At 44.8% G+C, this 72,089-nt stretch overlaps 1 long non-coding RNA gene across 1 annotated transcript; it reads left to right on the top strand.

The window, feature by feature from the left end:
• The first annotated feature begins 17,653 nt into the window (after nt 1-17,653).
• LOC146867635 (uncharacterized) lies at nt 17,654-64,196 on the top strand. Its single transcript, XR_014966114.1, has 3 exons — nt 17,654-17,837; nt 59,240-59,353; nt 61,849-64,196. It is a non-coding gene; the product is annotated as an uncharacterized LOC146867635 (long non-coding RNA).
• The last annotated feature ends 7,893 nt before the right edge of the window (nt 64,197-72,089 follow it).

The raw sequence follows: 72,089 nt of genomic DNA, 5'->3' as shown, positions 1-72,089 counted from the left end.
TCTAAAGGCACCCAAACGGAAACTTGCAACCCCAAAACAGACCACGGGGGAAGGGAGCATTTGTGAATACAACAAAGCTGCTTTTACCTCTGCAAAACGGTTGTCTTTTATCAAGGGAGTGATAAATCTGTGTCGTAATATCCGATAAAAATCACCAAAGAAAATAAAGCGCATCGTATTTTGCTCAGGGAAATTATCACAGGGACAGGGTTCCAGCTTTCCAATTTTATCAAACCCTTTTGGAGTGGCTAAAAAACAATGCATTAAATTAAGCCTGAACCTTGTCAATAAAAAACGGTGATAGAAATTATTAACAATCGTCAAAACTGGTTCATCCAGAGAACAAGTTGTCAGTAAAATGTATTTTTCCACTGAAGGTTAAGAAGTTTCCTTTCTTCTCTTTCCATCATCCTCAGAGAGAAAAAACAATTTTTTTAACTCCAGCAAATCCCTTGACTGACAACAGATATAGCTTTTTGTGAAAGTAAAAGTACTTCTCCAATAACTGGCAAGTTTGGTTGCGTGGATGGATAAGTTGGTGAATGTGATTGGATGGATAAGTCAGTGAATCGGTGCATGGATAATTAATGGCTGAGTGACGCATGTATAACTGCATGGAGGAGTTGTGGACATGTGTGAAAGTAGGATATGCTGCTTCTGATTTAGGATGGGATGAGAGTGAGGGGGTGAGCTGCATGTGAGTGTGGCTAGTGTGATGGTGAGAAGGATGGGTTGGCAGTGAGTGGGGGAAGGGTGAGCAGAGGATGCTCTTAAACATCCTCGAATGACATTGCTGTCTGTAATTTGGTATAAAATGAGGACGTGTCTGTTTCGCTGTCAATGACTGAGGAGAGTATGACGGGGTAAAGGTAGGTTGCACTTATGCAAAGATAGTGTGAGAGAGAAGACCTGATTGTGAGCAAAGATGAGATGGGTGGATGCCTGTGAAGGAAGATAGTGTAAGGGAGATTGGCATGGGTGTCTGAACACGGGGATAGTGTGAGTGTGAGAGAGACAGACTGCATGCAAGTGAGGGGGAGAGGGTTAGAGTTGAGTATCATCATGTCAGTGTGAGGGGTGGATACCTTTAAACAAAAGGGAGAGGTGACAGCAGTGTGTGAGTGAAGGAATTGTTGGCTGTGGTGTCTGGACCGGAGAAAGTGTGCATTTGGCTATCTGTCAGTGAAGGTAATTTTAAATAAAAATTATAGGAAGAGACCTTTAGAGTTCCTTATTTCCAGACTGCTGATGCTTATGAATAGATCGCTATGAGTGAGAAAGATTTGATGTGCTGACTTAAAATACCTTATACATAGGGCAATGCAGGTATTATCCAGGTTCTCCTAGGTTTAGCATAAACTTGGCAGAAAAACAGTAGATGTTCCCCATCCTCAGTGTTGTGTGAGCAAAATGCACAGTACAATATTTTGGCCTGGTTTCCCTTCCATTTTGTTGTGAACTCGTTTACTTGCAAAATTCCTAACCTGAATTTCATATATAGAGTTTGTGCAAAGGGGGGTACATATGCATCCATGAATGATTCTAAGGCGGCATTGGTTTGAAGGTTCAAAAATGATTAACCAGGCCACCATTTTTTGCAGTCCGGTTGGCACGTTATTATTTTTTGTTTCCAGTATGCCTCCTTTATTTCTAATCTGGTGTTATTCTTTATCAAAGAAGGATCATCCCAGAGCATACTCATCCCAAGCTCACTGAGTTGCGTTCTAATGGGTCTGAACCAGGGGATCATGTTGAAATTACCACGATTATTTACCTCTTCCATTGCTTTTCTGTAGGCAGAAAGTTCGATGGTTTGCACAATCTTAACCAGAAGACTGAGAGGATACATTGAATGAATTATTATTATAAGCACAATCTGTGCACTTGTGACTAGTGAGTCCATAGGTTTAAAGTTTGGAAAGTACTTTTGTAAACTCGTGTTGGAGCTCTCATGAAGATGTCGGATCACTCTAAAATTTAATCAAAACAAATTGTGCGCATTTTGGCTGACTGCTGTAAAAATCAGAACAATAACGCTTGGAAAAGTTCAAAGAAGAGTGACCTATGGCCATTTCCACAAGAGAATCAACTGTGAGTGGTGACATTAATAAATATAATACAACATAAAGTGTGAGGTATTGTTTCATGTAAGGCAGTCCAAACATTGAGCGGAATGTGGTACACGTCACAATATTTCCATTTCCAAAGATCATTTCCCCTTGGAACAAGAAAACCACCCCAATGGCACTCACTCCAAGCATTATAATGTCATAACATGGCCCTAGTGGTTGATAAAGCCAGGTAAGGAGAGCAACAAGTCTTGGGGCATGGCACAACTGCCTGGAAAATCTACTAAGGAAACTGTGTCTGATTCCAAGATCAACTACTGGGGTCCTCAGTATTTTGTACAATGGGGTATCGATGCTACCAAGGATTTAAGAATTTGGACATCATGCTACTTCCGTGAACTTTAAGGAGTAGACATCACAGCTATGCACGCTCAACATATGCACAGTAAAGGCTCCCCGTCTTCTTACCCTGTCCTCAGCCAACAGAGCGCATACAAAACATAGCCCAATGCTAAATGCCCACCATGCAACAACTACGCTCCTATGTCAAAACATTGATGGAAAATTCCATTTACAGTTTCAAAGCATAGAAATCCTTCAACAGCCACTGTCTCCACTAACACCTTCACAGCCTGATACGCCAAAGGGGAGTGTGCCAGTCCATGGCTGCCGGACCACGGACCACATTACCATCTAGTATTCCGATAACCACAGATGAGCTATCTTTTTAAGCTATCCACCACCGACGGATCAGAGGCAAGAGAAGCACCTCTGTTGAAACCGCCAGCACGAGAGTTCAGTAAAAGAGTGTCGCACAATCTAATTCTACCTGTCGCCCCACTCTACAAGCAGCTTCACCACATCAGGATGTTTACCTAGCTAACAGGAGGGCACGGAGGCACAACATCCCGCTCATGCTTAGCATGATCACACAAGTGGTAGAAAAAACATATACGATATATGGCATGACAAGTGCCGCACAGATGAACTGATCGAACTTACACCACAAAGAGAACAAGTGATGGAGACATATGAAACCGCCATATGAGCGGCAGAGAGAATTATTTCTATATCACGTTGAAAGGGAGCTAAATCTTGGAGTACATGGGGCACTGTCAGAAGCAACTTCACTTTGATATGGGAGCTGCTGAACAACAAAGTCGTCGCAATGAAATGTAAGGCGCCATTGCTCATGTGCATTGAGGTGACACCATGGGTGGTTATCTACATAGAATGACAATATCTGAGGATGCAAAAACGGAACACTGGGGTATTGATTGCTGTGCTCCAGCCAAGCGACAAGTATGCCGTTGTTTAAATGGGGAGGAGCGCGGTCACAAATGTAGCACCAATAGTTGTCTGTTGTGAGTGCGGCAACACTTGAATAAACCGAAGTGTGAGTCTGACCACATGCAATGTCATTCAGACCATGCCACAGTAGTGCTTGTTTCAAAGGTCAGGAGCGTACAGTAAAGGGGTTCATTACTACAACAATGTTTTAAACCCACCGTGCTAGACTTACTGTTGCAGAGGAAGGTGGAAAGTGTCACCATTAAATGGGTTTAAGACATTTTCAAGTCATCAAAAGTACTGGTGTGCATTTGTATAAAATTGTAAGAGGAAGTGAGCAAAAGGGCCTATTTATACACACCAGACTGCTTATTGTAATGAATTAATTGTCATGATTCATTCAAGGGGGAAGGGAGGGCTTATCTTTTGTTTTACCATAGCGTGAAGAATGGAGAGTACATTTTAACCCATGGTGTTCTGATGTTAAATTGAATAATTCGTATTGTGTCATGTTAATAACTTTCGGTGTATGCACTGAATAACGGAGCAGAGTAGTCCACAATTGGGCAATATATGCAGTCAGTTATTTTTGTCTATGTGACATTGGGTTCTGTCACGTCTTGTTTCTCTGCATATGGTACCGTCCTGCACCAGATAGGTGTTTTGTATGTCCATGCAGTGTGAACATATGCATGTTGCTCGGAAAAGCGCATTCAACACATTTACCACAATCACATATACTTTCTTTATAATTAGCAATCACGACAAAATCCATACCACAGTTGACTTCTATCCCCAAAGAACACATTGCAAGAGCCCAAGTCACCATTTACGTAAAAATGCAAGAAACAAAGCCACGACAAAATGCAGCCGAAGTCCATCCAAGTGTGCCAACAAGATCAGAGGCGTGCCAGTGAAGGCTCTCCTTTCCATTGACCCTACCTTCATTCCTGTATGTTGAAATAAAGCATGAATAATAAAGAAAGCAGATGGTAGGGCTCTTGTTTCTGTAACCTTCGATCATCAGCTGGAGTGCGTAGTGATCACCCTACAGTTCAGTCAGGAGCACATGAGTGCATTGTCTGAACCCGGATGTTAAAACTTCTCCCTTCAAAAGCGAATTGAGTACTTCTCCCAGTTCTTAAGAGACGCACGTCACATAAATCTCTCTTTAAAATGTCTATCCGGTCATTGTAATTGTGTGACATGCTAATATTTACAAGATGTAATTTTTTGTGAAAAATTACTAAAGAATAGATGAGCATGCTGCTAAAGCCTTAGGGTGTGTGTGAATGTGTGTGTGTGTGTGTCAACAGATGAAGATGAGCTTGAAGATGCATGGGCTTCTTTCTGCTTATGTGCTTATGCAGCCATGCACCACATGGTCAACCTTTCTTCTGCCTGAGCACAAAATGTATGTCAACATTTCACACAACTCACACTGCAAGTAATGGCAAGCATGGCCAAACATGTTGCATTGCCACATAAAAAGACCACACTCAGAGTGGAGTTGCTAGATTTGAGTGTCCTCTGAGGCCTGGCTAGGAGTATCAGATCTACAAATGTGCCCAATGTGTCACAGGGAACAGGAACTGTGTCCCAAGAGATGCTATTGACCAGGGGTTGGGAGAAAGAGAAAGGCCATGCAGTAGGAGCTGGCTGTGAATATTTATTTATTTATTTATTTATGTTTTGTTGTTTTGTACTATTCCACCACCACATGGCCACTTTGCAGCACTATTAGAGCATCTGAAATGAAGTGAAAAGGGAAATGGGAATAAGGGAAGTATTGAAAATGAGGTTAATCGCACGGCCCAGATCTTGAGGAAAAATTATTGGGATGAAAAGGTGTTATTGGGGGCTTGTAGACACCAACCAGTGGGTTGTGCCAGGGTTCCATTGTCCGTGCCACAAATGTCACTGCAGTGTCACCAATACATCACAACTGAAGGAATGGCAGGAGCTCTGGACCAAGAACGAATTTGCTCTTTGTACCAAAGATGGGTGACCGCTCACAACTGTGCAGATATTGGAGAGTGCTAGGATCCCTGGCTGGGAAAAGAGATGGAATTAACCGTGAAGAAAAAAGAAAAATACTCCATAATGCATCAATCTTGGAGACTCGAGGTCCAAAGAAACGATAGTAGAAAAGCATACTCGTAATGACTAGAGAATAAGATCAGTCCATATGTACCATATGCAGATGTATGTAGTCCTTCTAGCCATCTTGAAAGTCTTATTAGTGATTGGACTGTGTGCGCCTGAAAAACCCCTAACTGACCATCGAAAAACTCCAGCAAAGCCTGGCTGAGGGGCAAGAAAAGCTGGATACAATCACCTACTACTATTTGCTGATACAACCTTCTGAGGTTGCTGCGTCCTACATAAATGTCACACCTTTGAAACACCGCCAACACAGGTGAGTATCTAAGACCTTATTTATTCGTCTCCTTGATCACCAAGAAGGACCTGCCAGCCAGCTCCTCAACCGCCCTCTACAACCGCCCGACCTCCCTCGCATTCTGATTCCACATTCCATGGATTCGCGGAATGCGCCATCACTGGAGGTCACGATGCAACAACCTTATCCCGATTCTGACACTCTCCTGCCAGACCTCCCTAACCAGTGTGAGTAAAATTACACATCCATGGAGTTATGCCACATGTTTGAAGAGTTTGAAGATTCTGTGGTATTTGTATTGAGTTGTATGTGAGTGGTGCCAAGCAACGGTGAGGGCAAGCGGGATACGCAGGGGAAAGACCCATAAAAATGTGGGTATGAAGTTGCATAAAGCAACCATCATCTGCTGTGTTACTCATACCTGCTGGATTGTGAGAGATCAGTTGGTGACAGGGTGCGCCACCTTTTGCACTCAATGTCCACTGTGCATGTTGCAATCAAGCAGTGTACAGCAGTTTTTATGATCGAGGATTTTTGGGCACACTTCCCCAGCAGCTCTTTTCCAAAATAAATGTCCTCCTTGCTAACGCTGCTTCCTCTACCAGACCTCTGTTTCTTGCCTACGCTGTTGCCTCCCCGCCTGTGGACAGCCACGCCTCGGTTACCATTCCCTCAATTGGATGTGACCAGGTCCTGACAGCCGGGAGAAGAAGTCTGAAGAAAGAGCGCGCTCATTTCCCAGAGAAGGTTGCAGTGCCATTTAACCATGTTCTGCTGCTGCAAACATATTATTGGATATCATTTATCACAATGACATTTTTGTGCACTTTGAGGAGAACTTTAGCAGAATCTGTTGGATAAGTGCTTTAGCACGCACCCTTTGGCATGTTGTGCCCAGGCACTGCCAGAACTTCCTAAATTCGCCATGTCACATACATGCTCTCACATTTGCTGTATTCTAATATGGCGGCCTCCCCGGGGCCTCTCGGAAACGTTCCTGTGTGTCTTGAATTTTGCCTCATATGATTATTGTTTAAGATGCAGGGATTGCCAGGTCAATCTCCCCCAGCCAATATTTTTCTAATGAAAAATGTAGCAGCGCACGACTCAGTAATCTAATCTATAAGTTACCTGCTCCACACCACAGTGATTTTCTCAGACAGAACTTCAATAAATCTTGTTTTCAGAAAAATGATATGAGGCTAATGCTATATTTTTGCCAATGAAGTGGTCTTTTTTTCCACCAATTTGCATTTCTCGCCTTGGCAGCTCTTAACTCTATCAATCGAGTTAGATAATGGAGGAAAGGAACAGAAAGTACATTTACATGTTCACATCACGCAGGGCAGCTGTATACTCCGGAAGCTCCTTGACTGGCCCGTGGCTTCCGGCTAATCACATTAACAGATCATTGGTGTTGCTGTTTACTCGGAAGGCTACTAAACTACGAACTGGGCGCTGTACGAAGCGTCAAGCAAAAGGTTCCTACCTGGACAGATTTTCACGTTTTCATAGTTTTTTAGGGCCTGTAATGGCGTAACGCACAGAGCTGCCGACTTTGGAGCTGGGGACCCAGGTCCTAGTCTCTACTTCAGCTCGGCATCCTGTGATTCCGGACAAATCACTGAAGGGCTGATTTATGAGCCCTTGCGTCACTTTGGCGCTGCCGGTGCGTCACTTTTTGTGACGCACCAGCAGCGTAAAAAATGTGCCATGTTGCATCATATTTACCAAGTGAAGCATCTAGGTAGATGCGTCACTTTGTAAACCCCTGCGCCAGGTATAATGTATGCAGGGTGAGCGTTCTGACGCAAGTAAGCCTCGTAGAAATGACGCAGTAAAATCTATTAGATTTCACTGCGTCACTTCTAGGACGCAAATGCGTCAATATCTTACACCTGCGTCACAGCAGGCGTAAGACTGACGCAGGCACATTTGAAATGGGACTTGCCCATGTGAAATGACCCATTGCTGGAGATGCGTCACTTTTGTGACACAATCCAGCAATGCGTCATTTTTGCACCTATAGATACGTTTGAAATACTGACATCTGTAACCCCTTGCGACACGATGCGTCATCCTGTAAATATGACGCATCATTGGTATCGCAAGGGGGGGCGCAATGAAAAGTGATGCTTCGCTGCGATACGTCACTTTTCATAAATGAGGCCCTTAATCTCTCCCCTGCCTACCAAAAATGAATGTGTCCTTGTGTAACATAACTGGTGCTCATGTAAAGCACCAATATCTTCGGGACGAGTTTGCGCTATATAAAACTATAAAAAATAATAATAAAAAAAAAGACGGATCCTAAATTCAAGAGCTGACTGGGTGAAAACATATTTATATAGCAGTACTACTGACACACACACAGTAACGCTGGCTCTCAGTTCCTATATTGCTGGTCAGCTCTTTTCAGAACCTGGGATGGTATCGTCACAGGTACATTACTTGGTTCGCTTTGTTTGTGCTCTATTCTTGGGTTTTACAACTGTACCATTTCCGGTTGCACTTTGCTATGTTTCCCATAACTTTGAGGTATGCTGAAGATTTCAGATGTTTACTAGCCCGCGAATTTTGTAGCCATTTGCTTATGTCTTTAGACCCTAAAGCCTAGTGGACCTTATTATGTGACAGAGTCGGAATAGTAAGGATTATTTATTTTAATTTTATTTATGCCGTTTTGTTTTGTGTGAACATGGCTCAATGGCGCAAGAGCACTTTACAGTGGAACAATCTAGGTTGCAGATATTATTAAACATGGTCAATGTTTATAGCAGGCACATGGGTAAAAGCAGACCATGGTCAGTAAACAGAAGTGTATAGTTTACCATAAAAAATGGCCGTCAGCAGAACAAATAGGCATGTGAGGAAGAAAAGAAAGAATGAAAGAATCCACTGCAGGAGGAGGAAGACATGAGAACAAGATCATTCAACTAAATCCACATAGATGCATCATACATCCTTCAATAAAATCCATGGATGGACAAAACTGATTGGTACCATTGATGAGGGGCAAAATATCAGTGGAGACTCAATGAGGTAAGAAAGATCCAGGGAACGACAAAGTGTGAAACTATAGTAATACTCTATCGAAGGTGTGGTGAAAGGGCGAGGCTTCTCAGAGTGCAGTGAAAAGGGCAGGAATGCAAGGGTAGAAGTAACAGGTTAGCCAAGAGAGAGTGTAAGCCACAACTAGGACATAGAAACGATATCTGTAGAGTTCCATTCAGAGTTGGAGGAAATATGTTGCAAGGATCATTCGTGTTAGGCCTAGGACTGGATGTTTCTAACCCCTTAATTTGGGACTAGGGATGTTATGCCATAGGCTGGTAGTAAAGATCACTAATGCTGAAGCTTCATGGTGCTGTAGGACCATAAACCAGTATGCACTGTGAAACAAATCAGTAACTACAGGGTGCCCAGTTTTCAACTGTTTCCTTCAGTGCTTAATTTGAGCCAGTGGTTTCTGTTGCTCAGCACCGGCACTTCATCATCAACACCGGTGCTATTCATGATCACCAGTCAATTAAGGACACATTAATTTATGGTAGACACAGGGAGATTAAGCGATTTGCCCAGAATCATAGGATGTTGAGTCGAGGCCGAAACTTGAAACTGGCTTCCCTGCTACAAAGCCGATGGCTCTGGCCATTACGCCACATCCTCTCCTTCACTTTCATGTTAGTTGGTTCTATTTTATGTGGCGCTAACAGGAGAAATAGGCTTATGCAAGCCCTGGCACTTATTTTTTTATCAAAACTAACCACTGGTTTCCTTCAAAAAGGACATAGGGCAGTTGCAATGAAGATGACCAGGCAACAAATTCCACAACATGGAAGCACTAACAGAGAAGGCCGTATCTCCTGGCAAGTTGAACTCATGTCAACAGATACTCGAGAGTGGCATGTCCACAGGCAGTATTCAGGCGAAGTAGCAACAATGCTTAAAACTGTTTCTCGTTGTGAGAGAAAACCGACACTTGGGCAATTTTACTATTTAGCTGTACTTGCAAATACCCTTGGGAAGGAAAGGAACAATAGCACAAGTGCAGGGGGGACTTCTCTGTATCACGATCAATAAAAATGGTGTGAATCGGCCTTGCTGACTAATCAATTCAGTTCAATTAAATTGCAGTTTATTGCAGATCAATGCAATTCATAAAAACATGAGCAAAATCTATACATATATATTATATAGTATGTGCAGTTCATAAGAAATAGTCATAAATACATTAAAATACATTATTCACTTACTCTGTACTGCAGCCATTGAAGTCAGAGGACACACAAATGAATAAAATACCCTATAATTAATACATCGTCTAAAATCTTGCATAAAATCATTTAGCAAACGTCACCACTGCGTCAACATCTTAGCTGCTATGAATTTCGCCACATGGATTGCGCTAATACTGTGTGTTCTTCATAGTGCAATGAGCCGCCATATTCCAAGGGGCAAATACTGAAGGGAAAACAGAGAGAAGTAATAATCATTTGACTACCACATGCGCATACTCCACATTTTCAACATCTTAACAGTTTGGCCAACTGGCAAGGTGCCTAGCCTAACGTGGATGTGCAATGATCGCATACAGGGTGGGTACATAGGTACCGACTCAAAAAACCCTTTGCACAAGTATAGCCTAGTTATGCAAATTGCTTGATTTACAAATGTAAATTAATGTTTGGTATTCTGATAACATCGATTTAATCTTCTAAAATTGCTTACCTAGGTATACTTCCCTGTGTAAGTAAATATTCTCTTAGGTGTGGGTAGAGGGTGTTACATAATTCTAGGAGATTTGTGCCCACTCACAAACTACCTTGCATTGGGTTTTTACAATATTTTCCATGGGCCAGTCCTACCCTAAAACAGTCAGATATTTATTCCTGTCAAGGGCGGAAGTAGATCCATTTCCAGGGTGGGAATGGGAGAGACATCATGCAAAATGGTGGATATGTAAGGGAAGGGGGACCACCATGGTATAAATTAGTTAAAATTTGCATTTATGGATGTATACAAGTACACCATTCAAACAATGTACATTTACACATGCAAGATGCATTTGCATGTTCAGTAATGGAACTCACATAAGAATACTACTGGGAACCTGTGGGTGTTGCTGCTTCCCAAGTATACTGCTGGAGCCCTTTGGGAATATGAAAAATTCAGAAATGTTCTCCAAACATAGGTAACCTATGGGAGCAATACTTCAACTTTTTGAGTGAATCAGGCCACAGTATGTAAGTATGGTTTATTTCATTAAGCACTTCATTGCAAGCATCCCAGGGAATTGGCTGGTCACTCTGGATATGAAACCGGGGGTACAGGTAACTCCAACAGGTACAAGTGTGACCATGAAGAATGTATGACGTTACAACACATACATTTACAATGCAAGAGTTTACACCGCAGTTTTTATATCGCAACATCCTTTACAAAGCATTATTTTACATCGCATGCCATTACATTGCATATTCAGAAACTACCTTTACAACGCATTCCATTACATCGCATTATACCTTTACAATGCATACCATTACAATGCATACCATTACATCGCCTTTAAGGTGAGTGTTGGATAGTATAGGGGTAATAATTACTATTTTAACTCCAGTGAGTGCAACAGTAGGGTATGTGTTGGATAGTGTAGGGGTAAAAATTACTATTCTAACTCCAGTGAGTGCAACAGTAGGGCAAGTTTTGGATAATGACTGCGTTGTAAAGGTTGTTTCCCGACCATGAAGGGCCCATTAGAAATTAGAAACGATCAATTCATATCCTGGTTCCCCTTCTTACCCTCCATTTGGCCCTATGTGTTTCATTCGGTGCCAGCACATGCTTTTTCAACAATTCTTTTAATTAGTTTTACATTTGCATTAGTACGAATATTCAGTCTTTCCACAGATTTTTCCTTGGCATGCTTTTAAATTTGAGTCTCAGGGTGAAATATCGACGTAGAATTACCACAGCACTTATAGTTCCGACAGGGCAAGTAACTCCTGCTACCAGCCCTATCAGAAATAAAATAGCACTCATAAAGGATGCCTAAATATCTGTATTTCGTAAAAAATGTGTGCCTTACTAGACGAGCTTGCTGACATTAGGGCCGTCGATCCACACCCGGAACCATTTATGAACCTCTGGCCCCTCTCATTTGGCCTAAAAACCAAAGATCAACAAAAGTCCATCAGACTGAAGTTCTGTTCAGACTTTTAATACGAAAGAACCACGCGAAGCAGATTCCATCAATTTCCAACCAGTAGGTTTGATTCATATTCCGTATGATCAGCACCAGTCCTAGTCAATAGCTCTCTGACTGCTTTACTATAACAAAAGCCTTTGGGATAGGATCAAATGCAAATCCAGTGCCAATGGTCATAAGGCTATCTGGGGTTCGATCCTCACTGGGACTATGACTTCATGCAGCAGGGTGGCTGCAGTAGATTGTGGCAGCTGCAACAGTGTCTTAAATAGACGTTTTTGATGGAGTCTAGAAAAGAGACATCATTATGCCCCTATATTGCAGCTCCACGCAAGGCTTACCAAAAGGTTTGATTTAGAAACCACTCATGAGTCGAAAATAGGACATCTCCCAAAACTTTTATTATGTTCTGGTTTTTAACACCTTATTTTAGAAAACAAAGACCCCTCTCCCTGGAGGAGTCCCGTCTAATGCTACTCTCCCTGGACACGGAGGAACTGACTTTTCGCACTAGCACCTTTTTAAGACTAATAATACGTGTACGTAAAACGATGGAAAACCCCTGAAAGATTGCTGCTTTAGTTCTTTTTAATCTTTATGTAATTGTATTTTGTAATATTGTAATAATGAATTGTTTTTATGTGTGTACTTTTATGAATTTAAGTAATTCGAATAAAGGTCTTTTGAATTGAATTGAATTTATTATGTTCAGCCAGGTCTGGCGATGATGTCGTCAATGATTTAAAACCTGACCAGATTATTTTCATGATGACTAAACGTTAGCCTTGTGAATGTCAAATTGGCTAACCTTTATGTAATGTTGGTCAATCAATACCATCTTATTGATGAGCAGCAAATTATACTTTTAAAAAGTTTACTCTTAAATTATCACTTGCACAAAGGAATTCAAAGCCCATCAAAAGCTTGCTAGAGCTGAAAGGCGTCATCTGTGTAGGTGAATAGAGCAGTGTGAAAATACAGTCACAATTTTTCTAAATGATACATGTAATCCCTTACGAGGTTAAAAAGACCTGGAACTCTGTTGTACCAACGTAGATATTTGATGGCGTTACTCAACTTTCCCCCTAAAGCCATATTTCCCTCAGGCAGCAACCTTGGCATACTGCGATTGAATCATTTCGACTGCCGGGGAACCAACGAAGCAGCAGCATTGCCTTGAACAATATTCTCATTTTAACTTCAACAATGTCTCTTTCTAGATGCAAGAATGTTAAATATATATTACCTTTCCCTAAGTGGACATTCTGCCTAACAGCCGCTTGCAGGTGGGAGGCTTGGCCTACACAGTCTATCCATCTTTAAAAACCTTCTCTTGCATAACTTAGTATGTCACGATTGTCTAGCCAGGACTGCAATCTGATGTGAATTAGCTTTCCAATATCCTACCTCTTGAATTATAGCGAGAGATTGGTCCATAAGTCCCATGATAAGAAGCCTCGCCCTTCCTAGACATAAGTTCACGTTCAGTAGATTTCCAAAAACAGAGTCTTGACAAGTACTCGGGACTGCAAATGCCACAATCAGTATGAACAGCCAAGAAAGTAGGGCATATTTTTTAAAAGGCCTGGGGCCGTATTACAGATTATCACTGTTTGCTGCCAGCCTACCTTTCAAAAGGTGCACCGGGCGTAAAGAGTGATATTGCGCCCCAATATGGTGTATACACTGCCCCCAGGGCAGCCCGGAAGTAGCGCTGCCCTGTGGACAGCGCATTTGGAGTAACCGCTCCGTGCTCTCACAGTGCAGGCGGCAACCGCCTGCACTTTCAAAGGGGTTTAGAGATCCCCTAGCAGGCGGGTGCAGTCAGTGACTGCACCCGCCTGCAAGGGGATGTCTGTGGGGGTCCATGGCACCTCCTTTACCCCCTGCAGAGGGCTGCTCTTGGGGTGCGCACTGACAGTGCGCCACCTTTTAAATGGCTCGCTGTCAGTGCGCCTCCTGGGGCCTTCTTTGACTCTGCACCCGCATTTGTAATATGGCACAGACGCAGAGTCAAAGGAATTCCCTCATTTGCATAGGACACACCCCTATGCAAATGAGGGGACACCCTCTGTTGATAGCTCTGGTGCTTTAAGTTCGCTGGACTGTTCCCATGAGGCACAGGGTCAGACTGATTTGCATATGGCCATGTCTGAACTGGGGTGGCAGAGTGGGCTAAAGAACGGTGATGGATTAAACCCGGATCAGTTGACTGGGGGTGAGTGCTTGCAATGTTCAACACTCCGTCCATCATTTCCTTTGGTTGTTGCTTAAGTTCGCCAGCACTATCGGTATTATAGAAGTGGACGCACAAGCGTCTGAGTCCCCTTCTATGATACCAACGTGCCCCGGGGGCGCGTAAAGTGGGCGCAAACAACCTGTGGCACCATCTGTAATACGGCCCGTACTGTACAATAAGCTTGTACAGCTCAGTTTTGGGATACCTTGTAGGGGCAGGGTCCGTTGAGGGGCAAGGCCTTAAGCCCATTTGTGCCCCGGGGGCGTGCAAGGCGGGCGCAAACACCTGTTGCACCCCTGGGGCACCATCTGTAATACGGCCCCTGGTAGTGCTGCATCAGGAGTTCCCAGATTTCTGTGCACTTAATAACAAATAATCAAGGAAACAGAGTAAATGCGTTATTCAGCACAGGCATATAAAGCTCAGAACTGTGACAATCAGCCATCCCGAAAGAAAATCACAACAGGGAGTGGCGTTGATGTTTTAGTCGCCCACTCCACAAAGGTCGAAAATAATGAGCCATAGGGCCATGTGTAAATGTTCCCAAATTTTATCAAAAGAAAGCTTTTGTTTTTAATCATGATGAGCTATTTTGATAGATCTTCCAGCTATCAGACCTTTGGGGTTGGACAGTTTGATTTTAGATAGTAGTGTTGTTTCTTAAACCTTGCAGCCTCTATCGAACCAATTATTACTGTCCATCAGGCCATTCTATTGTTTCATTGTAGGGCCTTTGCACTAGAATTCTGTAAGACAAATATAAGATGGCCAATGATCATTTTAAAGTCCAAAATGACTATAGGATCATGAATCGCCGGCTAGATGATCTGTATCATAGTGTCTAGTATATTTGCTATATAATGTAAAATACGCAGATAGGGCCATATGTACTAATGCATTATACCATAGGCACAGAATGAGAATAAAAAAACTTTTGATACATCAGGACCAGAAAGATTTAAATGACTCCATGTAATTGCAGAGCGGTTCGTACAACAGTCAATTCTATCCTTTATCGACTAGACCATCTATGTGACCTCCAGTTAGAAGGTTTAACTGGAGACTAAGTGGAGTGTGATCACTCTCCAGCTTATCAAAAGCCTCAAAATGCTTCAGAAATCATCACAGTTGTATACTTTCAATCATAGTGTAAACAGTGGGCTTTTGTGCAGGTCCCTCAATGTTGCTCATGCCAGAAAACCGAAAGAAAAATGGGCTCTGGCGTTTCCCATGTCCTGTGTGGTATGAAAAATCAATGTTTTATTAGTTTGAGTGGCATTAGATTTCCATTATGATTAAAAGTGAATGCTGACAATCCTATATGTGCTGCTGCACAAGTCAAATGAATCTTCACGTGAAACTGGGGCACAATTTGGAAGACTAAATGCATCATTCATCCGATCTGTGGGGACAGCCTTTATCAGAGAGGCTCATTACACCTGACAATAACTTTGTTATAGCTTCCTTTTTCCTCCTGTGGGTTGGTTGCATATAGCATATCAACATGCATCTGTAAGACCAAATTTCCCAATAACAGCTTGGCAATGTATTGCAACATGTTTTACATTAATAACTCCTCCACTAAGACTTACTGCTACCCACATGAAGAAACCGGCAGAGAGAGGGTCTCTCAACCTTTCAGCAGCTGCAAGAAATAGGGTGGTATAGCTCTGTTTGTGAATCGAGAAGGCCAGACACATCTGAAAACAAATGGCACCAAAATTACCAAGAAAGCTTTGAAAAATTGGGACTTACATTTTTCTTGCAAGGTCAACCACATTTCAATGTAAATACGTAAAGTAATAAAGGAAATTTTGGATAGAGGATGAAGATGTTTCACAAGCTATATGACAAGAACCAGGCGAGGCAGGTTTTGTTTTGTGCAGAGATGCCACTGTAGGCTGATCTGCAGCTGTCTCAATTACAGGTTCTATTTTCACTGGAGATTTGTTTTTTTGAAGTTTCGAGTGCATGTCAGGCCATGCTAAAAGGACTCCCCAATATTTTCTCATACATTTGCTAACTTTCCATGGTTTTCTGATTTAATTTTTAATTTGCCCATGTTATTCTAGTTTCTACACATGCTTTGCATGAGAGAATTTAACCCTCCATGGAACATTGTCAATGTCCTGTATTTCTGTGTTTTTTCAGTGCATCATACATCAATAGGATTCATACATACATCGAATCTAAAGAAGTTCTTTACACTTGTGGCGAAGCAGAATCCATCAATTGTCTACCCTTAGGTTTGATTCATAACCTACATGATATAATTTTGTGCCAAATGTTGTGGTTGTCAATCGCAGATTGATTATCCGTCGCTCACTGGTGGGGCATTACGGCACCTGGTGTCTATCCATGGCATACCCTGAAATCACAAATGCCTGGATATATCCATCCAGTCACAAGTTTGAGCCCATGGTTTGGCTTGACACGGATTCCAACATTATCAACCCTCAGATGCACTGCACAAGAAATGGGCCACACACAAGTTAACCATACTTGGTGAGTGGTAAGAGGCAATGTTACTTTCCAGTGCTTGTGTTCCTTACAAGTGTATGAGGAGAATGTTATATTGGGTATTCCTTTGGTATCAGTTTATGTGCTTTCAAGACTTTCCATTTAGGCAGCACCGAAGGAGAGTTAAGCATAAATTTAGAATAAATAATCCATTACAAGATGAATGCTTCATCGTCATTCCAAAGCTGTATTAAGAATGAAAAGGAGTCCAAAGATACATATAGAAACTTTGATTAAAAAATAAACAATTAAGAAATGTACAGATTATACAAGTTGACAGTGTGTGTTTCAGAAATAATAACTCAAAACCGCAAATTCTTCTTATACACAGGTCATACACGCTCAATTAAATTATACTATGGCATATGAAACATAGTCGCTTGTATGAATTACTGTTGGTGCAACTGGTGCTTGTCAGTGGATAATGGACAGTGCAAGAAAACGTTCACCGAAGCACAGCAGGCCTGAAACTGAGGCCAGAACTCGTACCCCTTCAACCTTGAACTTTCTGTCCAGCGCGTCACCAACGCCTCCTTTTAGTTACAATTATTATTGCTACTTTCAAAGATATGAGCGTCCATCCACTGAATCTAGACCGTGGCCACCAAAATATTTCACCTAGCCTGAGGAAAGAACCCACAAAATAACGAAGATGTTTGGTTAAAAATTCCCTGGGAGAGATTAAAACCGGTGGTCAAGAGGCGACCGTTTCTTAAATTCTATTCCCAGCCACTGAGTCACCCACAGGGTTCTCCAAGCTCAGTCTCTGCAGCTTCAGCCCTGTCCATGAAACGAGTAAACGCTGGGGCTGCTGCACACCAACGTCATCCTTTTGGGGCATCTGATATGCCTCGTCCAATTAGGAGCAATCAAGAAGGGCTCTCTGGGCCTTTCCTATTTTGAATTTGTTGACTGAGGAAACAAGCAGCTCCTAAAATAAGTGTCCTGTGTGGCACCACGTCGAGCTTCGAGAGGCGTCGCGGGACATATCGGGTGCTGCGACGGCATCCGGCCGCCTGGCACGGCCAGCACTGATATTTCCTCGGAGGCCTCTCTGTCCACTCATCCAACGAACTGGGTGGGATATCCGCTGGAATGCGCCTGTCTGAGGTAAGAAGGTTTTACGTTACGTGTTCGTCGCCCTCACGCCAAGGCTTCGCTTTAAAAACAGGTTCTAGATGGTTCAAAAAAGCTTCAGATATATAAAGTACTATTGCAACCCCCCCTCCCCCCCCCCTGTCATGAGTGAAGTGGTATCCGCTGCGACATTCACATTTAAACTGGCAACTTTCCAAACTGCTTATTCTGTCTCGACTCTTTCTTTTTTAACTGCGCACATGTGTTTTTTTTCTCCCTCAGCCATTACTAGAAGGTATATGTCATTATCAGAATTATTAGAGCAAGCAAATGCTTTATTATTTTGTATAATTTACTCCTGTCCCTTTGGTACTTCTGCATGTGCGCAAAGCAAACCAAGTGGAACTAACCCAAATAGGGGATTACAGAACTTCAAATGGAATGGAAGCGAGGGGCAGCCGAGTGGAGAGCACAAAAAGCGACAGACTCAGTGAAATGCCATCGCTTAAAATGCCGATGATGGATGGGTGTCATCTTGCGCGCGGGAAATCAGAGGCGGGAGGACGGGAAAAAAAAACCACGGTCGGCGGGAAAGGAGAGGAGCCGCGAGATGTAGATGACATCACCGGCGAACCTCATCCGCTTGTTATGATTCATTGACAGAAGATATAGTTTAGTCTGATTGCGTGTGCAGGCCACTCTTTTTTTTTCAGGAGGGGGGAGGCTGTAAAGTCTTGCCGAGCTGCTGTCAAGTGTCTCTCCAGTCTTTTCCAAAGACTCTCAGACAGTAGGTATAGCCTCACTCACACGTCACTCTTTGGTGTTAGTCTGGAATGTCAGTGTGGCAACAACTACACTGCATAAGAATGGTTAACGTATCCCACCTCCCCTGGAAGTATTTTTTTTTTTAACAGCTTCAAGGTCCTATTTGAGTCTGCAGATTTGAGACTGTTTATGGTGTTGTCATTTCAAGGGGCATTTCAGGAATTGTCAGCAAACTCTCTAATGGAAGGTGGTGTTGTTCTATGATATGCCATACTTTGCAATTAAATATTTTAATTATGTTACCAAATGAATTCCATTAATTGTCCAAATTATTCCATAGTCATCTATTGTGGGTATTTCAACCATTTACTTACTCTGTGAGGTAATGCACTTCCGAGCCATGAACCTCAACCTTTTTAAATCCATCCCATACCTAAAACGCCTCCCCCTCTCCTACCTAGGGGAGGGTCCATAAATAGAATTCACACCTGTAAGAAATTGGGTTGTGAGCCCCTGGTGAAGCAGCAACTACAATCCTTGTCAGGGTGAGGCACAAGCCAACCCTAATTTAACCTGTGCTCAACTCTCGGGTAGCTTGGCACAGAGCAGTCAGGCTTAACTTGGAGGCAATGTGTAAAATATTTCTGCAACACTTCAAAGAATAATACAGTGAAAAACCCAACACAAAAAGGATTCCACGCCAGGTTCGAAAAATAGAATGATTTTTAATAAATAAAACAAGGCCAAAACAACAAATTCCAACCAGTAGGTCCAGAGATATGCAATTTTAAAGATTTCACTGAAAGTAGCACCAAAAAGCCCAAAGCGCCATTCGCGGCTATCTTGTCATGCAAGAATGGGATAAAGTCACAAGTTCAGGTCAACCACTATGGAGCACGGGGCAGATACAGGAAGCAGGTTAGTCCCTCTGAAAAGTTACCTTCTTAATCCAACGCAGAGAGTCCCTTTTGTGGTGTAGGGGGCCATGTGGAGCAGGGAAGCGCCGTGGATGGTCGCCATTGTGGTACAAGGAGCATGCTTGGCATCACAGACAGGCGTTGCTGTAGTGCGAAGATCCTGCTGTTGTCATGAGTGGTCAGGCTGATGTTTCGAGATGGTGCTCCCCATGAGTGACCAATGCTGTAGCACAAAGGATCGGGCTGAAGGAACTTCATGTTGGTGGGCTGCATAAGTAACAAGGTTTCTGCACCAACAGGCCTGTTCGCAAGCGCTAAGAGCTAAAAAAAATCAACCCAATTCAGCCTCTCTGAGGCCATACCAAGGGTCCAAGACCTGAAGGGCACCACTTGGGAGTCAGGGGGTGCTCCAGCTGGTCCTAGGTGCAGGTTCAGGTGGATGTGAGCCTGTTATGGCCCTGTGGTTTTGAACAGGAGGACAGCAGACTAGCCCTTGGAGTCACTCTGGGAGTGTCCAATTCAAGAGCAGTTCCAGTACAAAACATTTGTGTTTGCTAGTCTCAAAGATGATGAGAGCCTTGGCTTCTGTTTTAAACTTAATCAATCAAGTTCATTCATGGGAGTCTTAATTTATCGTCCACCTGGATCCTTCTCCAATTTCCTGAACTCTCTAGGAGAAGCATTGATTCCTCATGTGCTACACTTCTTGAACTTTACAGTGTTAGGTGATTTCAACTATCATGTGGATGACCCCCTCAATCTGAATATTAGGAGCCTTATTGATAATTTGGCTGTACTGAAGCTCTCTCAATGTGTGACTGGTCCGATCCATCTAGCTGGCCACTTACTGAATTTAATCTTCACAAATCTTCCAGCGCTTTGTCCTGACACTCGTGAGGTTCATATGTACTAAGGACAAGGGTAACCCTACTCACAAATAACCAGGGTATCAACTATGCAACAAAGAACAATGGTTCCTGTGGTCAGTGTATACAATATGTGATAGTTTAAAAAAAAGCTCAATGGCATGTAATCATGGAGATGGATTGTCAGAGACAGAATCAAGACCATACACACCAAGGGTATAAAAAAAAGTACTTTTACTTAATTTTTCATTTTGTGTCATAGAGTCAAATAGACAGTGTGCTCAGTGTCCCAAGTGAACTAGAACCTAAAAAAGGAGTGACAGTTTTGTGACATACATAAGGTTACAATTTGAACAAAACGGCCACAGGAATGTATAAATCGATATTAGCAGCCTTCTGACAAAATAATAGCAGCTGTCAAAAGTGGTTCGTTAAAATATGTGTGGACGACGTTTCGTCCACAGGGGCAATTAAGGGGTCTCATCAGGACCAAACAATATGGAACACCTGTAATAGATTAACAAAATTAGTAACTAGATCTGCCAAAAACATAGAGAAACTCTCGATCGAAATGATGTAAATTAAGGGATCTACCAGGAGTAAGAACAATTGACTGTCAGTGTGAAAGGTGCACACCAATAAAATTGTGGCTCAAGACAGAGCGTTGAAAGACAAAATGTATATTCACAGAGGGGCCAAGCCGGGCGCTAATAATGGAGGAGAGAAGAAAAGAAATAATTAAGATACACTGCCATTTAATACTGCATTGTGAGACTTGTATGGACGTGCTTTCTTACTCACCCCAATGTGAGAGAGAACAGGGGACTGACAGTCCTGCAATATTTGGTACAGCGTACAAATCACAGGATAATGCAGTAGAGTTCCATCTGAATGGGAAATATATTACATGCATATGACTCCTTCTGACTTCTAAAGATAGCCGGGGTCCAAGATCCAAGAGCACACTGTCTGTTTGTCTCTATGACACAAAATGGAAAATTAAGTAAAATAACTTTTTTGATACCCTTGGTGTGTATGGTCTAGATTCCCTCTCTGACAATCCGTCACGATTACATGCCATTGAGCTTTTTTTAAATGATCAAATATTGTATGCACTGACCACGGGAACCATTGTTCTTTGTTGCACTTGTGAAGTTCAGGCATGGTCCAATCACTCGCTTATTCCCTTTAACATAGTAGTATGTCATTGCACATTAGGTAATAGCCCCATAGAATCTAGAAATGCTAGTATTCGGAAATGGGGCAACATTACTGACGAAAGGGTGACTAGTTACCTGGCACAGTCTCCTCCTCGTCCTACGGGAGAATACTCTAATGACCTGGAGTTATATAATTGTTGGATCCGGGATGCCATAGACAAACGTGCCCCCTGACTAAACCTGGCCGGAACAGCTTAGGTAATTCAGCACCATGGTTTCAGCTTCTCTGGTTAAAGAGAAGCTTATTTGTAACAGATTGAAAGAAAGTGAAAGTCTCAGTACAGTTTAGATTACAAATGCATATACAGAGCTGATCTGAAAAAGTATCATAATTTCATTAAGGAGGCAAAGAAATAGTTTTTTACCTATCAGATTGAACTCGCGAAAAATGATCCAAAGAAATATTTCAAGATAGCTAAGTCATTTCTTCTTCCCAAAGCTTCTGAAAGATATCTCCTACTTACTCAAACTCTATGTGATAATCCCTCCAATTATGTTGAAGAAAATATTGACAACATCCAGATGAGTTTTAATAGTAGTCTTGATAGGAACTCCCCCCATGTCCAGGACAGGACTCTTTGCCACCTAAGTCTTCCTTCCGTTTTTCAGCACATCTCGCTCCAGCTCTTCTGCTCTGCAGAGCAGCCTCCACTTTAAACCCCTGTCCTGCCATGATCCCTAAGAAAGCTAATGTAGTAATCGAATCTGTTATTATTAACATTTGAATGTTTCCCTTTCCTCTGCTCTGGTACCGGTGTCAAGGAAACTGGCTGTGGTTAAACCATTACTAAAAAAACCTACTGCCGATCCAAAAACCCTGGCCAACTTCATTCCCATTTCTCTTCTCCCTGCCCCAGCTAAGATGCTGGAAAAATTAGTCAAGGATCAGTTAATGGACTTTCTTGAAAATTCTGGCAGTTTTCACTCTTCTCAATCAGGTTGTATGCCTCAGTATTCCACAGAAACAACACTGCTAGAAGTTTTGAAATAAATAAACTTACGTTGGATAAAGGTCAGAACGCAGTGTTGATTCTTTTAGATTTGTCTGCAGGGTTACAATATCTCACTCAGTTCTTCAACGACTCAGGCATCTGCGGAAAGGCACTGGCATGGTTTCAGTTGTTTCTTGAGAACAGGAGGCAGGTTAGATCTATTGGTCAGTTCTCCTCAAAAGAAAAAACCCTGCATTAAGGGGTTCCACAGGGCTCTGCATTTAGCCCCACCCTTTTTAATGTTTATATATCTCCTTCAATAACTCCTGTTGATTCCTTTGGTATCACATGTACATCATATACTGACAATACCTATTTTGCTTTTTGATCCACATATCATTTTTAATCTGCTAATATTATTTACATTTATAAATTGACACAGACCCACTTAGTAGGACTCATGGTCCGTATTTCACAGGTTAAAAACTGCTACCCTTATTATTAAAGGAAGACTTCTGTTTTGAGCATACAGTTTTTAGGTTGCAGCCTACCCGACAGCACAGCTGTATGGTTTCCTAAAGACATCTTAGGGACATTGAGAAACTTTCCCTGGGAAAGATTCACCCGTTGCTTATCATTGGCTCTGTAATTTGTAACTCACATTTTATGGCTTTCTATTTGCTGGCTTTATTTGTTTTAGGCTGTACAAGTTCAGTTCCTAGCCTCCCAAGGAACAAAGCCTTTTCACACTAGCTCTCCTTGTCCTCTTCCAAGAGTGCTACTTTCTGTAAACAGGCCTGTAAATCTTGTCCTTGTCTTGTTACATTTTCTGTGCATTCACAGACAGAGGTCAAATGTCAGTTTCTGCTTTCTGAAGAAGCTTGGTGTTTACTTCTCTTTCTCTGACTTTCAAAGTAGGAGGATTTATGTGACAATCTTGCAACAACAACATTTAAATGAACTATGAAAGTATGTCACAATATATCAGAGTTAGCAAAGCACAAATGAAGCACATTCTTTGTTAATTCTGAAGTGTATTGGAAACAAATACTTTAATATGATCAAAACAGGTCAATAGACTAGGTGATGCTATTTCCACACGTTATAGGTTGTGCGCTGTATTGTTTTATTAGTAAAACTGTATGTCTGTGCAAATGTAATGGTCAGTTCAATTGAAAATGTGTTGCCTGTAATGGCAGTGGGCTACCGCACTATGCATACTCCATTCTACTCTGCACCACTCCACACCACTACACTCTACTCTGCACCATTCCACTTTACACCACGCCACTGAATTCTGTGCCACTGCACTCTTCTTCACTCTGCGCTACTCCACTGTATGTCACTGCACTCTATGCCACTTAACGCAAGCCTCTCTACTCTACTTTGCAACTGTCTACTCTATTCCAATGCACTGTATGCCATTCTACTCTACATCACTCCAGTCTAGGCCTCTCCACGCTACGCTACACCACTCCACTCTATGCCTCTCTGTAACACTGCACTCTACGCCACTGCACTCTATGCCAATAAACTCTATGCCACTTCACTCTACTCTGTACCATTCCAAACTATGCCCCTGCACTCTGTGCCAATCCTTTGTAAGCCACTCTAATCCACTCTGCACACTGCACTCTACACCCCTTTATACCATTACTCTACAACCCTCTACCCTACACCACTACACTCTACCCTGCACCCCTCCACTCTACGCCGCTTCATTCTAATCTGAAACAATCAAGTCTATGCCACTGCACTCTACGCCACTCCACTCTATGCCACTGCAATCTGCGCCAATGCTCTTTATGCAACTCTACACCACTGCACTCTCTGACACTCTACTCTGTTACACTGCACTCGCTGCCACTGAACTCTATGCCACTCTACTCTGCAGTACTGCTCTCTATGCCAATGCACTCTGCAGCACTCCACTACACGCCACTGCACTCTTCGCTTCTCCACTCTATGCCACTATATTCTACTCTGCACCACTCAACACCACTGCACTCTACCCCACTCTACTCTGCACCACTCTACACCACTGTATTCTATGCCACTCTGCTCTACACCACTCTACTCTACTCTGCTTCATTGCCTTCTGTGCCACTGTATTTTATGCCACTCTACTATGCATCACTCCATTCTGTACCACTGCATTCTACGCCATTGCAATCTACGTCGATTCACTCTACGCCACTGCAGTCTACGCCAATGCACTCTACTCTGCACCACTGTAGTCTACAGCACTGCTCTCTACGCCACTGCACTGTACACCCTTGCACTCAACGCAACTCTACACCACTGCACCCTATGCCACTCTACTCTGCACTACTGCTCTTTATGCCACTGCACTCTACAGCACTCCACTTTATGCCACTACACTCTACACCACTTCACTCTACGTCACTACACTCTACTCTTCCACTGCACTCTAAGCCATTCTACTGTGCACCTTTCTACACCACTGCACTCTATGCTACTCAACTCTACGCCACTCCATTCTGCACCACTGCACTCTATGCAACTGCATTCAACTATGCACCACTCTAATCTACGCCACTGAACTCTATGATGCTGCTTTGTACGCCGCTGAATTCTATGCCACTGCACTCTGTGCCACTGCACTCCACACTACTATACCCTGCAACACTCTACACCAATAAACTCTACATGAGTCCACTCTACTTTAGGCCACTCCACTCCACTGTACAGCCCCGCCCTCTACTCTACTCAGCACCCCTCTACTTTAACCCACTGTACTCTGCAACACTCTACTCTACACCACTGCACTCTACCGTGCACCACTGTACTCAGTGACACTGCATTCTAGGCCACTCTACTCTATGCCACGGCACTCTACGCCAATGCACTCTAAGCCACTCTACACAACTGCACTCTACACCACAGAACTCTAGCCCACTCTACTCTGCATATGTTATGTTATGTCATGCTAATAAAATTTATAGAGCGCGACGGTTACCATAAGGTGTCCTGGCGCTATGAATTGCCTGGCCGGAAGAGGAAAGAAATCATTGAGGAAAAAGCCAAGTCTTCAAACCCTTCCTGACCAAGGGAAGACTGGAAGCATTCCTCAAGAAGAAAGGCAGATCATTCCAAGCCAAGGATGCACAAGCCGTAAAGCTCCTGTCGCCCCAGCTGGCCTTTTTAACAAAGGGCGTCAGGACTTTTTTCGCAATGGAGGACCGAAGGGTCCTACTAGGAACGTACCATCTGAATTTGTCATGCAGCTATTGTGGACCAAACCCATTGAGGGCCTTAAAAACTGTACAAAGGGCCTTGAAGCATACTCTCTGCTTCACAGGAAGCCAGTGTAGCCTAATTAGTTCTTTTTTTTCCGAAACAAATTTTGGAATACCTGATAACAATCTAGCAGCCGCATTTTGAGCCATCTGTAACCTGTTGACCAGATGTATACGGGCATTCAAAAGAATGCCATTACAGTAGTCCAATCTTGACATAACAAGCACCGTGACCACCATCCTGAAATTCCCCTAGGAAAGGTAAGGTTTAATTTTCCTTAGAATTGGTAACCACATAAAGCAGGCGGAAACCACGGTGCTTATATGATCGCAAAAGGTTAATTTACAGTCTACAGTTACGCCCAAGTATTTTAGCTTTCAACGAGGGTGGGGGGCAGCTGCCCAATTCTTCCGACCAACAGTCAGGGGTCCAGACGTTGGGGTTATTTCCAAAAACAATAATCTTGTTTTGGACGAGTTGAGTTTTAAACAGTTTGAGGCCATCCATCCAGCTATCTCCTTCATGCAATCATGAAAGCACACTCCCGTTTCTTTTTCCTTGCCATCCTTAAATGTTAACACTATTTGAGTGTCATCCGCATATGAGGTTAGCTGAAAGCCATGAGATTTTATAAGACCTGCCAGCGGAATCATATAAATGTTAAAAAGGGTGGGGCTCGGTGAGGATCCCTGAGGGACCCCACAAGGAAGACAGAAGGAGTCAGATTTATGGTTATCCAAAGTAACAGTCTGGGATCGGTCAGAGAGAAAGGAATGTAGCAGTTTCCAAGCCACCCCTTGTACTCCCACCTCCGACAAACGGTCCATCAAAACCACATGGTGGACCTTGTCGAAGGCTGCCGATAGATCCATTCTATGCCAATTCACTCTATGCCACTGCACTTTACGCTACTCTACTCTGCATCACTCCACTCTACGACACTGAACTCTATGACACTGCATTCTATGGCACTATACTCTACTGTTCACCACTCTACGCCACTGCACTCTATGCCACTATATTCTACCATGCATCACCGCACTCTATACCACTGTACTCTACGCCACTCTACTCTACACTGTACTGCTCCACTCTGCACCACTGCACTCTACTCCACTGCACTCTATGCCAATACACTCTAGCCACTTCACTCTACTCTGTACCATTCCAAACTATGCCCCTGCACTCTGTGCCAATCCTTTGTACGCCACTCTAATCTACTCTGCACCACTGCACTCTACACCCCTTTATACCATTACTCTACAACCCTCTACCCTACACCACTGCACTCTACCCTGCACCCCTCCACTCTACGCCGCTTCACTCTAATCTGAAACAATCAAGTCTATGCCTCTGCACTCTACGCCACTCCACTCTATGCCACTGCAATCTGCACCAATGCACTTTATGTAACTCTACACCACTGCACTCTCTGCCACTCTACTCTGTAACACTGCACATCTCTGCCACTGAACTGTATGCCACTCTATCCTGCAGTACTGCTCTCTATGCCAATGCACTGTGTAGCACTCCATTACACGCCACTGCACTCTACGCTGCTCTACTCTATGCCACTATATTCTACTCTGCACCACTCAACACCACTGCACTCTACCTCACTCTACTCTGCACCACTCTACACCACTGCATTCTATGCCACTCTGCTCTACACCACTCTGCTCTACTCTGCATCATTGCCCTCTGTGCCACTATATTTTATGCCACTCTACTATGCACCGCTCCATTCTGCACCACTGCATTCTACGCCATTGCAATCTACGACGATTCACTCTACGCCACTGCAGTCTACGCCAATGCACTCTACTCTGCACCACTGTAGTCTACAGCACTGCTCTCTATGCCACTGCACTGTACACCATTGCACTCTATGCAACTCTACACCACTGCACTCTATGCCACTCTACTCTGCACTACTGCTCCTTATGCCACTGCACTCTACAGCACTGCACTTTATGCCACTCCACTCTACATCACTTCACTCTATGCCACTATACTCTACTCTTCCACTGCACTCTAAGCCACTCTACTGTGCACCTTTCTACACCACTGCACTCTATGCCACTCAACTCTACGCCACTCCATTCTACACCACTGCACTCTATGCAACTGCATTCAAGTATGCACCACTCTAATCTACGCCACTGAACTCTATGATGCTGCTTTGTACGCCGCTGAATTCTATGCCACTGCACTCTGTGCCACTGCACTCCACACTACAATACTCTGCAACACTCTATACCAATAAAATCTACACAAGTCCACTCTACTTTAGGCCACTCCACTCCACTGTACACCCCTGCCCTCTACTCTACTCAGCACCCCTCTACGTTAACCCACTGCACTCTACAACACTCTACTCTACACCACTGCACTCCACCGTTCACCACTGTACTCAGTGACACTGCACTCTAGGACACTCTACTCTATGCCACGGCACTGTATGCCAATGCACTCTAAGCCACTCTACACAACTGCACACTACACCACAGAACTCTAGCCCACTCTACTCTGCATACTCCATTCTATGCCAATGCACTCTATGCCACTGCACTGTATGCTACTCTACTCTGCATCACTCCACTCTACTACACTGAACTCTATCCCACTGCATTCTATGGCACTATACTCTACTGTTCACCACTCTATGCCACTGCACTCTATGCCTCTATATTCTACCATGCATCACCGCACTCTATACCACTGTACTCTACGCCACTCTACTCTACTCTGTATTGCTCCACTCTGCACCACTGCACTCTACTCCACTGCACTCTATGCCAATACACTCTATGCCACTTCACTCTATTCTGTAGCATTCCAAACTATGCCCCTGCACTCTGTGCCAATCCATTGTATGCCACTCTAATCTACTCTGCACCACTGCACTCTACACCCCTTTATACCATTACTCTACAACCCTCTACCCTACACCACTGCACTCTACCCTGCACCCCTCCACTCTATGCCGCTTCACTCTAATCTGAAACAATCAAGTCTATGCCTCTGCACTCTACCCCACTCCACTCTATGCCACTGCAATCTGCGCCAATGCACTTTATGTAACTCTACACCACTGCACTCTCTGGCACTCTACTCTGTAACACTGCACATCTCTGCCACTGAACTCTATGCCACTCTTTTCTACAGTACTGCTCTCTATGCAAATGCACTCTGCAGCACTCCACTACACGCCACTGCACTCTACGCTGCTCCACTCTATGCCACTATCTTCTACTCTGCACCACTCAACACCACTGCACTCTACCCCACTCTACTCTGCACCACTCTACACCACTGCATTATTTGCCACTCTGCTCTACACCACTCTACTCTACTCTGCATCATTGCCCTCTGTGCTACTGTATTTTATGCCACTCTACTATGCACCACTCCCTTCTGCACCACTGCATTCTCCACCATTGCAATCTACGACGATTCACTCTATGCCACTGCAGTCTACGCCAATACACTTTACTCTGCACCACTGTAGTCTACAGCACTGCTCTCTACGCCACTGCACTGTACACCATTGCACTCTACGCAACTCTACACCACTGCACTCTATGCCACTCTACTCTGCACTACTGCTCTTTATGCCACTGCACTCTACACCTCTTCACTCTACGCCAATATACTCTACTCTTCCACTGTACTATAAGCCACTCTACTGTGTGCACCTTTCTACACCACTGCACTCTATGCCACTCAACTCTACGCCACTCCATTCTGCACAACTGCACTCTATGCAACTGTATTCAGCCATGCACCACTCTAATCTACGCCACTGAACTCCATGATGCTGCTTTGTAAACCGCTGAATTCTATGCCACTGCACTCTGTGCCACTGCACCCCACACTACTATACTCTGCAACACTCTACATCAATAAACTCTACACAAGTCCACTCTACTTTAGGCCACTCCACACCACTGTAGACCCCTGCCCTCTACTCTACTCAGCACCCCTCTACTTTAACCCACTGCACTCTACAACACTCTACTCTACACCACTGCACTCTACCGTGCAGCACTGTACTCAGTGACACTGCACTCTAGGCCACTCTACTCTATGCCACGGCACTCTACGCCAATGCACTCTAAGCCACTCTACACAATTGCAGTCTACACCACAGAACTCTAGCCCAATCTACTCTGCATGCTCCATTCTATGCCAATGCACTCTATGCCACTGCACTTTATGCTACTCTACTCTGCATCACTCCACTCTACTACACTGAACTCCATACCACTGCATTCTATGGCACTATACTCTACTGTTCACCACTCTTCGCCTGTACTATAAGCCACTCTACTGTGTGCACCTTTCTACACCACTGCACTCTATGCCACTGAACTCTACGCCACTCCATTCTGCACAACTGCACTCTATGCAACTGTATTCAGCCATGCACCACTCTAATCTACGCCACTGAACTCCATGATGCTGCTTTGTAAACCGCTGAATTCTATGCCACTGCACTCTGTGCCACTGCACCCCACACTACTATACTCTGCAAGACTCTACATCAATAAACTCTACACAAGTCCACTCTACTTTAGGCCACTCCACACCACTGTAGACCCCTGCCCTCTACTCTACTCAGCACCCCTCTACTTTAACCCACTGCACTCTACAACACTCTACTCTACACCACTGCACTCTACCGTGCAGCACTGTACTCAGTGACACTGCACTCTAGGCCACTCTACTCTATGCCACGGCACTCTACGCCAATGCACTCTAAGCCACTCTACACAATTGCAGTCTACACCACAGAACTCTAGCCCAATCTACTCTGCATGCTCCATTCTATGCCAATGCACTCTATGCCACTGCACTTTATGCTACTCTACTCTGCATCACTCCACTTTACTACACTGAACTCCATACCACTGCATTCTATGGCACTATACTCTACTGTTCACCACTCTTCGCCTGTACTATAAGCCACTCTACTGTGTGCACCTTTCTACACCACTGCACTCTATGCCACTGAACTCTACGCCACTCCATTCTGCACAACTGCACTCTATGCAACTGTATTCAGCCATGCACCACTCTAATCTACGCCACTGAACTCCATGATGCTGCTTTGTAAACCGCTGAATTCTATGCCACTGCACTCTGTGCCACTGCACCCCACACTACTATACTCTGCAAGACTCTACATCAATAAACTCTACACAAGTCCACTCTACTTTAGGCCACTCCACACCACTGTAGACCCCTGCCCTCTACTCTACTCAGCACCCCTCTACTTTAACCCACTGCACTCTACAACACTCTACTCTACACCACTGCACTCTACCGTGCAGCACTGTACTCAGTGACACTGCACTCTAGGCCACTCTACTCTATGCCACGGCACTCTACGCCAATGCACTCTAAGCCACTCTACACAATTGCAGTCTACACCACAGAACTCTAGCCCAATCTACTCTGCATGCTCCATTCTATGCCAATGCACTCTATGCCACTGCACTTTATGCTACTCTACTCTGCATCACTCCACTCTACTACACTGAACTCTATACCACTGCATTCTATGGCACTATACTCTACTGTTCACCACTCTTCGCCACTGCACTCTATGCCACTATATTCTACCATGCATCACCGCACTCTACACCACTGTACTCTACACCACTCTTCTCTACTCTGTACTGCTCCACTCTGCACCACTGCACTATACTCCACTGCACTTTATGCCAATACACTCTATGCCACTTCACTCTACTCTGTACCATTCCAAACTATGCCCCTGCACTCTGTGCCAATCCTTTGTATGCCACTCTAATCTACTCTGCACCACTGCACTCTACACCACTTTATATCATTACTCTACAACCCTCTACCCTACACCACTGCACTCTACCTTGCACCCCTCCACTCTACGCCTCTTCACTCTAATCTGAATCAAGTCTATGCCTCTGCACTCTACGCCACTCCACTCTATGGCACTGCAATCTGCGCCAATGCACTTTATGTAACTCTACACCACTGCAATCTCTGCCACTCTACTCTGTAACACTGCACTCTCTGCCACTGAACTCTATACCACTCTATGCTGCAGTACTGCTCTCTATGCCAATGCACTATGTAGCACTCCACTACACGCCACTGCACTCTACGCTGCTCTACTCTATGCCACTATATTCTACACCATTGCAATCTACGACGATTCACTCTACGCCACTGCAGTCTACACCAATGCACTCTACTCTGCACCACTGTAGTCTACAGCACTGCTCTCTATGCCACTGCACTGTACACCATTGCACTCTACGCAACTCTACACCACTGCACTCTATGCCACTCTATTCTGCACTACTGCTCTTTATGCCACTGCACTCTGCAGCACTCCACTACACGCCACTGCTCTCTACGCTGCTCCACTCTGCCACTATATTCCACTCTGCACCACTAAACATCACTGCACTCTACCCCTCTCTACTCTGCACCACTCTACACCACTGCATTCTATGCCACTCTGCTCTACACCACTCTACTCTACTCTGCATCATTGCCCTCTGTGCCACTGTATTTTATGCCACTCTACTATGCACCACTCCATTCTGCACTACTGCATTCTACGCCATTGCAATCTACGACGATTCACTCTACGCCACTGCAGTCTTCGCCAATGCACTCTACTCTGCACCACTGTAGTCTACAGCACTGCTCTCTACGCCACTGCACTGTACACCATTGCACTCTATGCATCTCTACACCACTGCACTCTATGCCAATCTACTCTGCACTACTGCTCTTTATGCCACTGCACTCTACAGCACTCCACTTTATGCCACTCCACTCTACACCACTTCACTCTACGCCACTATACTCTACTCTTCCACTGCACTCTAAGCCACTCTACTGTGCACCACTCCATTCTGCACCACTGCACTCTATGCAACTGCATTCAACTATGCACCACTCTAATCTACGCCACTGCATTCTATGATGCTGCATTGTACGCTGCTGAATTCTATGCCACTACACTCTGTGCCACTGCACTCCACACTACTATACTCTACAACACTCTACACCAATAAACTCTACACCAGTCCACTCTACTCTAGGCCACTCCACTCCACTGTACACCCCTGCCCTCTGCTCTACTCAGCACCCCTCTACTTTATGCCACTGCACTCTATATACTCTATACCACTGTACTCTACACCACTCTACTCTACTCTGTACCACTCCACTCTGCACCACTGCACTCCAAGCCACTGCACTCTACTATGCAACATTCTAATCTACGCCAATGCATTCTACAACGCTGCATTGCGTGACACTGAATTCTATGGCTCTGCATTCTACGCCACTGCACTCTACACTACTATACTCTGCAACACTCTATGACAATGCACTCTACACCAGTCCACTCTACTCTATGCCAGTCCACTGTACGGCACTTTACGCGACTCTACTCTATGCCACTCCACTCTGCCACACTCTACTCCGCTCTTCGCCATTCCACTTTACGACACTCCACACCATTCTTCCCTATGACACTGACTTTTAGCCATGCTGAACAGAAGACACACTGGTGTACAACATGGCTAAAACACATTGGCAAAGCCAATAGCTCTTGCATAGGCATTACCTATTGGCTTTGCCAGTGCTTGTTGTTTATTTGCTGTAACCTTGCTTAGAAAACTTTGAACACTTTCATAGGTGGATCTGAAAGTTCCATTTATGATTAGGGAATAATTCTGTATTCCTTGGATGTATTTTTATTGCTTTGAAACTAAGCTGCAGGAGGCTACATTTCTGGGTGCCGGGTCATTTTCACGCCATTAACCCAATGCCCTAACCCGAGATGCCATTAGACGAAGGCAGTAGGCCAAGTTAAGTGAACTGAATATAAAATGGCCGAGGTACAGTACTGAACGGCAGGACAGAAAAGGGGAATAGGTCTGCATAACCTGAGTGTACAGCAGAAGGGCCGAAAACTGAAGCAAAGCAGCGCAGCACAGCAGTTGGAATGACAAAACCGGATATGACACCGAATAAGAATGGGCTGGGAGGAGATACTATAGAGTGGGGCAAGTACAGGCTTGGAGTTATCCGTTTATGGGAACAGGGCTGCATAAACTATCAAGGGCTATCTTTGCCTTTCCTTAATAGCAATGCAGTTTGGTTAATGAGCAAATCTCTCGTTTCATGTTTACGGGAAAATTAAATACACTAAAGATGGAAAAGCTGCCCACTTTTACCTGTTCTGTTTCTACTGGTGATCGAACCATGGCTTGCAACAGTAAGAGGCGATCAGAGCATACCAGGAGTTTACCTTGTCTTTGTGCAACACAAAGTAGCCCCCACGTGGACGATATTCTGACATTGACTGCCCTCCTTGTAGACATTTATTTCTACTCAAAGGTTTCAGCTACACATTAAATAAAAATAAATGGACATTCATCCTCCAGGTGTTGCCTGCACGTTGCAATATCGAGCCAAGAATGTTTAAGTTAACATTCTGCTTACCTGAAATCCTTGGGAATACGGGTTGATTACAATTTCATCGAACCAGCAAAGTTTAATGAGGAATGGTTCCTTAAAAAAATAATTCCCTTCCCTTAAATGGTCCCCTAAGTATAGTTCCTGGTGTGGCAGTCTAGAAACAGTTGATGGTAGGCACTTCTGCAAACTACTTAGTAAGGACATTTCCTATCAGTGTCGAAGAATTTCTTTTAAAGTCTTGGTCGTGTCACCACATTTCTTATTGAAGTCTGAAAAAAAATCAAGATTCTTGATCATAAAGGAGGGACTAAAAACAGCAGGGCGGTACCAACATTGCAAACATTTTAAACTAAGAGACTGCTTTCCGAATTCGCCATAGCAGGCTGTGGTTTATACCAGATAACCCAAATAACCCAGGCTGGATACAAGTAGAACAGCTCCCTGGCACATTCTATGTCACTAGTCGGAAAATAAGGATATTACACTAGACCTGTGATCTTCAAACTTTTTTATGCTGTGCTCCCCCCCCCCCCCTCACCACCCTCCCGGGTGAAGAAAAAAATATCACCGGTGCCCCCCTAAAAATTGTTCACAATTAGTCTATTAAACTGCCTATGTTTAAATATGTCTAGACTTATTAAAACATTGCAGTTAAGTTAATACATGATTGCCAAACATACTATTCTGGTCAGACAGGCCTTACTTATGTGTAAACGTATCCACAGTGTGATTAATAGAAATGGGGGTGGGTGTTTGGAAGAATATTTGGAGTCCCTTTCCTTTTGAAATCTTCTCCAAGCCAGGATGTGAATGACAAAAGATGATTGTGATGCCTATTACAGAGCTCCTCATTTTGTTCTGCTGAAAACAAAGCACTGTTATCAGCATAATGCCTTTTTTGGCTAGAGACTGGCACCCTCCCCCTAGGATCACTTGAGGCCCCCTAGGGGAGCACGCCTCCCAGTTTGAAGAACCCTGCACTAGACACACTTGTTAGCAGATGTGGCTCTGGCCTTGAAAAACTGGACAGTAAACTTGGCATCCGAATGGATACAACTAATATAATGTGTGACTGGGAGAACAAAAGGGCCAAGGATCAGGTACTATGGTATCTACAAATAAAATAATAGTTCAATAAGTATTTATAATTCAACATCTTGGAACACCTGGCTCCCACCTCCTATATGTCTATCAAACAAACAAGAGGGGGGGACTAGGAGCTAGAAGAAGGTCCAGTGCCCATGCTCCTGGGGTTAAGATACATGCAAAAATTGGGGTCACTGTTCCTAGATAGGAGAGAAGAGGAGAGCAAAAGATGGTTGAACCAAGGTTAGACACACGTAGAGAGGCAGTCAACAAGACTGTTTCACATTGCCCTCACACACCTGAGGGATGTCACACTTCATCATAGGGCAGTTGCTCCTCGTCAGGCCACCGCTGCAATGCCCTACGGGTCCCCCTAAGGGTCACTGTTGTGGAGATCTTTTGTTTTTATTGCTGTTCAAGGAGTGCAAGTAAAATCTACGTGGGGTGGTGTTGAATGTGCTGTGATGTGAGTTAAAACTGATTAGGGATATCATCAAAACTTGTAATAAATTGACCCCCCTGTCAGATTAAAAAACCTTTTAAGGTTAATGCTACTAAAAGGGGTAATAAAGTACCCTAGTAGCTTGATGTTTGTACCTGTATTAGGGTCAAACTGTGGTCAATATGTTTTGCGCCCCTAGTTGTCAGGAGGATCTGTGGCACTTCCGCAGGACAGAAATTGCGGGTGAATTTTCTTACCCCACCCTTGTGTCAATAGAGGTGCCCTATTACTGGTACCTACTTGTCTCGATGTTGGCTGTCCAACCTCCAACTGATGATAGAGGAGCCCCCTAGGATGAGGCAGAGGTGCATCGCTCAGTGTGCTTAAGGTTCCCGGGTGGAAGCTGCTCCTCGCACCTACACTGGTCCTCTGCTTCCCCCAAATTCAGGGTAGGTGCAATGAGAAGTGGATGTGGAAGCTGGAAGAAAGGACAGTGGCACTGATAGTTGATCAAGAGTAGCTAAGAGGTTAACATGGAAAAGACCATTCAGTGGGGGCACCACCGTTGTTACTCTTGAAGAGAGATGCTTAGCCCTCAGCTTGCATGGTTGCGTCACTGGTGACTGGTTTCCTAGTATTTAACAGCCAGGCAATTAGTGGCTGAATAAATAGGTGACCTGGTCAATGTAATCCTGATGGCAAAGAGAATGTAGAGGTAGGCTTGGTTATCTCAAAGGCCAGGTGTCCATCTATGGACCAAACGTGTCTAGGAAATGTGCTGTCTAATGCAGTGTTTTGTACGGAGAATGAGGATGGTACTCAACCGTTTGACCACGTCGAAGAGCAGTATGGAGGCATATGCATTAGCTGACTGCAAAGTGAGGTTAGTGTGGTGCCTGCCCAGTTTGTATTGCACGTATTTGAGTCATATAGCATTTATGCACTTGGAGTGATGTAGTTTGAATTGAGACACCAGTGGTGCATGACTGTGAGCAAGTAGAAGTTTGAATATCCGTGGTGATGTAGTCCCTGGCTTCAAGGAGGAGCAGTAGTCTGACTGTTCTATTTTTAACTGACTGTAGTCTGTGAAATATGTTATCTTGGACTGGCAGTGGTACAAGCTGCTTTCATTGCCTAGGTGGGTGAAAAGTAGCAATATTATAGCAATTACTATTTGCGTTAAGACCAGCAGAGGAAGAATGTGCCTTGGTGGCTGTAGGTAGGAGAATTAGGTCTTTGGTATGGAGTTGATCTGGGATATCGTGGGAGTTTTGAGTCCATGAGGATGCCCAGGAGTTCACAGTAGTGAATGCGATGTCTTGATGAAGAGAAACCTTGGAAGAGTTTGAGTTGTCAGAAATACATTTCTACAAAACAGAATTTCTATCTTTTTGGAATCGAGTTAGAGTTGGTCTGCCTCAACTTTCAGCAGGCATATGTCTATGGGTGGGATGTTTTTAGGTGCTTTTTTGCACATTCGAAGGCTGTTATATGAGTTTCATGAGCAGCGGTGTAGCATGTGAGTTCAAAGGACCGAAGGAGGATGTTATGTGGGTTGCAGAATGGATTGCAAAGTAGTAAGGTCAGGTTAGAGCTCTGAAAAGAATGGTGTTAGGAAGTCTGTGTTCTGCTTGAAAAAAAGGGGAGATCCAGTCCGGTACCTTTTTCTCCCTCTAATATGATATAAGAAGTCAAATAGCATTGGATGGTCAATGGTGTCAAAAACATCTGAAAGATTGGAGAGGACAAGTGCAGGGGTTCTGTCCATGTCTCTCTTTAACTGTACTTTAGTCAATATAGCGATCAAGGTGGCTACTTGGTCTCTGCAATCTCGGAAACTAAGCGGAACAGGATCATGCAGGTCATGTTGATGAATTCCTAAAGTTGCTCGTTCACCATACAGTTGCATCCATTGGTGGGATTTGAAGGTGCAGATGAGCCTGTAATTGTTTAGGTATACATGGCTGGTAGTTTTTTAGTAGAAGTTCTAGCTAGATCTTTTGAGTTCAGATGTGCCTGTTCCATGTCTCAGGGATGAAGTGGAGAGGAAGGTTATGGTGAACCCACGATGGGGCATGATGTGTTTGTGAAAGTGGATGCACAGGGATCTGCAGGAGAGCCAGTGGGGGAAGATGGTATAGTGGCAGTAAGGTGTAATCAGATTAATGGATGATCTTTACAGACCATGTCAATCAGAAGAACTACCATAACTAGTAAAGGCATAACACAATTCACCCCAAAGTTGTCAGATTTCTGTAACAACAAACATCTATCTGAGCGCCATGTACTGATGGACAGGGCATTCGGGAAACGGGGAAAGAGAGACGGGAAAAACACTGGTACCACTACAGAAACCAAATATTATAACATCAAAATGAGCATGCTGAACCGCCATTGGAATACCAATGAGGGCAGTAGACTAGTGATTTGTGGTGTTTAAAGGCCAGAAGGCAACAACTTCTAACAAAGGAATTCAGCAATGAGAACAAGAAGAAAAAATAAGAAAAAGAGCAAAAGGTTTCATAAGCAGAGGGACCCTAAGGAGCACATTAAAATTACAAAGATGAAGCAGTGTGAGGCATGAAAAAGACCACCAACTCTTAATGTTGCCAGGCAGTCTGTATCAAGTGAAATCACTTATATACTGTCCCTGCTTGTAGTGGTAGAGGAAAGAAAACAAGGGCACAACAATACCCATGGGAAAAGTTAACCCTAGGTGACATGTTGGATTAGAAAAAAAAAACTAAGAAGGCATTCTCCACACTTTCTACACAGACTTGCGGCAACTGCGATTCCAGTGCCTCTGAGACCCAATGCGCAAGCTTCACTCTGATGCCAGACCCACCATACAACATGCTTCAGCCCTTGATGCTGCAGATACCTTATCTGTCCAGAACCATGGGAGTACACTCTAGAGGGAAGGATCAGTACCCCATGGACAAGAGAGTGAAGTTTTTCACCGGCTCTCTTAAGTGAAGTGTGTCGTCAGTAGGGTTGCCACCTTTTATTTTATTTTCCTCCATAGAAAAACATTGCCCATGCCGGAAAAAATGGTCTAGGTGGCAACCCCAGTGGTCGGCAGAGTGGGTGGGTTCACTGATGAAGTGATGGAAATTTTACGTTGCAACTTGAATGGCTCAGCATGCGAATTGCTAGTTTGATATGGTTACTAAACTTTTAATGAAATTACCCAGGATGGTCTGTATAGGATAGTGTAAGATAATGCTTGCATAAGTGTCACTAGAGTTATCATCGTTTGCAGGCTTTAGTCTGTGGCTTTTATTGATAAAGATGGACTGTGTGGTGGGGGGAGAGACATTGCTCATAATCAGATAGATTCACGGTCTAGGACATGAAAGAAGGGGTGATGTTCATTGCGAATATGTTGCTTGTACATCACTGTGGTTCCCCCACCCTTTCTATTGGTCGTTTCCTTCTGTGATCATGGATACCGTTAGGATATAAGCGAGGAAATCATGAACTTCACAAAACTTTGCTGTAAAAAACTTCACACATCCCTAGTTGTATCCAGGAGATTGTTTTTACGACTGGTCCAGGTCACAGTGTGTGTTGGAATGACTTTGCTCAGTGTTACTAGTGCAATCTGATGTGTCCTGTGAGTCGTGCTAGAGGGCTCTCATGTATTTCGATGTCTAAGTGTACTAAGTGGGACGCCATATAATGTGTCATGACTGTTGGCACTGAGGAATGATAATGCTGATTGGAGTTAAGCGGGAGTTTGGTACGCGTGGAGTATGCTCGGATGTCTCTTAATGTGTTGTGTTGGGCTGAAATTGTGTTTAAGTCACTGTGCTATGTGTGGTGAGGAGGTGGGATCAGCTGACTGTCATCGGTTATATTGAGATGACTCTACCTGAGATGAAAGAGGTGGTGCAAACTTGGCTACGAATGTGTGATGTTATTGTGTGAAACATCTGTTTGATCAGTGGGCTGCGGTGTGCTTGGAAGTTTCTTAATTTGATCAATGGGGTACAGTATTTTGATATGACTGCATGAGGTTAAAGTGAAGTGAAAATTGGGTAGTCAGTGGATGTACATAAAGGGCCACAATCTGGTATAGTGTGAATGAGTAGGCTGTATGCTGGCTGGTCAGTTTAGCTGTGTCTGGGTGTGCAAATAGCGACCAACAAATTGGATGAATCCGAGTGTGGTGAGTGGGGTTGTGTGTTAGGTTGAACTTCAGTTTGTTTGGATATTTATATATAGAGTAAGATAAAAGATGGGCAGTGTCAAATGATGCATGTTTTGGGGCAGAGGTGGCGTGCACATGTCTGACAGTGCCTGAAAATTGCAGTAGGGGCTTGTTTTGTGCAGGTTTGTTGGGAAGTGTTGCAGAACAGGGAGTGCTGCATGTCTGAGCGAGGAGAACTAACTACCATTAGAATAAGTGGGTGATAAGGAGCTTGGTTCTGTGTCACCAGTCATGATACATTGGTGTATGTCTTCAACACAACTGTCTTCATTTGACATTTCAGCACTTTCTGACCTACATGCACTTGAAGAACGGGTTTGTTCATCTGGGCAAACGTAAACTTTGCTTTAGGGTGATTCCTGTATTTTTTGTTTCTCCACGCTTAGCAAACTATAGAAATATGCCAACACTTAATGGTAGGACAGTAAATTGTTTATGTTGGTTAAGTGCAGCCATCATTGTGCATGAAAATCCATGTGTGGACGGGATGATCCCTCACACTCATTGTTAAACAATCCCCTCTGTACTGCCATTAATGACTCAGTTTGACTGATCTAACAGGTGAGTAGGCAGAGGTTAGAGTACAGGAGACTGCTAAAGGTAACCATCCTACTCACGCCGTATGGTTTCTGCTCTATCCTATCACCTCAGAAAGACTGCAGGAAGTTTAGAGAAATGCAGTGCTTGGTGCTCATGGCTTAAAAGCAAAAGCAGCCTGAGCTCTGTCCTTGAGGGTAAAAAGATTACATTATGCTGAGCATTAGAAGGGCGTGTGCAAGAGCCTTTGGAAGTACCAAAAGAGAAGTTGTATTTGTATACGCTTAGATACCTGGGAGACTGTTATGTGGCTCTACGTTGTCAAATTCATGGAATTATTGTCATTCTTTAAGACTCAGCAGTAAAATTACAAGTAATTGCTGATTGTGAGAACTCCCTGTGAGAGATGTGAAGATTCGGCTGTGCACCGATCGGGCCGCAGCCTGTGTGCAAGACTATTTTCAGCAAACCCCTGTGTGCCAGGAGAGGGCCGACATAGACTGGGCCAAGTATCACATGCTTGCTGAAGAGCACCAAGCCGACACTGCCTCGTGGTGACCCCGTATGCCAAAGTGGGCCACCGGTAACATAAATGGATCAGAGCGTGAGACTTTTAGTCCGCTATGTTTAAGGTGATCGCACTGAAGAGTTTGCGCCCGATAGTGAGCAATGCAGCATACAAGTATGCCAGAAGGGGCTGCCAATATCACTATGCCCAAATGCCTGGGTTGTGGTCCGGACAAAAGGATTGCTGCTGTGACCAGCGGGTCTAGCCTGCCAACTGCACCAGACTGTTTCCCCGAGGATCACGTGCTGCCGCTTAGGACTTTGCACCCTCGCTGGAGCTCCATTCAGGAACCAGAGAATTCCCCCCCTTTTCGTTAGGAGATGAGCAACGTACCTTTTGTGTCCACTGAGTGGAAGCCGCTCCGATCACTAGAAACCGACCGGCAGAGCAGCTTGGCAGGAAGAGCTTGCACCACCTGGTGCTGCTGCGTTCACCGCAACCGGCCCAACATCACCGTACTGGATCTGTACTTGGCAGTGTCTGAGGAGAGGGCACTTACTACACTGCTAAACACTCTCACACAGCTGGAGTGAATTAGACTAAAACCGGGTCTTTAGTGCCTCGGGAACTTACTGTTAACACCGCTGCAGCACCATTGATACTTCAAACTAAGGGGCATATTATCAAGGCCAGGCGATAAACTTATCGCCGCTTTCGCGTCGGTTTTCGGGCGTAAGGTGGTGCTAACTCTAGCGCGTGTTTTGCTGACTTAGCCCCCGTTTCCAGCACGCCTAACTTTGCATCGCTAATGAGATGCAAAGTAGGCGTGGCTGTGAAACCAACCAGGGAAAATATCGCGAAGGCAGCTTCGCGATATTATCAAGGAAGGGTAGAGATTTCTTAAATCGCGTTAAGTATGCCTTAACGCAGGAATTTAACGTTGTTAAATTCTTGATTAAGGCATACTTAACATGTGGGGTGGATTGTGTGGCTAAGACCACAGGCCCCTATCATCAAGGGTATCGCCGTTTTCCATGGAACATCGCTGAAAAACCAGCGACGTTCCATGGAAAACATTGCTATTGCTAGGATAATTATCACCATTGCGCTGAGCGTTGTTAATGCAGCGCCAGCATGGCGATAATTATCTGCGATAGCCGGCGTTAAACATTTTAACGCTATGAGCGGGCAACGATAATTATCGCTGGCCGTTGATAATGCCCCTAAGTTCCTAATAGGTCAGAAGGGAGAGTTCTTGAGTACGGCCTAATGGTTTTCATTCCCTGATGCAGCCACCAGTGAATGGGGAGTAACCCTGGACACGTTACAAGACGGAGTTTGGGATGGGAATTTGCCTGACATCTACTAGAGCCCAGACATCAAGTTGGAGTGGATTGTTACTTCTGAATGTCATATTCCTTTGCATGTTTAGAATTAGAAATAAAATACAACTTTTTCTTAGAAAAGCAAGAATTTGTCTGGACATTGATTTATAGTTTGTACTGTTTGCATTTTGAGTTATGAGCTGTGTTCGCTGACCTGTATGTACATCCCCCTCCCCCTGCACCTCCAAAGGAGCCCTGACTCCTTGACCATAGCTACCTCTGAGAGTCAAGTACAGAAGTGGTACTTTGCCCGGTTGAGCGGGATCTACAGTAGGTCAGGCCCCGGGACATCAGGAGTAAAAGGCCTCAACCTCCACAGTTGAGCACAGTAGCCTCTGCATGCTCCGTGGCCTTCTGAAAGTGGTTCTGACACAAGTCACGAAGAATAATACAGCATCACAAAATTAACAATCACCTATCTCGCGCACCACTAATCTTAATGTTCTAGTGCAACCGGCATGTTCTAGGTTTCCAATTCCTAACACCATTTGACCCTTGGTTAAGTTGTCCTAGTTCGATAGGCCTCGCGATAGTTGCCCCCAAGCCCACAGTCCGTACCTTGGCCCTCGGAGATGTCGGGGCTTGCCGTTTACGGTTATCAGTTGGGCTTCTGTGGCATGGTTATCCATGACAGAATAGCTGCGGCCTTTTTATTGCCCTCTCTGTCTTTGCAACGGCCTCTCTTTGGCAGAGGAAATGGCCGGTAGGACAAGGGCCCGCTCTGCTCCTGCTCTGTTAAGTTAAGCAGGACTTGGCTTAATTTCCAGGCTGTCACTCTGACGCATTTCACCACCTCTAAACTACAGGGGAAACAAACACAGCACACGGAATGAAAGGAAGGATATGAGACCGCCGGACAGCACATCCTCATATCGCGTCAACAGTGTCCAGAAAAGCCAGCGACTTAGCAGTTCCGGCACGTTCCTTCCTTGAAGCCGAGCTACTCTTCGAGGGTTTTTTTTTTCTCCAATATTTCGTCGGCTGACTTATGGCGCTCACTGCATCATCCCCTTGTCTGCCACTTAGGCAGGGCAGGGATAACAAGCAACTTTAAATCTGACTGCCCATACATCATGGCAGAATTCTGACAGCCGTATTTTTCCTCCTCATTTTCGAGGCAGCGCCGCATCTGCAGACAGCGCGAGGAGAGTATCCGCAGGTTTGATTGAAGACGTGTTGTGAGCTAACATCCCCCTGACCACCTCAGGATACAGCGCTGCTGGGAGAAGCTCGCTCTGTAAATCCTAGCCAGTCAGAGCCATCGACCGCGCGCGCCAACTTGTTATGCAGCGCGGTGTTTTCTGCTTAGAACAGCAATGCATTGCCATTTAATAAGATTCTTGTAAGAAAAAAAAAAAAAAGAAATCAGCTTTCGCTAATAAATGCAGTCATGCAGTATTGTGGGAATGCCGGAGTACCGGGCTAAGTCCTGGCTTAGCCCACACAGGGGAACTAGACAATTTCCATATATTTATATGTATGTTCATAAAATGCGCCGTGTTGGAAAAATATAGGCATGGTGTTAATATGTAAATAGAAAGGGATATAGTCACGCAGGACTTTTAACAATGCCATGGACATTAAGAGCTCCTTTTAAAAACGAATTTAATTTTTAGCACTATGATATTACTTTGTTGAAATGTGTGAAAATATTACATTTTACATCGAGCGCTAATTATTTTTCATAAAGGTAAATGATCACGCAAGCATGGCGACATCAAGTTCCCCGTACACAAAAAGGTGTAGCATGACAAACCAACGCACCTATCTTGTCATTCATTTTTTCTATTGGTGTGAATGCATTGTAAGTGTGTTGCAACTGCAGCAGCTGCTTCAAGAGTTGGACTCTCCTATAGGGTCAGTCAGTGAAGGGGGCGGTTTTTAGGTCGACGCCGACCAGCCTGTTGTTTAACATTGGCTTTGTGGTTTGTAACTCACATTTTCTGGCTTTCTATTTGCTGGCTTTAGTTGTTGTATGCTGTCCAGGGTGAGCTTGTCCCTCCCAAAGTACAAAGCCTTTTCATATCAACTACCCTTCCACCAGTGTTCCTTTCTGTAAACCGGCCTGTTCTTATCTTGTCATGTTTGACATGTATTCAGTGACAGAGATGTCAGGCTCTGTCTTCAGAGAGAGCTTAGTGTTGACTTTTCTTTCTCTGACTTCAAAGTGAGAGGAATTATATGACAATCTTGCAGGACACTGGGGGTAGGGAATGGATTTTTCTTGCACACTAAAACATTTAAATGAACTGTGCAAGTATTTCAGAATTAGGAATGCAAGAATGTTAATTCTGAAGTGTGTTGGAAAACAATACTTTAACATGATCAAAACAAATCAATACACTAGTTGATGCCATTTCCACACATTATCGTTTGTGCGCTGTATAGTTTTATTAGTAAAGACTATAGGTCAGTGCAAACGTAAAGGTAATTTCAACGGAAAATGTGTTGTGTGTAATGACAATGTGCTGTGTGCTACAACAACATGCCATTCCACTCTGCAACACTCCATGTCACTGCACTTTACACTCCACAACTCCACTATACACCACTTCCCCCACTACATTCTGTACCACTGCACTCTATTACACTCTGCACCACTGCACTGTACGCCACAGCACTTTACGCCACTTTACTCTACGCTTCTCTACTCTGCACCACTCTACTCTATACCAATGCACTCTTCTCCACTGCACTCTACAGCACTCCAGTCTAGGCCACTCTAATCTGCTCTGCACAACTCCACCCTACACCACTCCCCTCTATGGCACTCTGCAACACTGCACTTTACGCCATTGCACTCTATGCTAATACACTTTACGCCAAGGCACTTTACTCTAGAACACTCAACTCTATGCCCTTGTATTCTATGCCAATCCATGCATGCCACTCTAAACTACTCTGCACCACTGAACTCTATGCTATTTCATTCTACCCTTCACCTCTCCACTTATGCGACTGCACTCTACTCTGAAACAATCTACTCTACACCACTGCACTCTATTCCACTCTATTCTACTCTACGCCAATATACTCTACACAACTGTACTCTATGCCACTGCACTCGAATCAACACCACTGCTCTCTGCTCCGCAGCACTGCACTCTACTTTGCACCACTGCAGTCTAAGACACTGCACTCTACACCACTGAACTCTATGGCACTCTACTCTTCAATACCACACTCTATGCCAATGTACTGTATGCCGCTCTACTCTGCATCACTGCACTCTGACTCACTCACTCTACTCTATAACACTGAACTCTATGCCACTCTGCACTACTCTATGTCATTGTACTCTGCCACTCTACACCACTGTAATCAACACCAAATGCACTTGACTCTACTGCACTCTGTGCCACTTTGCGCCACACCACTCTGCACCACTGCACTCTACTTTGCACAACTCCACACCACTGCACTCTACTATGCACCACTCTAATGTCCGCCACTGTATTATTCAATGCTGCATTGTACACCCCTGAATTCTATGCTGCTGCATTCTACGCAACTGCACTCTATGTCACTATACTCTGTGGCACTCTATGCCAATGTACTCTAAACCTGTCCAATCTACTCTACGCCACTGCACTCTACTGTACTCTGCTCTATGCCACTGCACCCTATGCCACTGCACTCTACACCACTCTACTCAACAGCACCCTACTGTAAGCCACTGCACTCTACACCAATGCACTAGACACCAATGCGCTCCACGACACCCTATGATGCAACACTGCACTTTACGCCACTGAACTCTACATCACTCTACTCTGCATCACTCCACTCTACACCACTGTACTCTGCAGCACTCCATTCCACTGTACTCTATGGCACTATATTCTACTCAGCACCACTCTACACCACTGCACTCTGTGCTACTCTACTATACTCTGCACCACCGCACTCTATGCTGCTGTACTCTACTATCCAAAACTCTAATCTTCACCTCTGCATTCTACAATGCTGCATTGTATGCCACTGTAGTCTATGCTACTATACTCTGTGAAACTCTACTCCAATGCACTCTACACGAGTCCACTATACTCTATGCCACTCCACTGCACACCACTCTACACAACATAACTCTATGCCACTCCAGTACACAACTCTCTATGCCACAACACTCTACTTCATTCTTTGTCATTCCACTCTACAGCACTCCATGCCACTCTCCTCTTCACTGTTAACTTTTAGCCATGCTGAACAGCAGCCCAGTTGGTATATAACATGGCTAAAACACATTAACAAAGCCAATAGCTCTCGCATAGGCGAGATCTATTGGCTTTGCCAATACTTGTTGGTTATTTGTGGGCCTGTTTAATGGTCTGGTGGGCTGTTACCTGCAGCAAGTACAAAGCACATTTTCACTTGAATCTCAAAATATATAAATACATATCCAGCTAGTCTTTACAAGTTTGAAAATTGCATGATTTATAAATGTGGGCATCTTTTTTTTAGCTATCTGGTTCACAGCCGCAGCCTGTGCAGGTAAGTGCGGTGGGGCGGTTGGGCGTTGGGACTGAGTTGGGGGGGATTCGACAGATGACCACAAGAGAAAATTGAATAAATAATTAATTTTCCCTTGTCATCTGTTGTAATCCGTCCTCCACCCTCACCCGGCCCCACTGCCCCACTGCTCTTACCTGCATAGGCTGCGACTGCTGCTTCGCCAATCACGGCCACTTTTATTTTGGTGCCCAGGCCTATTTTCTGTCCCAGTCTGACCCTGGGTGCTTCTTTATCAACAGGGGGCTTCTACCAAACTAACACTTTGAGGAATAACTATTTAAAGATTGCAACAGGGCCAGGTTTCCTTTCAGGCAGGAGTGTCTGGAGGGGGCTCACATGTACAGAGCCAGGGGTAGTGCAAGCACAAGGGTCTGTCGATCATGCGACAAAAAAATTCAGTGGGAAATCGACCACACTCCCTTACTTCGTCGACACTGAACTGCGCCTGATTTTGCTAGATGTACTAATTTGGAACTATTTAGGTCACAGAGATCTCCTCATTCCTGCATTTTCCATATCTGCTGTTGATTTTGATTTGATACCAATTTTGAAAGAAATGTGTCTCATTCAGTGTGTACTGTGACCAATGGGTTTACACACTCTCCTTAAGCAATATTCTTCTGCATGTTCATACGGATCAGTCCATTTTATAGCCCTACTTTGATGACACCTATGGACAAATTCCATACGTTTCCTGAAAATTCGTCAAACAGCTCTAAAGTTATTAGCAAAACACAACAATCTTCTTATGGAACGTCTGACCTAACTATAGTGATGAGTGCCACTCTTTAATGTGTGTGTGTATGTGTGTGGGTGTGTGTGTGAGTGTGTGTGCGTGCACGCGCGCACGCGCATGCATGTGTTTTTGTGTGGGCGTGCGTGCACGCGCACGCTCGCATGTGTTTGTGTGTGTGTGTGTGTGTGTGCGCGCGCAAAACAATCCTTAGGAGGAGAGCTATTTCGCTATACGGGGTGCTTCTGCAAAAGTACCAATACTCTGAATCTGCTCACCTCAAGTGTCTGTTTTCTAGCAGAGTACTTAGCAGAGGATAAGCCCACTGCTTTCCATGTTGAGCTATAAGAAATGTGACAAAGTAGTTTGCAATTGTTTTCAGCAAAGTCTTTAGGCATAGGATATGCTAGTGCTATCTACAATAATTAAACAAATACAAAGGCATTTTACCATTCCAGGAACACCTTTGGATTGGTACTTCCTTAAGCTATGCTGTAATTGCAAAATGCCTTTGCCTTTTTGTTTGGCTCTGCATGGACAGCATTTACTAATCATAATAAAAACATTTTTTCTCCTTTACTAATGTTTATTTAATTTAATTGTTTTATTACATTTCTTAGTCTCTGTATTTCACTATTTTTTGTGTTTCTACAAATACATCAGTATTTGTTGTGTTTTTTGTATGTATTTTGTGAAGGGAGTGGATTATGTTTTCTGTTTGTGTATGATTTATGCTTCTTTCTTATTTTTTGTTGTTGATGGATTTATCCAGTTGTTTTTTTATTATGAATTTGCAAATTTTTATTTTCTACCTTGTAACTTTTTTTTTCCAGTATTTTTTTTTATTGCGCAACTAATTAATACCCCATTGTCAAGCTGTGTGTAGGATGGCTAGATTACAAGGAAGGACCTATGACGGACCTTGCAGTTAAGCCACCTTGGCCGCATGAACCCTGCAGTGCAAGGCCTTTAGCCATCCACAGCAGGGTTTGGCTGCAGTGTCAGGCCTCCATCCACGCCTTGCACCCAACCTGGTGGGGCACATGACCCCCATCTTTTATCATATGCATTTGATCCAGGGTGTGACCTGTAGCATGTACCCTGCACCCAAGTCATGCAGGTGGTCAACCTCTGGGCACATCCCAAGCCTGAATCACAGTGGGCTGCCAACTCTTACTGTTCTTGGCCATCAACGGTGCTCAGAGGGAGTTGGACATATGGCTTGTGTTGCAGCCAGGCCATGCACCTAACCCATCTGTCTCGATGTCTATGTAATTGTGTTTCACAATGTATTTTGATAGGTGCAATGATGCCGTCAGTGATGTAAGTGATAATGTCACTTGGGATGTCATCAATGATGTAACTTGAGATGTCATCAATAATGGCTTGTGTGATGTAATACATAGAACAAGGGGAGCGTGAGTTATGGTTTGCACAGATTCTGATAGTTGTTTTTCCACAGTGAATTTCATGTTTTTTTTTTATTTAGCACGTAAATATGAAACCTGCCTGCATATGGTATTTGTCTGTGTGTGGCAGGCATTGCATTCACTGCCTGACCTACTGACAGGGGAGAGAAGTTGGCCTAACGGCTAGGGCGGTCGACCTTGAATTTGGGGATCTGGGTTCGAGTCTCGGCAATGACGCTGAACATCCTGTAATTCTGGGCAAATCTCTTAATCTCCCCATGCCTAACAAAAATGAATGTGTCCTCATGTAAGGCAACTGGTGCTATGTAAAGCGCTCTGATACCCGATACCTACGGGTCAAGTTCACGCTATATAAAACTCCTTAAAATAAAAAAATTAAAAATGCCCTGCGCCAGACTCGCTGTGGACTGACACGTGGCAATGCACAGGGCCCTCAGCTGTGCGCTTTGGGGGTTGGTCACAGGGCCTCATTTCTAGCCAGACCCTGTGGCCAACAGGCACAGGGCAGCCAGTTCCCTCTATGCACAGCTTTTGCCCAAACACAGTGGGGGTTGTCCACAGGGCCTGGTGTGCGGGCAAGCCCGGAGGCAACTCACCATGGCATGCGACTGTGCACAGAAGGGGTTCAGGACCAGTTCTTACCTTGAGCTAGGTCCTGTGCCAATTTCACCATGGTAAGGAAATCCCATTTTTTTGTTTTTTTGATAAATGTTTTATACTGGAACCCTTCTTGGGTTTTTTGTCTGTTAAACTTTTTTTTTATTTCTTTACTTTTGGTAATCTTTTTCAAACTATTTTCTGAAACTTTGTTTTTTTCTAAACTTTTTTACTCTTTGGAAAATGGCTTTGTGATACTTTTTCAGACATTTTTTTCATAGCACCAAGATTGACACTTTTGTACAGTTCCCCAGAACAAATTATTTTTTGACTGTACGTGGCGAACATCTGTACCCTTAGGTCTTCTTCCTCTTCCACTGCTCGGAGAACTTCTGGTTGACAGGTTCCTTCTCCCCTTCATCCTTTCACCGTATTTGCATTTCTGCTCAGGAATACTCATTTGGGTGCATGGCTCGTGGGTTTTTCAATATGCCCTCCTGCCAAATGAGTACATCCCAGAATGTCCATGCTGCAGGACCTGGGGGCATATCAGCACCAACCAGCGATAATTATCGCTAAGCGCACTTAGCGCTAGGATAATTATCGCCGGCTAGCGTGGATTTTTATCGCTGAGATAGCGTGCTATTAGCAACGCTTATCTCAAAAGCGATAAAAATCCTAGCGCTAACTGCCTAACGTGAGATTATCGCTGGGAACCCAGCGATAATCTCATGAAATGTGGCGTTAGCGTGTTGATAGGGACTCACAAACTTAGCCATGATATCCACCTTCCATAGGATATCATGGCTAAGTCAGTCCTGAAGCAGGCGTAAGGAAAGTAGCGATAACAGGGGTTATCGCTACTTTTCCTGCCGCTATGCTTCATAGCGTGGGGCTTGATGATAGGAGAAATGTCGCTTAGCGACATTTCTCCTGTCATATCAGTTCAGGAACGCCCACTTTGCATCTCATTAGAGATGCAAAGCTGGGCGTTAAGAATAGGTGCGCTAATGCAAGGTTTCACAAGTTTGCGTGACCTTGCTAATTAGGCTATAAAATTATCTCCGCTTTTTGGCCGAAAACAACTGCGAAAGCGGCGATAATTTTCTATCGCCGCCTTGTAAATATGCCCCTTGGTTGGTTAAACTTCATATCACTTCTGGGCACTGCCTTTCTTCTCCATTCTGGGTGTTTGAAACTTTTTCACATGAGAGATTCTCATCTAGAATGATCAGAACTGCTTGGCCAGTGCAAAATGTATGTTCTGCAGGAATAATCACGCATACTTTTGGTAACTTCACAATAAGTTTGCTACGCAAAGATCTCGAAATTACGCTATTGTGCTATACAAGGGAAATATGTGTTGTTTGTGGCAAAAATGCTGTGCCAATGCGCAGGAACAATGCAAGCACCCAGAATGTGAGGTGCAATTATTCTCGCGCTTTTGTTTTTGCTCTACTTGTTTAGCTCTCGTCAAAAATGGATGCCAGGACACGTTTCACACTAAAAATATAGCGCCAAATGCTGGCTTTACATTTTGCATAATTCTGCATAATTTTGTGCATTTTTTCTAAAAGGTCACACAGTTACGCCAAAGCAAATTACTTGAAATGTGCACTCCCCTCGCCAGCCTTTGAAGTTGTTGTTACTCCAACAACATCATCATCCTGATGTATCTCAGCCGAGGACTGGACTGCCCGCTACTACATCCTGATATTTCCTGGCTTAGTCCAATATGCTGTGACGATGTGTGTGTTACAGCAGAGGCTTCTCTGCCTCACTCTTAGGAAAGAAAGCGAAAATGGTGTCTTCCAAAGGATGTGCTCTTTTTTGACAGGGTGCTGACATTTCCTCTGTTTTTTGAGTTTGAGAACCCTTTGCAGCTCCTCTACCAGAAACAATGTTATGGAACCATGCCTCTTTTTCAGGGTTCATGGTTCTCACGAGATCAGAGAGGTGATACTTCCTTTCCGGGTGCTGCAAACCCAAAAATGTGGGCCACAAACCCCGTAGAAAACCAATTGGTTTGCAATATTTGAAGGTAAGGATTTCCTAAGTGCAAATTAAAACCCACACCAGTAGAGGTGTATCGTGGGCCACAAACCCCGTAGAAAACCAATTGGTTTGCAATATTTGAAGGTAGGGATTTCCTAAATGCAAATTAAAACCCACACCAGTAGAGGTGTATCTCAAAATGTTCACCTTTTAAGCCGAATTGGAGTTGAAGTACTGGGAATCAGAAACACAGAATGTGTCCAATCCACCCATGCCTATTTCTGGGGAACTATGGGGGAACTGTTGTTCCTTATGGACCATTAAAGAGGTTTTATTCGTTCCTGTGAAGCTCAGCAGCAAAGAAGACACTCTAGGGGGTATATTCATAAGAACGTGTGATAACTACCGCAAGAGTAGCCTAACGCAACTCTCAACATCTCAGCCCAATGCTGGAAAATTACGCCGTGCCAACCAAGTATTCACAACGCGGCAGTAACATGTGATAGTCACCAGCTAACGCGTTAAATGGCCGAGCAAAATCCAACGCCATGCTGCAAACATGCAAAATGCGAACGCAAAAAAACATGCGACGAGGCCAATCACGGTACAAAAAATCACGAAAACCAGCCACAGGCCTGCAAATACCACGCGTCTGGCGGGAATATGCACCATAAAAAACACAGAAACAACACACCAGAAACAAGCCAAAGCACGTAGCAACATGGATGCAACCTGACCCAGCACAGAGGCCAACGCGAACCCCACAACCCCCACAGACCACCAGCAAGGAACGACCGGGTTGGGGAAGGCCAAGTAGAAGAGGGAGAGGAAGACGGGGTGCAGACCACAGGAAAACAAGACCAGCGTCACGGAGGCGACAGAACACTACCAGCAACGACCCACAAGCAGACCCCCTGGAATGCAGTCGGAGTGCCGAGGAGGCCAATCCAGGAGGCCAAGAGGCGCCAGCATGACGTGGCTACTGAAACCAGGCACAAACCCGCTGCCAACAGGAAGGCAGCAACGGTGACAGGAGGTGGCAGTCCTGCGCCACAGGAGGAGCTGGAGGAAACCGAGGCCATAGTCATCAGTGTGGAAACGGTGCAAGGAGAAGGGAGTTCGGACACAGCTCGAGAGGACCTGACACAACATCAACATGGAGAATAACCAACAGGGACTGGGGGGACGGGGGAGATGGGCACAATGGCACACATGCACAACGAGGCGTAGCACACTGCACACCCACAATGACTCAGGATCATGTCCCTGATCCCCTTGGCACACTGCAGCACACACACATAGCAAGAACAGCACACCCACATTGACGACAACGTGGTACAATGCGCATAGCCGACACTGCAGAACATAGGACACAACTGGCTCCGCACATGCACAGAAACATGCCACCTACATCTGACAGAGCAGGAAACTGTGAAAAGGAAATGTACGCGTAGGACCTCACATCCGTCATGTAGTCCAAATGTACACTGTCCCACAGCAGAATTCAGCACCTCATGAACAGTCACAATGTACATTGTCATACAGTATGCATGAAGACCAGAACAATGCGCAAGCATACATGTCAACACAATGTCAACATGCATCTCCCCTTCACATTGCAGAGGGGCACACAACACCTCCAGCAGAGCATACAAGACAACACATCTGTGATGCCAGAGAGGACCACCACACCTTCGATAACGACACCTTACAACAGACCACACAACAGGAAGCACCCACAAGCACAGCTGGCTCACGACACTTCACCCACCCACACATGGCACCCCGTTGCCATGTGTCAGCACGCCAAAAGGAGGTGGTTGGGGTCCGAACCCATGGAAGGCGAACTAGATCACATACGTTGGTGTCCATTACACTTCAGGGGCCACCCACATCCCACAAAGGAGACCCACGCAGCCATAGAGACACTTGCAGATGCACATTCACAGTACAAAACCACACCCAGGGTCACGCAAATAGCAGTCACACACCCACGTCGGTTCTGCCTACGATGGCCCAGCCCACTCCCCTTACAAATTGAGTGGGTGACGACAAAACTACATGTCCTAGTTCCAACCCGCTGCCTGCGGTGACATGCCTGCATCCGCTGCACACAGCACAATGTAATGTCGTAGGGCCCAGGGCCCTCATGCATACAACAAGACCACAGGGACACACGCAGATATCATGTTGAACTGGCTACGGGCACGTGCGCCCGGCCCCTTTATTGGCAGGGCCACAGGTACAGTAACGCCTGTGCTGGATGTGTGTGGGGTGAGTGTAAGCCAGCACGCACAGAGTACTTGGTGTTGGCAACCACTTGAACAGTGGACACCAATGTAATGGGAACTGAAAACACCTGTATAACAGAGTCAACTGCTGAGCAACATGGAGGGAGACGGAGAAAGTCCAGAGGACACACAACATGCAAACAGAAGTGTCAGTGAGTTGCAGTGCACTGTGGTTGGGGCACTAGAGACGAGCGCGCTCATGTGAAGAAAAAGTCTCGGATTGTGTCCCTTTGAGATATTCCTGATGCAGATGCAGTGTGGTGTGTTAGACCTGCATCAGTTTCCTCAACAACGTCCCAGGTCTCCCACACTGCTTGAGATGACATTGCTGTGCAGCCTCTCCACAGTACAAAACACAATCAGTAACGGACGATGGCTTGCGGGGCACTGAGTCAGTGGCACCTGGAGTGCTGAGCAGGGTATCAGTCTGATGATGGCATCCACGACAGGTGTTTTGCAACTTCGTAAGTGTGTCAGGACCACCTTTTCGACTCTGGTAGATGGTGGTTGGAGGTTGTCCTGGCGGAGATGGCGTGTGCCTCCTGCGGTGATGTGACGTCCGGGCCGGTCCGGACTCGATTTCATGTCTGAGCCCTGGTGGTCCGCAGATGAGGCCGGAGGCAACGGACAGCACAGAGGCCACAGACACATGGTGTTGATGACACTAAGGCATCGCCTCAGAGGCCATCCAATACCCCTGAAGAAGGGGTCCCGGACATGTCCAGCACAGAGTTAGTGGCCCCGGATGCACAGCGGCCAGCACAGGCACCCTGCCACGGGGCGGTGACTTGCGGTGCAGTCAGATGGGCCATGCGACATGAGCGGGTCCTCATCAATGTCCGAGGTGTATGTTGCGGAGTGTTGAGGAGGACAGTGGAAGGTGTCCTCCAGGGCATGAGGCAAAAGGTCTGATGTTATCCGGAAGCAGCAAATGGTGGGGTGGAATGCCATGGCCTCGTTTTCGCCACAAAGTCAGTATCACCACCATGATGGCGACAAAAAACCCAAGTCCATGGACCCAGTCGCCCCCAAAGTCCAACCAGAAAGTGACCATGGGTCTCGGGGAATAGACATCCTGGCACTGGGGCTGAAAGGGGATGCAGTCTGCGATGAGGCCTGTACAATGACATGAAGTCTTCCATAAACAAATCGAGGCTGAATTCGAAGGTGTGTGTGACCTATTCGACCACAGTGCAGGCTGGGGGCAGCGGTCAGCAAGGGCCCACAGCCACCTGTCGTTGGCTCGCGATGCACAGAATTAGTGGCAACAGGGCAGTTGTCGGTAGTGTTCGATCACTCGCCTAACGATGATCCTATTCCCTCCGGGCTGCAACGCGCCATCCTCTCACGCCTCGCCTTGCGTGCGAAGATATGTAATCTGCCTTTGAAAAATCGATGTCCAGTTCCAATTCTTTGACCTACTCGTACGCAGGGTAGGCCGAGGGCAATAGTCCGCGAAGGCCCACAGACACGTGTGGTTGTGATGCTATGCACAGAGTTGGTGGCACCACGTCGAAGGGAGTACACTGATGTAAACTCTGCAATGAACATATGTACTCTGCCATCGTGTAATCAAGGCTCAGTTCCAAATGTGTGACCTACTTGACCATAGTGTAGGCCGGTGGTGGCAGTAGAGTACGTCAACGAGAAAGGTCTAAAGAAGGCCTGTGTTGTGGAGGCTGTGATGGTCTGAGAGGCTGCCAAGTACATGGCCCTCGGGCTTGGAGCTTGCGCAGGCACGTGGTGGGCCCTCCTTAACACACGCCGGTGTCAGAAGGTGATCAGTGTGGCCTGGCTGTGCAGGGGTGGGCCTGACGGCTTCGGGGTCCAGCGGGCGGGGGTACGGCAGGTGCACAGGATTGCAGGCAACTCCGCTCATGAGTACGGCGTTGGCCTCGTGGCGTGGTGAGTGGCGCTGCCCTGGCAGAGACGTTGGGCTTTTCGGAAGAGGTTCACGCCCAGGTCTACGTGCTTTTTATTCACACCCCTATGCTGTCCTGGCATACGCCGGGCCATCTCACTCCACTCACGCTTACGGGGGGACGTAACAGTCAACATTTCCACAAACTCCCCCACTGGCAGGGGTGACATGGTTGTGTCCACTGTCCACTACACTCCATACACCAGCGGTGTATGTTGCCATGGATATGGGTGTGTTCCGCATGCTGCAGTCTGTCCAGCACATCTCCGCCACTCTTGGCATTGTGTACTTTCCCATTCATGGGTCACTTGCCTCCTCCACACATGCCTGGTTGCCACCTCTTCCCACATTCAGCTATTGTGTGGCTGGTGTGCCATGCCATTGATGGCTCATGTTCACGGCTTGCCCAGGTTACCATTGTGAGTTTTTCTGTTGTGTCTGGTGGGTGGGCCAAGGGACTGTGCATTTCTCTTGGTGCCATCCTGGTAACGCTGGGTGCTGATGGACTGTCAGAGGATGAAGGTATCATGCACACTGGCGGGGAATTTGTAGGCAACATCGGTGGAGGTTCCACGGTGTTCGGTTGTTGCCTGCACATTGATGTGAGACGTATGCTTTCTGTTGCAGTGATTGTGTGCTGTGTCACCAGGGGGCAGTGGTAGGACATGTGTGCTGTGGATTGCCCCCAATACGTGCGTGCATCCAGCTATGGCGTATGGTCATTGCTTGGTCTCCAGCGGATCCTCCACATTATGTTGGACGTATGGGGACTGGGGTACCAGGCCGATGGTGATGTCCAGGACAGGTGTGAGGGACTGGGATGTGTCTGGTTGTGTGACTCCTCCAACTGTAGCGGGTGTTGGTTGGGGGGTACAAGGGGCCAACAGGTGCTGCACAGCCAGCAGCTTTGTGTGGGGTGGGATGTTGGTTGTCCGCTGTGTTGGTGCCGTCGGCCTGTTGGGCGTTGTTGGTCATGATGCGTTCAATGGTTGTCCTTTTGAGCCTGTATTGGGCAATAACATTGTCAGGTGTTGGGTCTGTGAGGCTGGTGTGTTTCCTGGGGGTCTGCTGTCTTTGTTAGTGCTGCCTGGGTGGTGGTCCGGGAGGGGGTGTTCTGGGTGCTGTATGGGGTCCTGGGACGGTGGCGGTGGATGTTGTGGCCCTCTTGGGTGTCCGGGCCGCATGACCAGTGGCTCCATGGCATCTGTTGCCCTTCCCATGTGGCTGTGGGCTGGGCTTGTCGCCTGTTTTGTGTTCCTATCGCAGTTCTGGCTGTTCGTTGTGAATGTTGTGGAGTGGTGTTGTCATGGCTTTTGGCACAGGAATGCCTATTCTGCATCTCATTAGCGATAGTTGCGGGCGTCATCCGTGGCGATGTTTTTTGCGGCTGCTATCGCAGGTAAACTGGTGCTGTGGGCTGTTAACACCAGCTTGTGATTGGGGCAATAATTATCGCAATTTTGGCTGTGATAAAGTGCCGTTAAGCCGGCGATAGTTCCTTGTGAATATGGCCATAGGTTTTTCTGTGCTTTCCTTTTTAGGGGACCCAAACCTTTTTTGCTGCTTTACAATGGTTTCTTGCCAGGAAAACAAAAGAAGTGAAATGCAGAGGAACACGCTACAAACATAAATCAAGAATTGGAAGATGCCTACATTGAGTATTCAAGAGCGCCACCAGAATCCATACTATTCAACATAGAAAAACAAGCATTTGCAAAGCAATAGGTCTCGCATTTATAAGAGTTTGAGCTATTGGCATTGTAAAATTACAATGCCTTTTATTTATGTTTTGGTTTTAAAACAAATAAAAGGCATTGTCATTTACAATGTCAGTAGCATAAACTCAACCTGCCACGTAGGGGGTAAAACAGGCTCTACTGAAGACCTATCGGCCCATGGCCTTCACCTCTGGAAGACACGGCTCTGCTTTTATATTTGTCTCATGCACACAGCTCTCAGAAGCCAGATGTGGGCACCGGAGCGCTATACCGAGCCTCTGCAGTCCATAGAATGTAGCCGCACTGCGCCTAGAAGGCCATGCGTACTGTTTGGTCTGTCAAGACGAGCCCAGTTGTTGTGACTGAGTCCGCAGCTCTTTCTGTAATGCATGCCCCCAACCCCGCTTTCGTCACCAGCGGTGGTGACATGCGTGCACGTTCACAGGGCACCCACGTGCACACGCCGCACCCTGGCTAAGCGCCGCGACCTGTGGGTGGAAAAAAGCCCTAGAACCTGAGAGACACCCACATTAGGAGCGCGCTCAGCATCGCTCGTTGTTTTAATGTAAATGTGCTCGAAAGTCTATTTCACTCTGAGAATTGCCCAGTGGGTTCATGGACATGAAGCGGAGGTTTCAAGTTCTAAGCCAGAAAAAAGGTAGCTGAACAGTCCCTGCTTCTAGGCACTCACAGGCTGCTTGCTGTGTTTTAGCTGATTGAGCCCAACAGCGTTTTAAGGGTCATTTTTAATGAGACTGAAAAGTGAAAACCCATTCCCAAAATATAGGGCCAGGGGGACGCAGAGCGAATGTCTACAGGAGGGAGGAAGGAGGAGGGGGGGGAACAAAAAACAGTCCTGTTCCCAAATCATGAGATGGCGACCCCTAAAAATGAATGGAAGTGGGATGACCCCCAGGGCACGAGGTGGATTCAGGACTGCACAGTCTTCGTGGTCGGCGCCCCAACGTTTAACAGCGCTGGCCGCAGGCTTTGGGCAGCGGCAGTCATTGTTCAGAGGCGGCCTCACGCCCTCACCTCAAAGATGCGTTTATACTTTATACCATAGCGCAAAGCTCTCTGTTTGATGTCTAGCCTAGAGTTTGTTCTGGAAAGAGCAAATGACAATCGTCAGTCATACCTTAAAACGTTCACACGCTGTATGTGTTCTAGACAGTGCAGTGTAGCATGCATGCACAATTTAAAATGTTGGAAAATTAAATAGTTTCTCAATGTTAACACCTCCTCGAAGTTGTGTTGTTTTTGGCACCAAGTGCTGTCTAAAAATATTACATTAGTAGACTCTAGGCGTGGGTGAACGTGTGTGGAAACATCCATGCACCATCCACGGAGCACCGCCTTGACACAAAGTAACACAAGACTGCACGTTGCACAGTTTTGTGTTACTTTGGGTTACAATCCAACACAAAGATTGTAAATCCCACCGCAACACTTTGCCTCGGGTTTGCGTTAAAAAAAGGCATACAATCCCAATGCGAAGTCTTCGCAGGTCTGGGCGCCTTTGGCTGTGTAGATGACATACACATTTTATATACCTCGGCTGTTTGGTAGACGTGCTTGGATGATGCAGGGTTTCTCTCTTTTGTTTGTTTTACTAGAAACCAACGCCCCCTGCTGACAGAGCTGCCCACTCAAAGCTGCATCTAACTGTCTGAAAAAACTCCCTGAATTAAATTAGAGAGTGCCCCGTCCTGGTGGGACATCTGGCTCAGGTAGGTTAAAGTTTCCAAGTTATCTTTGTATTTTATTTAAGCCGAAAAAATAAAAAAAAATGCCTTTAGCTAAAAACAGAAACGGAGATAAACGTGCAGAATAAAAAAAGAAGAAAGTGGTGTGTAAAAAGAGAAAATGAACGGAATGAGCGAATTACCAGATTTATATTTGTTTAGAGCTCAAATAACCACACTGCGGCTTCAGAGCGCTTTGAGAATGGCGAGGGGCATCATTAAGTAGGATTAAAAAAAGTGCGAGTGAAAGACTCCAGAGAAGGGTCTGGCTTCAGAAGTGGAACTAAGATACTGTTATAAGAGGCGTGGCCTATATGATTCACTAAGGGTGTGGCCTAACACACTGCATCGTTGTCGGCTTAGTACATTTCGGAAAAGATACTTATTTCTCCTACACGATAACACAAAAGAACAGATTTCAAGGGGTCATATATAACGTTTTATTTCACATGGCTGTCGAAAGTCACGCAACAGATTTTAAAACCAGACATTACGAATATTGCAGTTATCAGCCGTCCATTCCAGTGTTCGCACATGAAACTATCTGGCGACCTTTCCAGCTCGTGAAGAGACACAGAGGGGGGGTGGTGGGAGGTGGAGACATTCAGGCTGGCAAATGGTGTTCGCGGCCGCTACTGACCGTGGTAGGGTATGTGCGTGTGTGAAAGTAATCGCGATCACATCAAAGCGGCCGTGCGGCCCGCGAAAGTGAAAGCAAACGAGTGCTTTCAGGCCTCCAAATGGTGCGCTCGCCCGGCCGACGCACATGCACTGTATTTGGAGGCCTGAAAAGCCACTGTTTGCACTTCCAAAACTCGCTTACTATAAGTCTCGCCAGAGCAACGCTAAAGCGCTGTCTCAGGCGAGACCTAAAAATTGTCCTCAAACTACGTAATGTCCACTTTGTTTGATAAGTAGCTGGACCATGTCAGTCGAGGCACATCTTTGACACATCTTTGATACACAAGCATCAATGCTGGCATGAGTGGCCATTTGTCTTTGGATTCACAATTTCTTATTTGAAACCACAAATCCAGTACAAGCTTCATGCCTGAGTTCTGCAAACCCAGGGAATGTTTTGATGGCCATGCCTTGCTGAAGCTTTCTTTCGGTCTGAGATTCCAGGCCAAGAACAACTGTACCTGTTGAGGAACCAGAGAGCCCCAGAAGCCCAATACAGACTATGTCAGCTGGAGATGGTGGTGTCTTTGGTGGTACCGTTGACCCCTGCCGCTATTTTGGAGATGTTGCTGATCCGTGGTTCTTCCAAAAGATTATACAGCTGGTTTGGTGACCCCTTGCATTGTTTTACTTTCAAAGAGCAGTCCTTTCAGCATACCCTCACATTAGATTGGAGGTCAAGGTGCGCCCATTCTTCCCTCATATATGTTTGTTTGGCAGAACATGGGTGCCTATACTGAGAGTGCTCCAACGAGAGAAATTCTTCTCTTGGTGCAGCCCTTCATATCACTAAGATCCACACTACCACTTTTGGAATTGCACATCTGAAAGAAACAATGGCAGAATAGGCTTCCTGGTTCAATCAGATTCCTTTTTTTAATTTCTGAATTACAAAGGATCCGAGAATCCTCAAGAGCACAGCTATTATAACTATAATGTTATAAACTGTAGACCATTTAAAGCCCGCCTGGCAACATTTTTAAACGTTTATGTCTCAAACACTACAGATTTATATGAAACCAACAAAAACATGCTTTCTGGGTAAAGGTCTCTGTTCATGCTAAGGTTGGTGTAAAATCATTCGGGGGTTGAGAGTGTGGGTGTGAGCAAATAACCCATGGCAGCCCAAAATCGGAAAACACAACTTCTTTCCACCACCAGCCCCTGACCTTTTTTTTCTGCATGGATCCGTATAAAAATTGCCAGGCCGGACTCTCTCTGGCAAATCAAAAAGTGCCTTTTCATTGGATTGTGGGTTGTGGGTGTTAGCAAAATACTCCATTGGAGCCAAAATGGGAAAGCACAACTTATTTCACCCCCAGCCCTTTACCTTTTTCCTGCATGGATCTGGCTGAAAATTGGCATACCGGTAAATCTAAAAATACCTTTTCATTTGAAAGTGCTTCTGAACCATAACCACAGTGGTTCAGCTGCTCTTTCAATTGAAAATGCATTTTTGTGTTGGATATATATGTAACGAACACAAAAAACACTGTAGAACAGAAAAGAGCCCTATCAGAAAAAGCCGAAAGGGGATGAGTGAGAAGAAGAAACCAAATGCACAAACAGATTCGAGAAAATAAAGGCATGTAGTGTTTGGGGTCCTTGCAAAGAACGCTATTACAACATCTATGGTCGTTCGGTGCTAAGCAACTGTGTATATTGGTTGGTGGAGTCCATTACTGATGAGTTATTTTGTTACCATAATTCGGGTATTGCGCAGCCACAAAATAGTTGTGACGGTAATGTTGCCAGATCATTACATTCATGTTGTCTGATGATGGCATTTACTTTTACAGATTACTGCCATCGAGTGCATTTCTCTAATTGGTTCACTTGAACCAAACGAAGACTACAGATCCCATAATGCAGTGAAGTGTTAAATGACAATCCAGGACTGGAAATCTTGGGTAAAAGGAACGAACAGCCCACTCTAATGAAGCGAGAAATATGAATAACAATTAAAGGTAAAATGACACTAGACAGAGAATGGTGAATGACATGAGTGATTACAAGACGAAAGCCATCCTCGATGACAAGTCTGAGCTGAAGCATTATTTGATGAGACAGGTGCTTGGGAGACACGTCACTGAAACATGCCTAAGCATATATCCCTTAGTGCCTGTTTCAGCGCCTTGGAATTCATTGGCGGAGGGTTACATGATGTTTTGAGATGGACTCCTGCGGAGATGGCAATTTGAGAACCCGACCCGCTGCGGAACAGACAGGCACACTGCCTGGTGTGCTCATTAGACCAGAGCCGGACATGCCCCAGTGGAGAAACGCATGTGTCTTACACAACAAGCACTGTCAAGACGAGCACACCCGCCCTGCAATGACTTATTTTATTTATGTATCTGTGTACTTATTTTTGTTGTTTTGTAAAGTGCCTAATGCTATGGTGAGGCTGCTTTAAACCACAATATTCGAATACATATAGAGAAGGGCACAGTTAGGTAAGTGACTGCCAGGCCCAGGGCCAAGACCAGGGGAATCCTTGGTAGAGTTATTAACATAGTGGTGCCAATGACTTTTTATGGTGCGCCCCACTCTCCCTGCCGTTGTGTAGCTCTCTGTACCACATAATGGCCCTGGTGGATACCTAACTGCCCAGGTGGGCATTGGCTCGTTCCACTCTAGGGAGTAACATGGAGAATAAACACACCGGGCCCGATTCACAGAACTAACTTAAGACAAAATCCTAAACTTACTACCATTTTGGTATTCACAGAAGGCACTTACTCATTTTGGTATTCACAGAAGGCACTTACTCATTTCGGTATTCACAGAAGTTAGGAGTCCTAACTTTAGGACTCCTAAATGCCTTCTGTGAATACCGAAAGTCTTAAAATTAGGATTTTTCTCAGTTTAGTAGTAGTATAGTTAGGACTCCTAACTTTAGGACTCCTAAATGCCTTCTGTGAATACCGAAAGTCTTAAAATTAGGATTTTTCTCAATTTAGTAGTCCTAAGTTTAGGAGTCCTAACTTTAGGACTCCTAAATGCCTTCTGTGAATACCGAAAGCCTTAAAATTAGGATTTTTCTCAGTTTAGTAGTAGTATAGTTAGGACTCCTAACTTTAGGACTCCTAAATGCCTTCTGTGCATACCAAAAGTCTTAAAATTAGGATTTTTCTCAATTTAGTAGTCCTAAATTTAGACTTAGGACTACTAAATTGAGAAAAATCCTAATTTTAAGACTTTCGGTATTCACAGAAGGCATTTAGGAGTCCTAAAGTTAGGACTCCTAACTTCTGTGAATACCGAAATGAGTAAGTGCCTTCTGTGAATACCAAAATGAGTAAGTGCCTTCTGTGAATACCAAAATGGTAGTAAGTTTAGGATTTTGTCTTAAGTTAGTTCTGTGAATCGGGCCCACCGAGTCTGGCTCAGAAGAGGGCCCATTCCATGACAGGAGGTCAGCAATCCACGCGTTCAAGGAAATACACTTACATAAAAACTTAAAAGAAACATTTCAAATGAAGGACAGTGTTAAAGACATGCAATTAAACTGAAAATTACATTAAAATTTAAAAAAGCAGAAAAAACTAACCAATATTTTCCATTGTGTTTAGACACTAGGAAATACAGAAGATCTACAACCGATTCTATGGGAAACAATAGTGTACCACAGATCAAATCCAAGCTAGCGAGGAATGTTTTAAATATTTCAAAACATTCCAAATTTCACCACAATTACTAGAATAATCTATGGTTTCTCAGTAATGGTTTTCTCATGAATTCATTTTTCGATTAAATCAAAAAAAGGCTCACTTGTCAGTTATGGTCTCATAATAAAATGTTTTTAATACTTTTTCCATACATTTTTTAATGGATCACTGAAATCTATGGATTTAGGAAAACGTTTAAGAATATATCTTAGTGTGCATGAAAATCCACTCTGAGTGGGTTAAAGCTCAAGGAATGCGGATAGTTTGGCTTGAAGTAAAATGCACGTTAGACACTCAGGTAAAAGGTAACTTTATACTTAGTCTTACTTGCAGGGGAAGGTTCTCTGAAGTGGCTGTTTTGTGAGTTTTTGTATTCCATAAAATAGTTGCTGGTACAAGGAGAGTCAAATAAAGTAACTTTGACTAGGCTAGGCTACAAGACGTGCCATTCATGACCTATAAAGATTCTTGTGACAATAATTGTTCATATTTGGTCTTTTGTGTATGTTTTCTGACATTCAGTTTGCCCAAAACAAGTAACAAGACCAGGGCCTGAATGTGACTCAGGAACTCTTATGTAGGCCAGAGTGTAGGAAGCAGGTCTTTATATTGTATACCAAGAGGAGGTATACTGTGCAAAGAGTCCAGATATTTCCCTATAAGTGGACAGGGGCTTGCTCTAGCAATCCCAAGGTGCTCTCTTAGGCGGTAGTGTGGTCAAGCAGCCTTAGGCTTATTAGGAGTGTTAGACATCTGCAAATACACACACACCGCCGGGACACTCAGCTGAGTAGCTGCACGCTCTGCAAATCCATTTTAACATAACATAACATAACATAACATAACACACTCCAGGAATCATAGGCATGACTCAATAAGGAGATCCACACCAATTAATAAAAAAAACACATATCTTTATGTATATATTTAGGCACCAGAATTGATATGATCAGGTAAGTAAGTTTCAAGATAGAAATACTTTTAGGTTTCAAAAGTCAACACTTAGGGGCAGATTACGATCTCGCTAGGAAAGCCCTCCGTACGACTCGGATCCGGAGGGCTTTCCTAGCGAATTGCGCTCCGTGAGTCCAAGCAACCGGTTCCGATGCACCTTTATGGTGACGGACTCGGTTCTGTGGGACTCCCATTGAACTCAATGGGAGCCTTATACTGAACGCGTACACAGGCTTCCACAGCAAAAAGGGGTGGGTGGGGAAAAGCGTACACCCCGTGGCACGATTCGACAGTGAGCGAGTTGGACTGACAGGATCAGGTTTGGAAACAATTCAGTCGACGCGGGCGAGATCTTCGCATCGTACTTTGTCGTTCGGAACAGGGGGAGATTTGGTCAGAAACATAGGCTCTGAATCGGATTTGCTCGTTCCGGAACCAGCCTGGAAGACTTCCTAACGAGATTGTGATCTGCTCCTTAATGCAATTTTCAAAGGCAGCAATGTTATCCTATGGAGGAAAAACAAATTCTGCATACAAGTTCTTTACAGCAACTTACAAGGCTTATCTTTGGGACTTAAGGTGAGTACACAGCAAGGTCCAAGGCAGCACCAGCAGGTCTCCTCCAGCGGCACTAGGGTGGCCGGGTGCAGTGGTGCAATACAGCGTTGGGTTACCCAATGTCAGTCAATGGGGATTGGTCCGGTTGAAAAGAGTCTGCAGGTTTGGACTGGGAGGCCAGTTGGTCTGAACCAACAAGGGGGCACAAGTCTCACGATACTCTGGGATGTGGGGACGCCTATGGTCCTCTCCTCCTAGGGCTGGGGCAGCTGGGTGCAGAGGTACTTCGAGGCAACAGGTTTTTGTCACACGGAGACACTCGCGGATGAGGGGGCCTGTACACATAGGCTGCAGGTGGCGTTGAGAAATCCACATAGGGCAAGGCAAATGTGGGATTCATTTCTGGAGAGCCAGGGGACCACACTGGCACCATTGGCCCACATCAGCCCAGGTGCAGTAGTGCTTTCGGGTGTTGGCCGTTTCGGAGTCCTCACAGGTCTCTTGGGGTGCCTGCAGAATGGAGTTGCTACAAAACAATGCATCCCAGACCATAGATTGTACTTATTTCATAGATAGAAAGCTGCAGGAGTCTCTCTAGGCTTGTTTAACCAATGAACGGTCCTTACTTTGGTTTACTTTTTTTCAGATACTAGGATTTCCCGTATCTTGCTTCAAATGTGAAACCCAACTGGTTTTGTCAAATAAATACTCTTAAACCGGGTTCTTAACTAGTCTGATATTTATCTTTTTCAGTTTTTTTTAAATTTCATCTTGTGCTTTTACACTTCTATAGAACAGTAACATACATGATTTAACATGACTCAACAGCGGCAAATTACAATCAAAAAAATGTGTGAGATGATGGTTAAAACATAAAATGACAGTACAATTTACAAATAAACATTTCATGTACAATGAGACGTGACTTCCTAAATTGCACACATACAACATATAATTACAAATCCTTTATGCTGTTACATGTATTGTACTCAAGTGTCCTCGTACACTTTTATGATATTGTAAGGTCCTGTGGAGGTCAGAGCATAAATAGATAGATTCTTGTTTAAGCGTCTTTAATTACGCTTTTGCTTGTGGTGCCTTTTGTGCTCCAATTAGTTGTGCGTGGTGGCTCTTGGCCTCAATTTGGAATGTGCCGACGCGTTTCGACCTTCTGGGTTGGACCTGGGTATGAGTTGGGTTGGAAGGTCTCCTTCAGGGCAGTGTGTGTTCTTGTTGGACACGTATTCTGTCTTTTGGAAACCTTCATGACTTAGCATGGAAGGTTGTTTTCCATGAAGGACGTGGTAGGCAAAGCGCCTTTTGTTCTTTTGATCTTGTACTTGAAATCAATCGTGTGGTTTCCACTGGTGGCATCTGTCTTCCTTGTGGTGTCTTTAGATGGCGATGTCTGCCTTCCTTTTTCAGAATGGAGGGAAGCAGCTCTGCTGCTCCACAGGAGTTCCAGAGTCTTGGCAGAAGGCTTTTGGAGGCACAGCAGCTTACAGGGTGACTTGACTTTGGCGCAATTGTCAGGAACAGCGATCAGGCTGGCAGAGTTGGCGTCAACTGAGTTGTTTCTTCCACATTCTTTCTTTTTGCAGCTCTTCAGTCCTTCTTCTTTTTCTTTTAGGTTGGTAGGATTTGAATTCCTGGTGCTAGGGACTCCCCTAAATACTGAATTTAGGGTTGTTAGAGGAGTGTAGGGTAGTAGCCAATGGGCTACTTTTCCATGGGGTCACTATGTCCCCTATTTGACCAATTCCTGTGGAAAGTGGACATAGCCCTGTCCCAGACTTCCTAATTCTGCCATCACAAAGATGGCAGACTCTGAAATGTTGTGATCATGTCAGGTAGCCCACCTTAGAGGAGGAACTAACCTGCTGGTGAACACGCATCTCTGACTACTAATTTTCCCGTCCGTCCAGGTGCCAAATGGGCACTGGACATGGGAGGTCGGCATCCTTTCCTGTGAGGGAAGCCAGATTTTTGTATACCAAAATGCAGAGGGCTCTTTGAAGCTCCCTGCCATGGAATGCTAATTCACAGGTTATCCTGTGGGAGGGGGTGTAACACCCTCTGCCCAAGCAGGCTTTCTTCCTGACCTCCTGAGAACCAAACACCCTCACCCCAGGGGTTTAGAAACTCATCTGTGGAGGCAGGCTGGCCAAGTCCAGTCAGCACACTAGTAGTGTTACGGACACAGGTAGTGCCATAGAGGGTGCTGAGAGTAACGCTGCCATTTGCGTGACTCAGGCCACCTTCCTCTCCTACCTTCAGGCCGGAAAGGATCTGTGCCGATGGTGGCACCACGCAAGGAGTAGATGGAACGTGCAATGCACTGCTGCGGTCCAACAGGAGGAACGTGCATCATGACGTCAACCCGGAAGCGTATTAAGGAGGTTTCCGGGTTGAATACAGGGCAGATTATTCTCGTCGCAACTTGGACAGAGAGAGAGAGACGCTGTGAAGGAACAGCGTTGGACTTGTGCGGTAAGGCTGTGGGTTTCATGCACACGCTAATGGTGCTCTTGTTGGCCGGTACCTGCTGTATTGAATTAATGGAAGTAACGCTAAAGGCTGAGTGGAAGGATATTCCATGTTATATTGCTAATGAAGCTACCTCCTACTGAATCTGCTGTTATATGCGTGCTGGCACAATTTTGAACAACTTAGATCGAGACATTCTTGATAAGGAAATTGTGCACTCGGAGTAACAATTAGTTACACAGCGTGCAAGACCGGAGTGCATAAGTCCGGATAAGAAATGATTATGGTTTATTGTTCCCAAGAAGTGCTCAACCATTGATGTTCGTACTAAAGTCTCAGTATACCTAGTTTACTTGTGTTGTTTGCTGTTTCCTTAACAGGGGTATATGAGGTTATATTGGATTCATCCCCTGTGACGCATGGCATACTATTATTTTGGTGGGTATGTTGAGAATATCCTTGATAAATGTCTATGGAACAAGGTGCAAGGTGGTGTATCATAACACGCAGTTCCCCAAAGGTTAGTTCTCTATTTTCAGCATCCTTCTACCAACAACCCTTGACTAGAAAAGGAATGATCATTTCCTTGTGTGTCCTTTAGTGGTACAGGACACTATTTATTTTGTTTTACAGGTAAAGAGAGAGAAGTCCTTCTTACTTTAGATGATAATATAAATGTAATCAAGGTTCAAGGTGTTATTTTTTTCTTTACACGTCTCCCTCCCCACTGTTCCCTTCCTTTCCTTCCCTCACTTGGTCACCTTAATCTTCTGTGCTATTATAGCATTCAGAATTGAAGCTATCAAGGGGTGGACCCACTTAAGCCACGAATCGATCCCAAGGATGCAATAAGGAGATACCTGACAGATGACAAAATAATCTTCTCAAAAATCTATTGTCCTCCTGGTCGGTTTGGGGTTAAGATGGCCACCTTAGAAGATGTGTTAGGAGCCTTAGCCATAGTCCAACAAGAGGTGGTTGCTTCCAGAGTTGAAACAGCAGCCTTACAGGACAGATTTGACAGGTTTCAAAGAAATCCTTTTGATGTCTCCACTACTCGCTCTGGCGATGGGAGTATATGGCCAAATAGAGGAGGGGCCCATGCGATCCCCTATATTTCAGTGGAAATTCCCACATCTATTCCGTTGGCACCCCCGAACGCTATTATGGAGACGTTAACAAGGTTCAGGTCTTTCTAACACAAGTAATGTTGCACTTTAATAGTCATCCTAAGGCTTTTCCCACTAACCAGGCTCGAGTAGCATTTATGATATCCTAATTGGCAGGCGATGCAGCATTATTGGCGGTGCCATTAGTAAGAATACTATATGATTGGGATGAGTTCCGGGTTCAGTTTAAAAAAGTATTTGACCGAAGAGCTTCAACTCTTTCGGAAGATAGAGAGCTACTGGACTTAAAACAAGGGTCACAGGAGTTAGTGGTATATATCAACTCTTTTCAGAGGTTAATAGCAAAAACTCAATGGCCGGAACTAAAAAAAGGCGCCCCTTTTTTACCAGGGATTGAAGCATGACTTAAAAGACGTTTTGGCCCAAATAGACCCCCAACCTTCCAATTGCACTGATTTAATTACTCTAACGTTGCGATTGGATCACAATTTAAACGAACGAAGAGGGGATAAACACAGAACAAATAGACCCTTTTTTAGAGGGAAAAAAGCAGGGTACCAGGAGGAAGTACCAGTACTCTAGCAGAACCCATGGAAATAGGCTCGGTATGTGCCTCATTATCCGCATAAGAAAGAGAACAGGGAAGAAAGAATGGCCTATGTCTTTATTGCGGATGAAAAGGGCATTTCCTCAAAGACTGCAGGGGGAAACCTAAGTATAGGGTGGGTTTTAACAAACCTGTATCAGAGCTGCTGAGAAAAAAGCGGGAAACTGAAATGCCCAAGAACAGAAAAGGGGAATTCTTGAGCAAAGCTATAACCCCTTCTATATGTGAAGTTAAAGCAGTCACCCACGATTATTTCTTTCTGACGCTAGCCATACTCACCAGTACAGGGTGGAAAGAAGTAAAAGCCATGATAGATTCTGGGGCTACAGGCCTTTTTATGGATGAGCATACATCTATGGTGTTACAAGTTAAACTAGAAAGAAAGGAGAAACCAGAAAAAGTATGTACCGTTGACGAAAGGGATTTAGTTTCGGGTCCCATATGTTTTCATACACAAAGCCTAGAAGTGGTGTGTGATGGTATTCATAGCGAAGAGATTAGATTCAATGTCATAAAAGATCCCCATTACGGAATCATCCTAGGGTTTCCATGGTTAGTCAAACAGAATCCTACAGTGTATTGGGTTTCTAGATCCCTAACATTTGATTCCCTTTGGTGCAAAAATAATTGTGGAGTAGCACTGCCATTACCGGTTACAGCTTTAGCCAGCACCCACGCCATTGCCACAGCTGCAGAACAGGACATTACTCTACCCACCTGTTATCATGAGTTTCAGGACGTCTTTTGTGAGAGCCAAGCAGAGGTGCTACCTCCTCACAGACCCTATGACTGCCAAATTTACCTGGTTCCAGGAGCGAGGGTACAGTGTGGAAGAATTTATGCTCTAACCGAGCCCGAGAACCAACACCTTTGGCAATATTTTGATAAATACTTGTTGAATAGATTTATTAAACCATCCAAATCCCCTGCATCTTCGCCTTTTCTTTTCATACGGAAGGTGAACGGTGAACTTAGAATGTGTATTGACATCAGAGCACTTAACACCATAATCGTGAAAAACCGATACCCTCTACCGTTGATCCCTGTTCTCTTGGATCAGGTGAGAGAAGCAAAAATATTTACCTGGCTGGACCTCAAAGGGGCCTACCATCTGGTCCGTATGAGGGAGGGCGATGAATGTAAGACGGCCTTCCGTACAAGATAGGGAGCCATATGTATCAAAAAAGAGTTTTGCAATTCTCAAATTGCAATTTTTAGCGAATCGCAATTAGAGAATCGCAAAATGCAATGTATGTAGGATTTACTAAAAATTTTGCGAATCCTACATATTCCATGTTTGCAAATCGCAAATTGAGATTCGCAAATAAGGAATACCTTCCCATTCATTCCTGTGGGCTAGGAGGCCCATAGGAATGAATGGGAAGATATTCTTAATATGTGTGCACATTTTGCGCACATACATTCCCTAAGGGCATTTATGTGCGAGATATGGCACTTTAAAAAAATCAAAAAAGTGCATTTTTAAAGAAAATAGCAAATTACCACCACCTTGAAGTTGGTGGTAATTTGCATTCCCTTAAGGCCAAATAGCAAATTTCTGGTGCTTCCAGAATTGCATTTAAGGAATCGCAATTTGCCATTCCTTAATTGCAATCGCAAAATAGAGAATCGCAAATTTTGCGATTCTCTATTTCGCGATGGCCTTTTGGGATGATACATCCCAAAAGGCTTTTTCCCATTCGCAAACGGGCAGATTCTGAGAATCTGCCCATTTGCAAACTGTAAAAAGGCTTGATTCAAATGGCCCATGGTTTCTTCGAATACAATGTCATGCTCTTTGGGCTTTGTAACGCCCCCGCAGCTTTTCATTGTTTTTAAAATGATGTCCTCAGAGAATTCCTAGATGTCTTTGCAGTGGCATATATAGATGACATTTTGATTTTCTCAGCTGATGAAGGCACTCATTGTCAACATGTCATGTCTGTGTTTCAAGCATTACGCAACAATGGGTTAGAATGCAAACTCAGTAAATGCGTATTTCACGTGCATAAAGTAGAATTCCTGGGTGTCATATTAACACCAAAAGGCCAGGACATGGCGAAATACAAGATCAAAGCGGTACAGGTTGCAGCCATTAGGGACCCTCTTTGTTACCCATACCCTAGGTACTTGGGGTACCATTTATTAGTGACTTACAGGGCTGCCACAGGATTTGCCATTTGGGGAATAATTGTACAGTTTTGGGAAAGAGATCTGGCACTGGGGGCCTGGTTAGCAGGAACCCAGTACACTTCCAGTCAAAATTGCATCGAATACCAGGCAAAAAAGTGGTGGTGACCATGTCAAAAAATGGCACTTTCCTACACAGAGTGCTACTGCTTTCCTGGCCTTGGGAAATACAATTAACTGACTGGTGCCAACAATGGTAGGCACCAACTTGTAAATATTCATATATGGGAACTTACAGAGGACAAACCTAGCTAGGAATCAGCAAATTACTTTACATACATACAACTATAGGGAATTTTTTATTATTGGGTGCAAAAAGTGATTGGATGAGAAGAAGGAAACACAAAGGTGTTCTCTTAAAACCTTTAACATGGAACAGAAGGGCCCTATAGTTTGCTGACCAATGACAGTCAAGTTGCTTTTTGAAGAGGTGAGTTGTGTAC

Source organism: Triturus cristatus, chromosome 1_2 (genome assembly GCF_964204655.1).
Source record: "Triturus cristatus chromosome 1_2, aTriCri1.1, whole genome shotgun sequence".
Classification (NCBI taxonomy): domain Eukaryota; kingdom Metazoa; phylum Chordata; class Amphibia; order Caudata; family Salamandridae; genus Triturus; species Triturus cristatus.
This window is presented reverse-complemented; position numbering and strand designations above follow the sequence as displayed.